This window comes from Camelus dromedarius, chromosome 15 (genome assembly GCF_036321535.1).
Source record: "Camelus dromedarius isolate mCamDro1 chromosome 15, mCamDro1.pat, whole genome shotgun sequence".
Taxonomy (NCBI): domain Eukaryota; kingdom Metazoa; phylum Chordata; class Mammalia; order Artiodactyla; family Camelidae; genus Camelus; species Camelus dromedarius.
This window is the reverse complement of record NC_087450.1, coordinates 5,629,048-5,701,136: the sequence shown is the minus strand read 5'-3', so window position 1 is coordinate 5,701,136 and position 72,089 is coordinate 5,629,048. Positions and strand designations below refer to the sequence as shown.

At 40.8% G+C, this 72,089-nt stretch overlaps 1 long non-coding RNA gene across 2 annotated transcripts; it reads right to left on the bottom strand.

Moving 5' to 3' along the window:
• Positions 1-16,429: 16,429 nt before the first annotated feature.
• Positions 16,430-57,604, bottom strand: LOC135323032 (uncharacterized). 2 transcript variants are annotated; one of them, XR_010384119.1, is made up of 7 exons: positions 57,242-57,604; positions 54,572-54,686; positions 49,533-49,632; positions 27,764-27,839; positions 23,296-23,438; positions 21,783-22,231; positions 16,430-18,046 (listed from the first exon to the last, which is right to left on the bottom strand). It is a non-coding gene; the product is annotated as an uncharacterized LOC135323032 (long non-coding RNA). The 2 variants fall into 2 exon arrangements; XR_010384120.1 differs by lacking the exons at positions 23,296-23,438; positions 27,764-27,839 and having other exon boundaries at positions 21,783-21,880.
• Between the last annotated feature and the right edge of the window lie 14,485 nt (positions 57,605-72,089).

Sequence of the window (72,089 nt, the reverse complement as noted above, 5' to 3'; positions counted from 1 at the left end):
GGGAGTGGTTTCTAGAAGAAAGAAATATTCTGGTTTCTCAGTCTGTCTCCTAGTGCCTGTTTGAAGTTCATGCGGTTTTCAATGTAAAACCGAGTTGGAGCTAGTACCTCCCCATATATATGTATGGAGAATAGATTGCAACTGTAAAGAATCTTTGTGTTTCCAACAAGCTATGGGAAGGACCGCTTTCACACACCATTATCTGAGAAATGAGCATGTGGAGAGAAGTTCTTTCATCTAGAACAAAGGGGACGGATTGCAGGACAAACAACTACTCTGGTTTCTCAGACTGTTTTGTAGTGCCGGAATGAAATTTCTGCAGATTTCACTGTAAATCTGAGTTTGAGCTATTAACTCCCCATATATATGTATGTAGTGTAGTTTCCAACTAAAAAGAACCTTTGTGTTACCGACAAGCTAGGTGAAGGACGGCTTTCCCATACACATATCTCTCAGAAATGAGCATTTGGAGAGACGTTCGTTCACCTAGCACAAAGGGAAGTGGATGCAGGAGGAACACTTACTCTGCTTTCTCAGTCTGTTTCCTAGTTCCGGTTTGATGTTCCTGCAGTTTTCACTGTAAATCCGAGTTTGAGCTATTACATCCCCATATATATGTATGTAGTGTATTCTCCAACTGAAAAGAATATTTGTCTTCCCAACAAGCTAGGTGAAGGATGGATTACACACACAAATATCTCTCAGAAATGAGCATGTCGAGAGACCTTATTTCATATAGTACAAACAGGACAGGTGCACAAGAAACACCCACTGTGGATTGTCAGTCAGTTTCCTAGTGCCGGTTTGAGGTTCCTGCAGTATTCACTGTAAAACCGAGTTGGAGCTAGTGCCTCAACATATATATGTATATAGTGTATTTTCCGAATGAAAGGAAACTTTAAGTTCCCAACAAGTTATGTGAAGGACGGCTTCCACACACAATTATCTCTCTACAACTGAGCATGTGGAGAGATGTTCTTTCACCGAGAACAAAGGGAAAGGTTTGCAGGTGAAACACTTTCTCTGGTTTCTCAGTTTCCTAGTGCCTGTTTCAAGTTCCTGAAGTTTTCACTGAAAACAGAGTTGAAGCTAGTACCTCCACAAATATATATATATGTAGTGTAATTTCTAACTGTAAAGAACTTTTGTCTTCCCAACAACTTAGGTAAAGTGCGCATTTCACACATACTTATCTCACAGAACTGAGCATTTTGAGAGACTTTCGTTCATCTAGCACGAAGGGAACGTGTTATAGGAGAAACACTTTGCTTTCTAAGTTTTTTCATTCTGTCAGTTTGAAATTCCTGCAGTTTTCACTGTAAAACCGAGTTGGAACTACTACCTCCCCATATATGTGTAAGTAGTGTAGTTTTCAAATGAAAAGAAACATTGTGTTGCCAACAAGTTATGTGAAGGGCGGCTTTCACATGCACTTATCTCTACGAAAAGACCATGTGGAGAGACGTTCGTTCATCTAGCACAAAGGGAACCATTTACAGAAGAAATAATTACTCTGGTATCTCAGTCTGTTTCATATTGCCGGTTTAAAATCCCTGCAGTTTTCACTTTAAAACTGAGTTGGGGGTAGTACTTCCTCATATATATATGTATAGTGTATTTAGCAACTGAAAAGAAACTTTGTGTTCCCAACAAGATAGATGAAGGACGGCTTTCACACACAGTTATCTTTCAGAACTGAGCATGTGGAGAGACGTTCGCTCATGTAGTAGAAATGGAACTGTTTTCAGGATAAACACTTACTCTGTTTTCTCAGTCTGTTTCCTACTGCCGGTTTGATGTTCCTGCAGTTTTCACTGTGAACCCGTGTTGGAGCTAATACAACATATTTATGTATATAATGTAGTTTCTTACTGAAATAAACTTTATGTTCCCAACAAGATAGTTGAAGGACGGCTTTCACCCACAATTATCTCTCAGAACTGAGTATGTTGAGAGACTTTCTTTCATGCAGCACAATGCGAACGGTTTGCAGGAAAAGGAAATACTCTGGTTTCTCAGGCTGTTTCCTACTGCCGGTTTGAATTTCCTGCAGTTTTCACTGTAAAACAGAGATCTAGCTAGTACCTCCCCATATATACGTATGGATTGGAATTTGCAACTGAAAAGAATCTGTGTGTTCCCACCAAGCTAGGTGAAGTTCGGCTTTCACACACACTTAACTCTTACAAGTGAGCATGTGTAGAAACGTTCGTTCATCTAGCACAGAGGGAACGGTTAGATTGAGAAACACTTACTCTGGTTACTCAGTCTGTTTCCTATTTCCGGTTTGAACTTTAAATTTTTCACTGTAATACCGTGTTGGAGGTAGAAACACCCCATATATAGCTATGGAGTGTAATTTCCAACTGAAATGGAGCTGTATGTTCCCTAAAGTCTACGTGAAGGACGGCTTTCACACAAATTTTCCTTTCGAAACTGAGCTTGTGGAGTGACGTTCGATAATTTAGCTGAAATGGAAGTGGTTGCCATAGAAACACTTACTCTGCTTTCTCAGTATGTTTCCTAGTGCTGGTTTGAAATTAATGCAGTTTTCACCTTAAAACCCTGTTGGATCTTGTACCTCCGCACATATATATATTTTGTTTTTTCCAACTGAAAAGAAACTTTTTTTTCCATCCAACTATGTGAATGTCGTCTTTCACACATACTTATCTCTTAGAACTGATCATGTGGCGAGACGTTCGTTCATCTAGCTCAAAGGAAATGGGTTGCTGTAAAATCCCTTAATGTGGTTTCTCAGTATTTTTCCTAGTGCCGTTTTGAAGTTCATGCAGTTTTCAGTGTAAAACCGAGTTGGAGCTTGCACCTCCCCACATATATCTCTGTCGTGTAGCTTCCAAATTAAAGAAAAATTATGTTCTCAACATGCTAGATGATGGACGGCGACACACACAATTATACCTGAGAACTGAGCATTTGTAGAGATGTTCTTTCATGTAGCACAAACGGAATTGGATGCTGTAGGATCACTTACTCTGTTTTCTCATTCTGTTTCCAAATTCCGTTTCTTAATTCATGCAATTTTCACTGTAAACCCGAGTTCGAGTTAGTAACGATAAATATATGTTTATGTAGTGTAGAATCCAACTGAAAAGAAATTTGTGTTCCTAAAGAGCTAAGTGAATATCGGCTTTCACACACACTTATATCTCAGACCATAGCATGTGGAGAGACATTCGTTCATCTAGCTGAAATGAAGTGAGATTCAGTAGAATCACTTACACTGGTTTCAGTATGTTTCCTAGTGCCTGTTGGAAGTTCATGCAGTTTTTACTGTAAAACAGATTTCCAGCTAGAACTTCCTCATATATATGTATGTAGTGTATTTTCCCACTGAAAAGAAGCTGTGTTCCCAACAAGCCACGTGATTGACTTTTTTCACACACACTTAAATCTCAGAATTGATCATGTGGAAAGACGTTCGTTCATCTAGCTTAAGGGAAGTGGGTTGCAGTTAAAACACTTACTCTGGATTCTCAGTATGTTTCCTCTGCCGATTTTAAGTTCCTGCAGTTTTCACTGTAATTCCCAGTTGGAACTTGTTCCTCCCCATATGTATGTATGTAGTGTTGTTTCCCACTTAAATGAAACTGTGTTTTCCCAATAAGGTAGGTGACTGACGGCTTTCACACACACTTAACTCTCAGAATTGAGCATGTGGGGAGACGTTCGTTCATCTAGCATAAATGGAAATTGAAAGTGATGATCATGACCTGTGCTTGTAAAAAAAACAATTAAGGGAGCATTAATTTAGAGCCTTTATAGTTATGGCCATGAGACATTACAGAATTTCGTTTTCAGCAGTTGATTTCTTTTTTTTTAAACCTCAGAAAACTTAAGTCTTTCCTGTAACTGGATATAGATATTGAATATCTTAAAATCTTTAGTGACCGCTTCAAAGTAGACTAGTTACTTTGCTTTTGGTCTTTAACCTAAAGGAATATCCAGAAGTCCAGTGGCAGTTCGTAAGCAAGGGCATTATCCTTGCCTTTTCATTTTTTATGTGGAATAGGTATAACTGTATACTAGGGTACAGTGTTTATCTCAAGAGCTGCTTGGATATGTATATGTAAGTTATATTTTGAAAAATTATAATATTATGAAAATCAATTAACCTTGGAGATATATTGCATATATTTTATTCTTTAATAATATAGATTTAGATAGCCCCATTTTATGTAACACTTATGAAAATAAGTTGGCTTTATATAACTCCTTTTTCGATAAATCATTTAAAAATTGTGTATTTTTTATCATTTGCTTCTTAAAATAAGATATTAATTGCACAATATGTATTTTCCTTCAAGTTTATACTTTTTCTCTATACTATCTTGAGTTGCTTAGATAATTTTTCCCATATTATTATTTATTTTAAACACTCAGTATGTGCTTCTGTCTGTTGCTTTATTAGAGAGCAAGAATTCTTTATTATTTTTAATAAAATATACTTTCAGGAAACTATACTGGGATTCTTTCATTCACAGTGTTGAGCAATGATACCTGTTCTGTTATATCAATTGTCTAAGCCTCTCAACTTCCAAAAGATTACATGGACAAAGTATAAAACGTCATAAATGATCGACTAAAAAAGTTTATTGTGTTCCTTGATTAAAAGTACAAGTATGGGTCAGTATTAAATTCGGAAGTAAACGTCTTATAAATTACATGAGTCTTCTCCAAAATTCTTTAATTTGGGCTTTAAACCCTCCAGTAAAAAACTGGTTTGAAGAAGAAGGAAGTCGAGAATAGATTCAATCCAAATTCTATGGGAATAAACAAAGCTAAATGTTTCAGTCATCTTTTGAAGCAGAATAGATATGTTTTCTGCACCATATGATTTTAATAGTACTCATCTTAACATACGGTTTTGACACCATGAGACCACAAGCCAACAAACAAGATCTCAGGCAAAGTAAGAAAAACAACTGAGGGGATTTTCTGCTGCAAAATTTCCCCTAACTAAAACTGTAATTGAGAACAAATCTGACGCCATATTGGATCTGTTCCTTCAGTTTGAAGCCCTGTGACCTGTTTTCCAGGCTTAATCTTGCTGGCTCTGAACCTTTTGTAAAACAACGTTTCCTTTAGCCTAAAACCTACAGGAAAGCCTATTCTCGGGGCTCTGACCTTTAAGGATGTTAGCACTTCTGCACTTACGCAGAGATGGCAAGTTGCAAAATAGAGAATAACCTTTGTTTTGTTGCAGGCTTACAGGGACACAATAGCCTGAGCCACATGGATGGCTGCAAGAACAAAGAATGCCGGCAGCAAGAAGTTTGCACAACCAACCACACCCCTTCCCCTTTTTAGTTCAAAAGGAGCCTTAATTCTGACTTGGGAAAGATGATTCTCCAGGATATTAGTCCCCCATCTTCTTGGTCTGCCAGTTTTCTGAATAAAGTTACTATTCCTTGCCCCAAAACCTTGTCTCCTGATTTATTTATTTATCACTGTTGTGCAGTGAGCAGAACAAGTTTGGCCTCGGTAACAGAACCAGCTTTGTTATTCCCTCTGATGTGAAATCTCTCTGGGTGTACAAGTGCTTGCCTGGTGGTGGTGGTTGTAGTGGTGGTGGTAGGCAAAAACATTTCACTTCTCCTGATTTCAATAGGCTAAAATTTCCTGCTATTTAAGTCAACTCTAGACTTTTACAGAATCACCTGCTGATGTGCTTCTGGAAGCTACAATAATTCCAAAAATGAAAATAATTCGATTGTCTCCAGAAAAGATAATTTTCCTCAAAATTGAGCAGCTCTGAAACACACTTCAGGAGTACAGATAGATGCAGTGTTCTTCATTTCCCATGCTGTTCTGACACAATTTTCCACTTATATCAAAGTAAATTAAAATTGGTCTTCAATTTCAGATGCTCTGCCATGATACAACAATGTCAATTCCACTTATTTATTGAGCCAGAGCAGCTTTAGAATAAATGACTTTATACCAAACTCCTGCTTGATAACCTGTCTTCTCCCTGGTGGCTAATTCCTTCTTCTTACTTCCTAAAAGTTCTCCTGTTATGGGAAGTTAGCCTTTACTGTGCACATTCAATTGGGAAGGCACAAATTAAATATGTGAGGGGATGACATACATATTTAATTCTTACTTATACATATATACAAACACATAGGACCTGTGTCTTGGAAGATGTCAATTCCTAATGTGGGCAAGAGGATGGTCTATAGTTAAATCAATGATCTAAAAGCAGTTTTCTAGGATATAATAAAGCAATGCTTGAGTTATAAGACAGAACAACTCCTGGATATGAATCAGTGGCACCATTCAGTGGGTGCACATGTGTGCACTCACATGCCCATGCACACGGAGCAGCCTTGGAGACACTCCATCTGTGCTGATGGAGCCAAATCATGCTGGGGAGATGAGGAAAAAGTGCCTAATACAATCAAACCAGGACATCTGAGTAATGGGTAATAGGAGTCAATTGAATATTCTGGTTAGCTGAAGGTCAAACAAAAACACTTTTAGTTTCAAACGTCATTGTTAAAAACTTTCTTAAAGCACAGGAGCCTGTTTTCCTGCCTTGCTTAGTGTCACATGGCATATTAAACATGACAGATTCGTAGTTCTCTGACTGTGGAACGGGAAAGGCCTTGTTGTCATATTTCTGAACATTAGTCTATGTTTTGCAGCACAGTGGATACTGAAAATGGGGCAATTTGAGTGAATGGGAATGGACATAACCTAGCAGCCATTGACTGTGATTTGCCAACTTTCTCCAAAAAGTAGGGGTAGCAAGCAAATCAGATAAATTGAGGGATCCTGGGGTGGGGAGTCGGGTGGGCTGACAGCTGGGTGGTCCCAGGTAGCTTGTTTTACTGTGTAAAATTGTGACTATGATCCAGACAGTAAAACATTGTCAAATTCCTGTGCCTGTAGCTTTGATACCTGGCCGAGTCTGTGAGCCAAATTTATTGATGGTGCATAATGAAGATAACTAACATTTCCTGAGGACCAGGTTATGTGACTTCCATGCATTGACTCACTGAATTCCCTAAGCACACTTTGTGGTGCATAACAGTCTTAAAATATGCAGCAGGGAATTATTCTGTTTGCAGATGATAAAATGAAACTCTGAACTGTTGAAGCCTGGTCCGAAATAATGCAGATGGGAAGACGCCGTGCTGGGAGCTCAGCTCGGGCCAGGCTACAGAACCAAGTCCCCTCACCCAGGAACCTGGCCCACAGCCACTGCCAGGCCCTGTTCTATTTCTATGAGTGCTCATGTGAAAATGCCAGGTACTCAGGGTCAATGCGACTTGATTAAGAAATTCAAACTGGGATAGCCTTTTGTTGGGGACTGTAACTTGGGAGTGAAACTGGCAGTGAAGTAAGGGAGGAAACAGCCCTGGTTGTAAGAATATTTCTAGGGAAGAAGGTTCCCTGATGGGCTGGCATGGGAATCGCTGTGGTTGTGAGCCCCCTGTTGCCCTGTGGGGTTGTGGGCAGGGAAGGAGAGAGGCTGTTCAGACTAGTTATAGTCAATAGAGTTTGTAAACAGCTGAGTTCTGTTCCCTCACAGCTCAGACACATGCAGAACATGAGGATGCTTAGCTAATGACCAACAGTGGGTAGCAAAGGCCAAGAGTGGGGTGGGGAGGAGAGATGGGGCCACCTTATGGAAGAAACTCTGCCCCAGGGGACAGGAAGGTAATGAACGATTGGGGAGGCACAAAGGGTTTCTATGGCCTCATCAGGTAGTTCCTACTTTAAACTGATAGTCTGGATTATATGGTCAAATGCGGTGGAATGACTGCTCTTATTTTAGGTTCTACAAACAATTAAACGGATAGATTTCTATCTCCATTATACAAGCACTGCTGGGTGACTTTTAGAGTCATGTGAGGATCAAAAGAGTGAGTACTTATTAATGCTATTACCATGCTTCTACTGAATTAACACTTCAGCAAGAGTATAACGGCCACGCTCCTTAACAACTGACTCTGTAAGGGTCTTGTAAGTCACAAATAATAATTATAAAGAAAATATATTAAAAATAATAACAATTACAGTTACAACAACTATGTTGTTTATAACGATGATAGTGTTAACATCTCCCTCTCATATTAAACAGTACCCAACACTGGATTCCGTAGGAAGCAACGCCAATGCATTTTTCGACTTTTCTAAGTCTTCACCCAATGAAGCCTTTTTATTCACATTGGTCCACCACAGCCAGAATTGCTGTTCCTTGCATGGTTGGCTGCCATGCTGAGATGTTCTGGGCTTTTTCTGGCACCATACGTCTATACTGGGTAGTCAAGGTTCCACGTACCCACTCTGATTTCCAATATATTGTTCTCCAGGGCCAACAGAGGGGCCACTGGAAAGAGGCCACATATACTGTGGTGAACCCAAACTGAATACCTGTTGAAGGAATGGACACACAACATGGAGTGGTGGAAGGATGGAAGGACAACATAACTTCTTTTACTCCTGTAAAGAGAGAGGGGGAAATGGTGAACTAAATCCCAAAGAGAAAAGACATTCATGGTAATAATAATGTTCAACAGTGAAAGAATCCAAACAAAAGGCAAATATAAAATCTCTGGGAAGAAGACTCATTACAACCTGTTTCTTTCACATATATACCCTTAGTAGGAATAACATACTTAAAAATCTTCAACCAACCATAGTTATTTGCTCATAATAAACTTGGGAATCTTGAAGCATATTATTCACTCTCAGTGTTGAAATAATACAATCTTGGAAGATGATTTGTATTTGAGGATTAAAAAAAGAATATTGTGGATGTATCTAACAATTTAAATAGAAATAAGAAATGTACCTTTGGGAAAGGTATGCATAGAGAACGTTGGAAGAAATACACTGAATATAGGCAAGTGAGCAAGCTCCCTTGAGTCTGGGAAGGTGAGTGCAGCACATTCAGAGGGTCTATGAAGTTATTACAAGTCACAGAAAGGTATGCAATTAAAGTGTCTTCCTAAGCAAAATATTCTTCTTCAGGAATTTTTATCTTGATATTTCTATGGTCTGTGAGGTCACAGGAAGTCAAAGTTATGGTGGTGGCTTAGAAGTTCTTTTCTCTCTGTGTGTAATTTACAGGGCAATGCTACAGATGGGGCAGCAGAGATCTGTGGTAAGCTGTTCCATACGGTGGTGGAGCAGTTAGAAATGATAAGGTCAGAGATCTAAAAGACTTTTAGACCCTCCCCTCCTAACTGGCAGACCTTTAAAGCAAACTAGCACAGGTATGTAACTAAGAGAGTGGATGAGAAGCAAATTTATAGTCCCTTTAGTGTTACTGCTCAGTCAAGGGGTAGGGACCACTCTGGCCAGGAACGGCAAGACCGTGGATGTTGTGGATGGGTAGGAGAAGCTGACATTTGCTTCTGACCTGAGAGGCAGGGTTGTGTTGCAGAAAAGCCGATAGTGCTGGAAAGATGCAGCAGGTCCACAGCCCAAAAGGAGCTGTCATATTCAGGGAGGTCAGAGAGCAAGAACCAGAGTTAGTGACGCCACAGGGTCAGTAGCGTGGCAGCTGTGATGTCAGTATCTGCGTCCCATAACCCACCTAACCCTACATGAGCTCATCTGCCTAAGGGGGCAGGTAAGTAGCAGAAATGTGTGGAGTGGGTGCAGCCACTGGCAAATTGGCAAGTGGGCATCCTAAGGAAACGCAATGCTCACCGTCACCATATTGGAAATAGGGCCTCATGGTGTCAGATCTCCTTCTTATTCAAGAGAAACCAGAAATTAAGAGTTTATTAGCAATCAACCCAGATCAAAACCCAGAAAAGATATCATTTTATAATGACAAAGAAGGCACAGACTATTCAGAAATAAATTAATGAAAATATTAAGAAGATTCTGATAAATGATTTAAAAAAAGAAAAAAAATGAACAGTAGAATGCACCACCCTCTTCAGTGGGCAGACTCAAATTTGGGGGACATAGATCATTTTTTCTCCAAAATAAATTTAGTATCTGAATGCAAATTTAGTTAATAATCCCAAATGGATTTAAGAAAAAAATCTGAAAGGTGATCCTAAATGTATTCCAGAAATATACACATATATACAAATAAAATAATGAGGAGGGATGTTTGAATTTGTAGTATTAGAGACATTCTGGAAAAGGATAAAACAGGACCAACTCTAGGAGGTATTAATCTATGTTCATGGAAACATTATAGAAATAGTGCACTGAGAGTATGAATGAAATAGATTACATTTCAAGAATAGACGTGGATATTTGTGAGATTTTAGTAATATTATAAAACTGACACTTCAAATCAGTGGATTCAAGTACTGCAGTAATTAGCTAAATCATTGGAAGACCTGGTACAGTGTCCTCATTTATGACATTAAAATAAATTCCAGATAATTTTTTAATTAAAAAATAAAACACCAGAAATAACCCAACATGATTTAATCTGTTCAGATTTTCAAGCGAGAAGAACTTTCTAAAAAGCTTTTGGAACAAAGACCAAAAAGAGCAAAGGCCCAGCAACTCAGCAAGGCCAGAAACGCCCACTGTAAAACAAAACTAACCCTCGCCCAACCCTCTCTCACGGTCCTGTGTTGCTCTCTGATACTTTCTACACTTTCTTCTTCCCTTTAAAGTCCAGTTTCTTGGAGAAGTACCTGCGCTGAAGACTTCTCCAGGGCTCAGAGCCCTGCATCCCCCACGGCCCTCATCGCAGCACTGAGACAGGAGTTGCACTGCCGGTGGCTGGGTGTTTCAAACTAGTCGGCACTTTCAGCTCCTATTTATTTGATTACCTGTTAGCTTTTGCCGTGGACAAATATTTTCCTCTCAGTGGAATATTTTCCCCCCTTAATTTTTGTTTTACTTAAATAAATTTAAAAAGCCCAGACAGAAAATTGTGTGTGCACATATGCACACACACAGATACACACAGATCTGTTTTTTAAAGTCTACCTAAGTATAGTCCTCCTCTGCCTTTTCCCCAGTCTTGGCAATTAAAGCTGGGTTTTAGCTCTTGCTTTTTTGCCCCACACACACACCCTTTCTCACTATGCTCCTTTTAGTCAGTGTTCAAATCCCTCTGAAGCCAGGTTACAGCCTTCTCTGTGTTGCCTCAACTAGTTTCTCCCAACTGCTCTGATATTATTCTTTCTCTTGCTGGATTTCTCTTCTCCCATGTGCCATGTACATGGCCCTTTTCCCCAGGGCCTCGTCCTCAATCCTTCACTTGGCAGGAATGAATCGCCCCCACGGCCTCACCCGCAGCTCCTCTGAGCTCCTGACTGTTGAATCCAGCTTAACAACGGGCATCACTCCTCAGATGTCCCATAGACACTTTGCAATCAAAATGCCACACACAGAACCATCTCCTCGAAAGCATCTCCTCCTCTTACACTCCCACTGCAGATCCACTCTCCAGATGGGTCACTGGAAAGTCACCTCAGCAGCTCTGCGGCCCGCCGCCGCGGCCCTGCAGTCCCCTCTGCAGCAGTCACCACTTCTGCCGCCCACGTCTCTCTCCCTCTGCCCAGGGCCTCTCTGCAGGCATGTGCCACTTGTCTGGATTACCTGGAGTAGCCCCCGAAATATCCTTTCCCACCAAAATATGGGCCTCCCCCCAAAAATATTATTTTCCATTCTGCTGCCAGTATAACCAGATCTTCTTTAACATAATCATTATGCAATTCTCTTGCTTACATATATTCCAATATAGCGCTGTTTCTTTAAGGATACATTCAAGTCTAAGCACACAAGACCCATCATGACAGAGGCCTTGTGCACCTGATATTCCCACCTGTGGATACTTTGTTCTAACCCTACTTGTTGTTCTTCAGTCTGGCCAAGCCGCTTCATGCCGTGTACTCTTATATGTCTCTACCTCTCTGCATGAAGTGTCCACTCCCTCTACCACACATTAGAGAGCTAACTTCCTTTCACCTTTCAAAATTCAGTTCAAATATTTCCAGCTCTATGAAGTCCAATGTGTGTTCACCTGCTTAGCAATCCATCAACTACTCGCCAAGTCTCGCCTGCCCTGCGGAGTGCAGACACCATGTCTTACCTGTCTTGGTCTCCCCAGCAGTTGATACAGTGTTTGGCATAGCAGGTGCTCAGTGTTTGTTGGATAGATAAACGAATGAATCAGTAAAGAGATGAGAGGTCTACAATCCCCCCCAGTTACTCAGCTGCCATTTTGGAAAGTTCATTCTGCGGAGTTAAGGAAATGTCAGTGCAGGTGGTGAGCAGACAGAACAGAGGTGAGGGCGTGGGGGAGAAAGGCGGTCCTGGAGAGCGCAGGAGAGGCGTGGGTGGGAGAGCACTGGAGAGAGAGGGAATGGAGGGGGCGGGTGCAAGGAGATGTTGAAGAACAACTGATATTAAATGCAGTAAATTAAATAGAGAACATAATAAATAAAGGGAAGATCAAGTTATCACAGCAAGGATGGAAAAGGCAGTACCAGAGACGAAGAGCTCTCACTTCATCACTCACTGCATTTCACTTACGGCACCCGCCCTCTGGGAAGGCAGTGCCAAGTTCTTGAGAGACTGGTGTTTGTGCTGTGGGTGCTCTAAGTACAAAACTGTATCTTATGGCTTCCAGATTTTAAGACTGATAGATTATTTCTCTTATGTCCCGTGTCTGAGTTCTCAAACAGCAGGATCTTTTGCTTCTGGGGGTGAGCTATTGTGGTTAATAACTCAGGGTTACTCTAATAATCTAAAAGGACAGTGGGAAAATCACTAAAACAAATAAAAGAGAAATTTCACTCAGAAAAAAACATATGCCCTATAGAACCTTGTGGGGGCCTTGGGGGTAATGTTACCGCCAACTCATCTAACAGTTGTATGTGAGTGTGTTGAAACTCCATGCTCAAGTCACTTAAACACGTATGACAAACAGGGTCCAGGCTGTGGTGCTCCAGACATGCACGGGAAGATGAAAAGCCTGACTACTGCCTCCGACAGGATCAGTCCAGCTGGGGAGCGCAATGGACACGGACACGATCACGCACCATCAAGGCAAGAATCAACTGCAATTCATGTTTAGAGAGGAGAGCAGAAAATCTCTAAAAAGTGGAGGGTTTCCTGCCAAGGCTTGGCAAGATTCCTTCCAGGCAGAAAAGCAGAGAAAGATACTTCTGGCGAAGGAGACTAGGGATGGTGGCTGGATGTGAGGCCTAAAGAAGCAAGGGTGGAGGGCTCCAGGGTCATCTGTCAGAAGCTGTTCCCCTTCAGCAGCTAAGAGGCATAACTAAAAAGGCAGGTGGGGTGTCATTAATGATCATGGGGAAAACTGGGAGGAGGAAACTAAGGTCAGGAGATCACCATCAAAGGCACTTTATTTGAGAGGAACAAAAATAATTCAAAAAGCACTTGGAAATTCTATCTCCCATGAATGAAAAGAACACAAAATAAGTTTCACTCCAGCGTTGAATATAGAATAACAGACTGCCTACTCTCAGAAATGGATTGAATTTTCTAATTCGTTAGGGATTATTTAGAGAATAGGAAAACGAATAAATCTGAACAATCTCTCTAGAATAGCTGTTACCCCATCCTGTTATGTAGGGTAGAGTTAGGCTGAATTATTTAATTAGTATTTTAATGAGACTATAAAGTTCTAAAAGTCCTATCCATTTCTCCCAAAAGCGTACAACTTTTCCTTTCAATGACCTTTATTTGACTTAACTAGAACAATAACTATTTTCCAAGGCTTTTTTCGTGTGTGTTAAAATACCAGATGATATGCTGCCCTCAGAATGTTGTTGTTATTATTAATGCTGATAATAGCCCCAATAAGAAATATTTACAATTACAACTCATTTCGGAATAACAGGTCATTGGCTTAAAGTCCTTTTGAAAATAAGCAGAAAAAACGAACATAATTTCTACACCAGGGACAGGAGCTGCACCCTTAATCGAACCTGGTCACTAAGCACAACAAAACAAAGATGAAACTCAAATCAGACACCAGGCCACAAAACATAGCTGACTGAAGATGCCACAAAATGACCTTTCATTCACCGAGGGAATCAGATGCGTTTCTATGTATATTATATATTTTAAAAGCAATTATTATATATATAGCATGTAATTTAGGAAAAAGAAAACTACCTCTTTCTGTAGACTTATAAACAGGAAGCCCAATGGGGTGTCTTGCAGACATGAACCCGCATGCATAAATGCAAAGCCTATTGACCAAAATACTTTCCTGTCTCCTAAGCTTAAAAAAAAAAAAGTAATTCAAGGCAGTGGTGAGCTGAAAGGGCTCAGATACAAAACGTGCACATCATCAGCCTTCTAGTAGATAAAAGTGCGCCATGCATAATAGAAAAGATGAAGTTTCCTATGGAAATCTATTTTGAGATGCAACAATTTAAAGGCAAACGAGAGCTCAAAACCAAGTTCAAACAAAGAGAAACAAAGGCCAAGCAAATGTACAGAAATGGACAAAGACATTGGAGAAGGAGGGGATCTGTGTTCTACCAATACTCCAAATCAGCAAATTCATCCTGAATTCAAGCCAGTGATGTGCCATGAGGTCACTCAAGGAACCAGGCAGAAACCATCTGCCAGAAGAAATAGAAAAAATGTCAAAGGCAGGTGTGAGGTGTGGAAGGGTTGACCCTGTGACCCTTGCTGCCATGAGGCAGGATGCTCTTGCGGGCTTTCTGCACAGGCTGGCGGGCTCACATGACTCTGTTTAGAAGGATATCAGCCAACAGCTGTACCACACGGACTGCAGCCCGAGCTGAGTCACATCTAGTAACGGTTCTGAGTTCATCCTTAGACGACATGACCAGAAGGATCTGAGAATCAATGATGGAGACTTACCTGAATGAGTATTCCATTTCATTCTTTGGCAGTAAACCTTCAGCTTTGTACAACATAAATATTGACAAAGATATACACAGGCAACCTATTTGAAAGCCTAACTGCATAATTGCATCTAATTGAGAAAAGCGGGCTCCGTTTTGGTATGCTAGGTCTTTGTTTGGCTCGGTAACCGATGCTTCTGAGACCCAAAGCATATTCTAGTATAACCGACAGCACAGAAATCTCCACTGATGACTTACTCATTTCAGGGTATTCATAAAATAACCCCAGTTTGCCCGTGGGATACAGATTGTTGTCCCATTCCCATCGTGGGGTGGTATGTTCTGCTCCCGAAACTGTGGCATCATTAGATTCATGACCCAGCTGCCAAACAGATCAAATTATAAGGCAAGATATTATCAGACCAAGGTCATAAAAGTATTACTGACATTTCAAGCTGAACACATCATCTTCCCAAGAATTTAATTTCTTGTTTTCAGGATAAATTTCTTTTTATTGCTGCCTCCCTACCCTCAAGTATTGTGAAAACTAGCCCTGAATACGTACCTTGGGTTTACCAAAATTGTAACGACTACTACTACTTTATCTCCTACCTCCTTTTCAGGTAGGCACTTTAGCTTTTAGAAGATACCTACCCTCATTTGTTTTTTCCCCCATTTCTCTGCTATTATCCACCATGGCCTTTCCAGTCTGTTAATTGTCAGACAAAATAAGTAAAAGAAAGAAATACAGGGTCTGTGAGCTGGTGATAAGTGCTGCAGAGGAAAATAAAGGAGGGCGAGGAATGTGTGGTAGGGAGGAGTGTGGATGGGGCAAGTGACCTTTGAATAAGGCAAAGACGGAGGCAAAGGGGTGGGCAGAGGGAACAGTGATCACAGGCCTGGAGGTCCCTCACGCTGGACAGACAGCATGGAGGCTGGTGTGGGCCAGAGTGAATAGGAAATAAGTGGTGGTTTTGGGGGGTGGAGCCTTAGAGGCTGCTGTGAGGATGTGGGCATTTTTCCCTCTGAAGGAATTGTGGAGCCATGGAGGATCTCTGAGCAGAAAAGTGATAGTCAAACGTTGGATCGAACAGGTCCAAGACCCTAATTTAAGCTGAACAAATCAAGGGCCAAAGAAGTGACATGCCACCTCAAATTCAGTGCAGAGCTTGAAATAAACAGCCTCGACTTGCAGCCCAGTGCTCTGCCCCCTTCTGGATGTTGTCTCACAGAGCTGTCTATAAGGTTATATTTTTTCCTCACTCAGAGGCTTGTGGGACAACTGAATTCTTCCCCCTTTTTCAAATGGCAATTTGTCCTGAAAGGAATTCTGAGTTGGCAGTGAAACAATGCATGGACCTGTAGCCTACAGAGCTGTTGTCCCTGAAAGCAACAGCTGGCGCGTGGTTTACTCGTGGAGTTCAGCAGAAGAGACAGAGCAACAACAGACAACTTAGCATCTGGCGGAGCTTCGGCTGACTGCACTGCACGTTTGGATGGATTTCAAATTTGGACAGTGAGGCGGCTTCACACGAAAGGCAGGTGTATACATCATACATGCCCACACGTCTGTATGCACACACACGTGGACACATACAGAGTATATGATGTGACTTTTAAAGAGCTGCCCCTGCTAGGTTTCCCACTGCCTCTGATCTCAGCGTTAACCTTTCCCTGGCCATGCTCCCAGGGTTGCTACGAGATTTCTTTGCAATGGAACATGCCCTTCGCTTCACAAACTTTCCCCAATTCTTTCAATGACATTAGGGGAAGAGCAGGGAGCTCTGTGAAGGGGTGGGGATATGGACTCGAGATACCCCTGAATCTGAATCCACACTTCATGGCTTATTTGTTATTTAACTTTATTTACATTCAAAATGCAATTGTTGCAGATCTCAGAAGTTGATTTACACTCACTGCTGTGGCAGAATGTTGCGGTCAGTAGACCCACCACTGGATCCTCTTATTCAACAGGTCCTTCCAATAATTCAGATATTACTGTATCACAAATGCCCATTTCTATATTTTGATACCTGCTTTTCAGTATAATTATCTTCCTTCTTTATTCTCTAAATCTTATGATTTTTAAACATTTTTCTGAGAAGTGTTCCACAGGCACTTTACATATGATAAGTTGATAAAGAGATCCTGGAGATCAAAACCACATTTAAATCCTGAGAAAAACTCAACTGTGCCGTATACATGGCTAGGTTTAGTCTGCTTCCTTTGTTACTTTGTTTAGTAATTTTTGTTTCAAACAACAAGATCCTACTGTATAGCACAGGGAACTACATTCAATAACTTTTAATAGCCTATAGTGGAAAAGTATATGACAAGGAATATATATATATATGTATAAGTGAATCACTATGCTGTACACCAAGAATTAACACAATCTTGTACACCAACTATACTTTCAACAAAAAAGTTGAAATAAAATTGGGAGATGAAACTTCCCCTGCCCAGGCTGCTGTCAGGATGAAACGATTCAAAGCAGGCCAGGTATTAGCAAACCCCCTAACACATCAAAACCCCATATGGGATCTTCTTTTTGAGCAGCACAGGCTAACCGGCTGTGGTCACCTGTAAATAAGGTTGAAGTCACTTAGACCCTTGGCTTGGGAACACCGTGGCCACAAGGGTGGGGGTCACTGCAGCACTTATGGGAATGACGGGGACAGCCTGCTCCTGACGCCGATCCCCAGGCCGCAGCCCGGAGCGCTGCAGTCAGGTCTGAGGTCCGGCCGGGAGCGCGCAGCTCCACAGCCACTCGGAGCCCTGCGGTGCGGGTGGAGCTGGGACCGCGCTCGTCCATCACCCTTCCAGGCACCCAGACTCGGGAGTCTCCTGGGGGAATTTTTCTCTGCCTCATAATTCCTGTCTCAGCCTCTTGTGGAATGCGGTCCAAGCCCCACGGAAGGAGGGCTTTAACCCTCCGGGACCCAAATCCATCACGGTTTGGATCCAGGATGTAACTTCCATGTTAACTCACCCGGTGCTCCCTTCTTGTGCTGAACTGCCCTCCCCCGTTGATGGCATTAGGTCGTATTAGAAGTCCCGACTTGCTTGTCCTTAGCTAAGGCTCTGAGTCTCTTGCTCAGTCTTCCTGAGTGGAACCACTCTTCTGTGGCAGAAAAGCTTGGGCTGTCGTCTACCCATCGTTGTCCTCGGTCTTTTGGGTTTTCTGTTGATTTATGGTTCTCGTGCAGGGATACCAACTTACACATGAGAAGCACCTGTAGACATTTTAAAAAATACAGACACTGGATCCTCCCCACTCTCCAGCCAAGGCTGGAAGCTTTCTCCCTCTAGCAGGGGTTACACAATCATTTGCTTGGGAATTGACCACACATATTGGCATAATCATGGTAAATTGCCCTTTACTCAGTGCTTGCCACGTGGCATTTTCTACTTCATGTTGTCTTTGTACGTTCATTATCACATTTAATCCCTGAATTATAGATAATCACCATTTCTGTTGAGGACACTCCTACTTGCTAATCTTGAATTCAATTATCTTTTATTCTCTTAATCTATTTCATTCCTGAGTTTCCTGTACCTGGATTTAAAGAGTGAATTATGGACACATGTATTTAAGATTCTCTTATTATATCTATCTGACTCATCCTCTAACCAAATCATATCTGAAGAAGAGAGATTTTCTCTTTTAAACATTTGTTTTTTCTTATTATATAGAAGTGCGTACACACTGTGGAAAATGTAGAAAGCATATATAAGAAAATTACAGCCATACATTATCTAAACACCAAAGGACAATGCTATGTCATGTTGGGCTTTTAACCATTTTTCTTAATATTTTATCATAAAATTTCCCTAGGGCAAGTTACTTAACCCTGGAATTGTACTAGACTTTTGTCAAGTACAGAATAACATTCCCAGAAATAACCCCAACATCAAAATAGTATGTGAGGCTGGGAAGGCCATAGGGCACTCAGCTTATTCTCTGAGTCCTACAAAGAATGCTGTTAATTCACTGATGTTACGCATTAGATGCCTGTGAGTCACTCACTCACTCAGCTGGCTCGGGCTGAGACCTACTTTATACCAGGTGCCGAACCAAGTGCTGGGGAGACCCCAGAGGGAGCCTGGATCACGGCATCACTGTCCTTCTTCATTTGCTCCCAGAATCCTACTCAACAAACCCACATGGGATTGGGGGGTGGAGGCAGGTGAGATATGGTAAAATTCATTTCATTATGTTCCTTTAGACATATTTAAATAGCATGAAAATAGTCACTAACTTTGATAAGTTTTCTTTTCCCTTCGTATGTATTTTTGAGGATGGGTATAGTTTTGGTGCAGCAAGAGTAATTGATAGATCTTTGGTATGTTAGGATTTTCTATGAAAAATTAAGAAGGAAACTGACACCTTATACAAAGAGAAGAGGCAGTGAGGAAAACACAAGCCACCCTCGAACTTGGCTACCATTCAGAATTTCTGGTATTCAAAAAAGGGAAACATAATTCAAAATATTTTCCCTAAATATTTTAGCCCAGAGTAGAAATACATGTAGGCAAAGTTCAGCTCACTGGAACCTACAACAATGTGCTTACTTAAGCGAAGGTATAAACAGACCACAGATACTATAATGCATCCTTTACTTTAAACTAGTTCATGTGAGCAAGTTTCATTTCACATGAATTGCTCAGTACCAATTTAGGAAATATATCCTTCTTGATTGGTAAAAATAGCTCACTGATAACCAGATTCAACAAAATTTAGTGTTAAATAATTAACCTATTTCCTTCAGGAAATGCTTTTGAGTAATCTGAGTAAAGTATTTCCTCTATCTGATCTATTTCTTTCCACAGAGAAAAGTAGTATTACTTGCACATGAGCTACTTTTACTCCTCTGGAGAAATCTGACTGTGAGCTCAGGGTAAGAGTTGTCTACTGCACAGTAGGGAAAAAAAAGATTCATTTCACAGCAAAGATCAGAATCTTTTTTTTGAGGGGCATGGTGAGCTGGGGGACAAGGGAAATGCCTTTGTTTAGAGACAGACCACAGTAATCCATCCTGAAGCTGAAAGATGAAGACCTTGTGAAGAAATGTGGAAGGACACACTGACACACAAATGTGTTCACTCTGCAAAAACAGAAAGAAGGAAAGAAAAAATAATTTAACTGCCCTATAAAGACAATGGACAGGAAATTGGTAATAAGGGAGAGTGAAGGAAAGTTAGGGAAGGGAGGAGAAACAGTGAAAGGGAACTTGGATGCGGTGGGCAGAATAGCAGGTTTCTGGAGCTTACAATGAAGGATGGTAAGAAAAAAAGTAAAGTTTAAAAAAAGTTACAAAGTTTAAAATAGTTTAAAAATTAAAAGATGAAGTTAAAAAAATAATTATTTTTATAGTGGCATGGAAGATTTTAAAATGATGGAGGTTTTTTATTTCAAAATTCAAGTTGTTTGAGTTTCTCCTCCATGCTCCAAACAACAGTAAGACCTGCTTGTGTAACTGGTGTTGGGGGACACCACAGAGAGGGGTGAGCAATGCAGTTAGGTTGGCCAGGAGCAGAATGCTTTTGTGGAAGGCAAGACAGAAGAGAGATCAACAGTTTCATGAGGACAGAAACTCAAAGCCAGAAATTATCTTAAAAAGCTTAGTGTGGTGGGCAGAAAAATGTTCCCCCCCCAATATGTCTATGTCCTTATCACCAGAAAATAGGAAGAGGTCAGTTTCTCTGGCAAAGGGGGTCTATGGTTTCAGATGCGGTTAACGTTGCTAACCAGCCTACTCTAAGAGAGACGAGCTGGATTATAGAGTTGAGCCCATTGTAATCACCAGGGTCATTAAAGTAGGAAGAGGGAGACAGAAGAGGGGAGAGAGGAGAGGAGATTTGACCACAGGATCAGAGTCAGAGGCACACAACCATGCTGACCTTGAGAGAAGGAAAAGAGGTCACAGGCCAAGAGACGTAGGTGGCCTCTGGAAGCCAGAAAAGTCAAAGATACAGTTTCCCCTGAGGCCTTCAGAAACAGCCGTGCCAATATTTTGACTTCAGCAGGCTCCTGCGTTCAAGAACCCTACAAGGTTAAATTTGTGTTGTTTAGTGGAGACTATTCCTTTTTTCTTCCTACTACCATGTCATTTGGGGATACATGTTACAACAGAAAGCGAATACACTAAGCTCCTTGAAATGTTCAGAAATTGCAGATAACACTGGACTGTCCACTTTGATATGGGATTGGGCTTATGTGAAAATCCAAAGGAGAGTGTGACCTTTGCTAACATCTGTTTTTCTCATTTTTAGGAAGAGAACAGTAAGTCAAAACCTCTGTAGTTATTATTTTAGACAAGTGTCTCTTAAAACATTATGTAGCCCTGTGCCTTAGGACACCAAGAGAGTCTCTGTTCTTAGAAGAACATGAATTCCGTGAGATAGGGTCTTACATCTGAGTCCCACAGTGGTCTCTTATTGGCAATGAGAACTTGGGCAAATCATTTACCCTCTTTAAGCCACAGGATCTTCATTTGAAAAGGAAGATAAGAATAAGGATTGTTTGGGTGATTAAATTGTACACACACACACACACATATATGTACAACATTTAATACAGTGACTAACACATACTAGGCACTCAACAAATTCCTGTTATGGATTTTTAAATGCATGTATAAAAGGAGGAGAAAGTTGCAGGAAGTTGTGGGAAAACTTAGTTCACGGCCCCAAAAAGGGCCATCTCTCAACGGGCTCTGATCAGTCAGTCCCCAGTGATGGGCTAATAAGCAGAAACTATAGCACTTGAGGATTTAATTTAAACATAAAAAGGAAGATATTTAAACATAATTATTAAACAGGAGGTATGTTTACACTGTTGGCTGGATCATCTTATCTGGAGAGCTTTAATAAGCAGAGAGTCTCCCCTGTTTTAGAGATGGGCATGCAGGAAAATTACTTGGATGGGTGGGCCGTTCTCACCCCAAGATCACATGACTTAGTACTCACGGAAGTAACACCTCTTGTATGTTATTCCAGATGGACGGTCCTCCCATGATTATTGTCAGCTGCATCATCAGTTCAAGGAGACAGCCACCTGGGTCACACTGGAATATTAGAAAGAAAATCTCATTTAAATTTTAGATAGCTCTAACATGAAATAAAGTCATTATTTTATGCCTAAAAAAATCTAAGGAACAGAGAGTAAAGACACTCTTCATTGGGCAACTAAGAGAAAACATGAAACAGGTTAGACTGTCCGAACACAAAGCTGTATTCACACGTCTTCATTTCTGTATTTTCACAGCCAATACACCAGATCTCCAGGATAAGTCACAAATCTGCCCTTAAAGAATGTGATGTAGAAACACGAGGAGTAGTAGTTGACAAACTGGAAGAAGAACACCTTCATGGCTAGGTTGTTCCCACAGTCAGTCTGGTCCTTGGGATCTCTGCAGCTAGAATAAAGAAAAGTTAAGTCTGTAAAACTGTGAACAGCTTTGAGACCATAATCAAAGCCATGGACACATGAGTTAACACGCTAAAAATGTATATATATATATATATATACACAATTCACACTTTTTTCATATAAGCAGTTTTGAATTCCTTAACATAGCTACTATGTTAATTCCAACTGTACACACTGTTGTAAGAGTTTCTCCCACTATGAATGCAATATCACACAAGGCAAAAAAAAAAAAAACAAAGTCACCCATTCTTTAAAATTTATAAGCACAACAGTATCCAATGGGCAAGAACTGTCCTCTGTCACGTGTAAGTTGAAAGAAAGCTACTTCTAAACATCCTGCTAAATGAAATTCTCTTGTTTCCCTGAACGGCAGGAAGGTAGGACTATTGAAGAAAACAAACAAAACACGGGGCAACTTGCTAGAAGCATTTGGGGAACATAAAACATCCTCCTAGTTCAAAATTTGAATTGGTCTTAGTGTTTTCAGAAGATGACCACTGAGCAGACAACTGGGAGAACGACCCAGCCACATGCAGCGTGTGGGAAGCAGTTAACTAGGGCCGCTAAGCCGCTGGCTGGGATACAAGCAAGAGAGAAGAAACATTTGTTATAGAAGCCACAGCTGATGAGAATGGAGCTACACTAACAGGAACAGCATGGGGGGAGGACACATAACAGTGTGATTACTTGTCCTCTCCGTAACGCACAAGCAAATCTGCCACTGGAACCACGACCCTCTTCCACTTATTTGCAATAGAGAGACTATTTACTTTCAACAATAGGGTACATGATCTAATGTAATTGAAATTATTATTAAGCACTGACCTGTTTACACAGAGTTTGGACATTCTAATGCTTCGTTTGTCCCTTTTACTAATGCAAAACTGGAGCTAATTCAATTCTCACATAGGCTAGAGAAAATATGTTTACACTTGAACTTTTCTAAAGACTCTAATGTACTGGAATTGAAGTGCCTAAAAGATACAGTCTCTGTTTTGACTTGGTTCTAAAACTGGTGTAGAAATGACCTCAGCCACAGGAGGAGCTTACCAGAGTCAGTCATCATGATTGCCACTTTCTCATATATGGTGTTCAGGGTCACGATGATGATAAAACTGATGAGGGAAGCAGTGATGGGCATGGCCCACCTGCACAGTCAAGTACTTCCGGAACTGGTCGCCTCCATTCAGGTTCTAGGGAAGTTTTGCAGAAAATACAATGAACACTGAAAGTCCGTAGACAATGATCCCAATAACACAAGCAATGGTCAACAGGGCCTGACAACCCAAAAACCCAGCAGCATGAGACTCACTAATGACCATAATTTTACACAGAAAACTGCCCACAACCCACGCTTAAACAGACAACATGCATGTGCTCTAAACCTCACATAAATGTGAGAAGTGATGTAAATCTCACATAAATGCCACAAGAGACGTGAATATCCGGCATGTTAAACTTTAGGGGAGGAGGAATGAAGGATGTCAAAAAGAATGAGTGCATCCACTAATGTAACATGCTGACAGCAGGAGCAGCTGTGTGCAGGGCATAGGGAATAGATGGGGACTCCAATTTCTGTGAATTTTTCTGTAAACCTAAAACTGCACTAAAGAAGGAAGCCTGTTAAGTATATCTTTAAATGGCTGAAAATGGAGTCACTGGTAGCATGTTCTTTGGGAGACAAGTCTGTGATAGCAGAACCAATGAAAATATCCCTTCTACATCTATAGAATTACTTAGGTTATGAACTAGTTGTAACCTATGAAGGGGATATGCTTCCTTTCAAGGGAGAACCTATCACTGATTCAGGGGTCAGCAGGTGCTAGCTGTCATCTTCATTCTGAATAGGACCAGTGAAGCTGTGGGCATGCCCTGAGGGAAATAGTGGAAGTGACAGCAGGTCTCTGCTGATGAAAGCTTCACATGCTTTTCATACTCCTTGAGATCTTAAAATGGCAGGTATTCATACTCCCTGCATTTGCACAAGATTCATGTCCCTGATCCATTGTAGTTTGACTGTGTGGACCCAAGGGCAACGGGGGTGTCTGAAGCATAATTTGCACGTGGCTGATAATGTTTCAGCTCCTCACTAGGCAGGTATTTTTCTGCCCACTGAAGAATGCACATTAAAGTTCCCATTTTTAAACTGTTTTCCTTCCATCTACGTTCTTGGTCATAGTCCAGAAGCATGAACTCAGTGTCCGTGGCCGCTCCTGATGGCTGCCCCAGAGAGAAAGCTACAAAGAATGTGAATTTCAAGACTAAGTGAACCACATCATGTTATTTACAGTAACAGCGGGAGGCTGGCTTGCACCTGCAAGGGAGAGCAGATGGAGTGTTTACAAGCCCCTCCTGGAGCCACACTCCTGCATCTGGATCCCAGCTCCGATGCTAGCTGTGGGGCCTTGTGTAAATTTCTTAACTTCTAGAGGCTTCAATCTCCTCACCCATATAATGGGGGGATAATAATAGCAATTTATAGGACTATTGTGATGAGTCAATGATTTACTAATTGTGAAAACAATTAGAACATTAACCACAGGCATGTGAAAAACTCTACCTAAGTATTAGCTATGAATATGGTGACCAAAGTCTTAAAAAGGTGTTTTTCTTAGTTTTTAAGCCATCAGTTTGTAGAGAAAGCATTTTATTTTCTCCTCTACTCTCTTTCATCATCCTTTTCTTCACAGTAAGTCTTCATGATTGTGAAAGGTATAACTTTTTGGTGTGTGTGTGATTAAATGTGAAAATTAGTTAAGGCTGAGAAAAATGTATTATAGAAGGTATATAAAGCCTTTCCCACTTGTACAGCACATATAGGCCATTTAAATGCTATGCATTTTTAAAAAGTCTGCATAATAATTTTTTAATTATTTATTAAGTAATCTTAATAGTTAAGACTCTTTAAATGCTTACTATTGCTTCAGCACAAGTCTGTTTTTCTAAATCCTCACAATCACCCTGTTGGGAAGGTAATATTATATCTCTTTTACAGATGAGGAAATAGAGCCATGTGGAGATGATGCAATTTCCCCAAATGAAGCAACTATTAAGTGAAAGAACTGAAATACTCAAAGAGCCCAAAGACACACTAACTGTATAGCACTGTCTCCTACATGGTTTGTGAAATTAATTGTAATTCATTTCAGAACTTTTACAAACTTGACACATTTCCATTTTTCTTCCAAGCACTTAATGGGTTCAATATTTCTTATGAAACAGGAAAGCTTTCCATTCTCCTTCCTCAAGTTTCTTCGTATTTATCATCTTTTCTGATCATAACTTTAACATTTGCTCATTAAAGAAAATTTGAAAGTACTCAGTAGTGGACAGAACTGTTGTCCTGGATCTGTCCCCAGTCTTAGAATACGACCCAGATTTTGCTTTAGGATAAATAACCTCCCTTTTGTTTTTAGTCCTGTGATTTAAGCTCGATTAACCCACTCTTTCTGAAGCACCAGAGGTAGATCTCAGTTGGTTTAAGACAAATAATACCCCTCATTGTATTGGCCTCGCACATGATTGGAGAATTGGCAAATAACCCAGTAAGAGCCACTATTATGTGAGGAGATACGTACTTGTGCCCATGTGAATGATAAGCTTCCTCTATCAAGAGAGGAAGCTGCCAAAAGAGACCTCTCGGTTTGGATGGATGATCTGGGATGCTGAGTGCCTAGAAGCAGCATGCTGAGACATCATTGGACACAGAATGAAGACAGGACAAGACCAGCCCTTGACATCATTTGGGCTACAGTATCTCTCCTTGACTGAAGCCAGACCTCAGATCTGAGGTTTTCATTTACAGGAACCAATAAATCCCATGCATCCCCATTTTTTGGGTGTTGTTTAAACACATTGGAAATTGATTTTGTCACCTACAATGAAAAGACTCCAACTCTGAAAATGAATAAAAAATAAAATAAGAAAAATGCTTCTACCTATAGACATAATTCCTTCAGAAGGGTTCATTGTTTGTATATTACAAATCATTTTATATATTAATTTTATTCTCAAGCCTATCGTAAGCATAACACTTTGACATGCCATAAAATATTTTCATGGACACACTTTTTCATGGCTGCATATTGTTCTACTTTGTGAAGGGTTGGAAGAATATTTTGGCTGAGATTTTATATATATATATATATATATATATATATATACATATAAAAGTATGTCTGTGACTTGCATCCATACTGACTTTTCCCTGCCATTTTGAAATACTTCCTGATTAAAAGTTTTTCAAAGCTGAATTAGTGGATTAAAGCATATGAATATTTTTGACTCTTGATATCAACTGCCAGACTGCTTTCTAAGAAAGTTTGAGGAGTACACCAGAAATTAACACAGCATTGTAAATCAACCATACTTCACAAAAAATATCCAGTAACCTAGGCATGGGATTGGTGATCACTGGCATTTCATCCTCATAAACAGAGCTGTGTCACTTGAGAGGTGGAAAACTACTTCATTTTGATGTGCACTGAGTGAATTACCATTGGAGTGTGACATCTATTTTTTCTTTGTGAATGTGTGTTCCTTTTCTCTGCCTTCTATGCTCCTGAGATTTTTTGATGTTACCTTTGAAGTGATCTGAACTCTCTATGTATTGAAGGAATTAGCCCCTTGTTGGATTTGTAAACAAATAACATCCTCTGGTGTTTTGTTTAAAATTAGGATGCTTCTGATGCATGGAAATCTTTGTATACTTTCCTCAGAAACTTACTGCTCATCTAGAGTTTGTGTAAACATCCATATTTATTTCTAGTTTTTTTCTAATTGTGTTAATTTTTAAATGTTTCTGGAATTTATCACAATATATGGTTCACTGTATGATTTCAATCTTTTCTTTTCCCCCCAAGTAGCTAACGAGTGTTCCATTCACTGAATAACCTTTATTTATCTCCCTGATTTGTAATGCCTTCCATCTCTTATATTAAATTATTATTGATATCAGAGCCCATATCTGGACTTCCTGTCCTATTTTCTAATCTGGCTATTCTTGAACTACTAAAAGTCTAATTATCTTATTAATTATTATATTACTAATATGATTTTATTCACAATAAACCCCAAATCAATTTTATAACTTCTGATATTTTGGAGATATGATATTTTAATCTAGAATCATGTGATTAAAGCTTCTTTTATATCTTTCAGTAGTTTTTACTTTTATTTTATAATAGTTCCTACTATCCTTTTCTTAGGTTATTCTTAGACATTTTACCTTGGTTGTTACTCTTGGAAAATTTTAGAAATCTTAATGCCTCCATCTGGTCTCTTAATCAGACCCTGGAGAATCCTAAACCACTGATCTGATTTGAACAAATGAGGTGAAAAGAATTGGGGGAAGCACTGTGAGCAGAAGAGCCTGTGGAACCTCCAGAGTGGCGCCCTGCATTGGCTCAGATGTTCTCTGGAAAAAGTTTTCTCTATGAGACTTCATAGTTCCCAGCTTGATTTTCAGTTTTCTCAGGATTTCACATTAGATTTTAAAAAGTCTGTGGCAGGTTCTTACCCAGAAAAAGAGCACTTGCACAAAGGGTTATATGTATACACTTTCCCCAGGTGGTAAATGGAACACGCTCTTCTTCCTAATTAAAAAAACAAGTTAAGTCAATCAAGGGATTACACCAATGAAATGACTTTTCTCCTAACTGGTCAATAAATCCTAAACATAATTTAAAAAAAATAATTTTCAGACCTAGCCTCATTATTTGTAATTGCATGGGTTTTTTCCTGTTTTTTTTTCTTTTCTTTTCTGTTAACGATGTCAAACAAACAACAAAATACGTACAGTGTTCATTTTAATACTCTTTTTTGAAAATGCATATGTGAACAGTAAACTGTTTCCCTGCCATTGTCTGAGCTTGGGGATCTTGGTACCTGAAGAGGCCAAGCTGTAAAGCTCTACTCCTGAGCTGGCCTTAGATTTCAGAAGTGACGCTAGTGACAGCAGAGTCCGTGCAGGACAGAATGTTTCACAGGTGTCGGCAGCTAACTGGTCTCCACTGTGTGTTCCTTTGTTGAGCTTTATGTGTTTATTGGCAACAACTATGAAGTTTTAGAGTTTCCATTTTAGAGTTTATATTTATATTTCATTTTTAGAGATGAAATCAGTAAGACTCAAGTTTTACCTGGATAATGAAAGCAGATATAGTATAATAATAGCTGTCACTAAGTACATGGCCTTTCCTCTGTGCCAGGAAGTCTTCCAAGTATATTCTGCACATAAATTCAACCCGTCCTTACCATAGTCATGAGGAAGCAACTCTCTTATTCTGATTTTATAGGAAACTATGGTACAGAGAAATTAAGTTGTCCAAGATCACTCAGGAAGCAAGCTGCTGTGTTCAAATATGAATTTAGGCAACTTCATTTCCAAGCTTTCACTACCACAACGCTGGCCTCTCTAAACAATGGAGCATACTTTCGCAAGTAAAGTAAAATTCTTCAATTAAAAAACTAAACAAAAAAAATTAGGCAATTTTTTAAATAAGGAAGAACAATAAAGTGAAATGAGTTTTCATCTTCAATTTTTCAACAAGCATGTTCTAATGAAAATTTAAACTTATTACCTGGCAATTTTAAATTTAAAATTGGCAGTTTAAATGACCAAAAAACTTTTCTTCAGTATTTTTTTGTATGCTGCCAATATGATACGTTTTTGTTTTTCAGGACTCAAAAGCATTATGAACATCTAATTTTGTCTAAGTTTCAGCTTTCAACTCTGAATGTACAGTCTTTTACCAACATACGCTTTGACTCCCATCTTCAGTTGTAAACAATGGGAAATATTCATAATGGGGATTATTAGAAGCTTATTACATTGTAAAAGACAAATGTCACTTTCTATTGGTAGCTGAACCTCATTTCTTTCCATTTATAAAAAGAAGAGTTTGACCTGCTCCTTCCAGAACTTTTCAGTGCCAACATTCTGTAGATCTGTGATTCAATTTATTAAATCTATAGTTGGAGACATTTTCAGATGCTCCTAGTAAAAGCATTTTCTTTCCAAGAGTTATTCATGCTCACAACATACTGTCCTGCTGCTGCTGACTGCAAGTACCATTAGCTCTAATTTATCTCAGCTGATGGAAAGAAGCAATAATACAGATGACTCAAAAAATCATCTTTTCATAGCTCTGGAATGTTGATACAAAGATATATAGTTTTATTTTTTTAATTTTGCAGCAGGAGTGGCAGCAATAAATTTACATTTCCAATTATGTAAAATGCCTAGCTCAAACAATGCTCAAACACTGATGGCACCTCAACAAATGTTTCCCTGCTTGTTCTACCCTTTCTCTGACTTTAGGATGAGAGCCATGCTGCTTTGTGCACATCCCAACCGGAAGGGGGAGCAGTGACCTCGACTTAGTTAAAGACAAAGGGGCACCTAGTCTACGATGAAAAGGAGGCGGCAATCATGAAGGCACATGTGAAAAAATGGGAGTCAACTATAAAAACCAATGTGTCTTTCCTCCTACATCTATGTCATAGCAGCTAATTTATATTTTGTATCTATTTATTGGTGTTATGAAAGGATACAAGCCAATGCATCTTTTCTCATACACTTATACCAGACCTTTTCTTTTCCCCCTTTTTACTGTTAATATGAATGAAGGACCTCAGTTCTCTTCTGTGTCCACCATTCCAGGCAGTGCTCCTTCACCTTGGCTGCACATTATAATAACAAGAGGAACTTTAAAAACTTCCCTATGCCAGAATGTACCCCAGGCCACTAAGTACCATCAGAGTTAGCAGTGATCGAATCCAGGCACCAACATTTTTTAAGATCCCTTGGTGATTCCAACATGCAGCCAAGGCTGACAAGCCCAGAAGTAAACAGACTAAAGTGCATCTAAACAGCGCCCGCTTTTCCTGGGTAATCTCATCTGTCTCCACGTGGGGACACCGCGCCTCCTATTCTGGCTGGACTTGTTCTTCCTGCTCAACCGTGTCCCATTTGTACTCAAGTTCTGCCTGGCGCCACTTCCAGAACTCCAGAAGTAAGGTGACTAACAGAGAGAGAGAACAGCAGAATGTGGATCTTCAGTGATGACTGATGCTTCAGAAACCTGTACTTAATATTTATTACCCTTAACACTTTGGTAAACGGTTAATAAAATCACATTTATTTATAGGCGATACTAAAGAGAAACATGAGTTAATGCCTTTTTTTTAAGAAAAAAGAAAATGTAGATTATTTATTGAACTTTTGGAAACAGACTAGCTCTCTAGCTCATGAAAAAGGTATTAACGTGATGGTCAGACGCAGGTGACTGTGTCTGATGCTAAAGTACCTGCTACCAGCACATTATGCCCACTAAAAACACAAATATCAGGGGGATGGGTATAGCTCAGTGGTAGAGCACGTGCTAAGCATGTACAAGGTCCTGGGTTCAACCCCAGTACCTCCGTTAAAAAAGAAAATTAAAAAAAGTAAAAGTAACTGTCACAATTTAAAAGCAGTGCACGGTCCACCCTCCAAGCCTTCTCCTCACATCCCTGTCTCTTCTGTCCAAAGGACCTGAGGGTGGGGAAGGGGATAACAATGCTTTAGTAACCCTTGCATTTCTATTTTCCACCACCCCAGTCACACAAAATTAAAATAATATTCTTAAATATGGAAAACTGCCATTTTTCTCAATCTTCGGTAAAGTAATTTTTAGAAATCGTCAATCTGTTTTAAGACTCGTAACTTCAAATTGTAGACAAAAACAACATGAAATGTTTATTGAAAAATGTGGCTTCATGGTAAATCCCCTAAGCCCTTCTTCCAACCAGACTGTTACCTCTAGGCCCTAACTCTAGAGAAATTCCAGAATAACCACTGTTCCCTCCACCATTATACCTGAGTCTCTACCATGCTCTGAGAATAAAGAGAAAAAAGACACAGTCCCTGCTTCTGGGAGCTCCTAGGTGCACAGGACTCATCATGAAATGATGGCTGAGGAGGCGTGTTAAGAGGGCTTGGATAACGTTCAGCAGTGGGTGCTCGGGGCAGAGAGCCGGAACTGTAGCCAAGGCTCTCCCAGAGGAGGGAACCACTGTGGTGAGTTCTGAGATGCCCTAGAAGTGATCAGGTGAATGTATAATCTTAAGGCCATTTCTCCCTGGGGAGCTGCACATGCAAAGGAGGGAGGCCAAAGAGAGCCAGGTCACTTCCGGGAACTGCAAATAGTCTAGAAGTGAGCACAGGGTGTGGGAGGCAGGTGAGGCAACCAGGTGGAGAGATCACAGGTGCACATCACACAGGACTCTGTGTGCCTCCAAGGTAGAGGAGACATGCAAAGTGATCTAGAAAGAAAAAAGATAGAGGCAGGGAGACCTATTGGCAGGTTCATGTGAAGGCCGGCTGAGGCCCCGCCAGGAGGAGAGAGAAGAAAACATTTCAGCAGGTGGACGGATTGGCCACAGATGTGATGGATGGGCAGGAAGAGGTCAAAGATGCCGGCCAGCTTTCTGGCTTTGGCAGTGTCCTAAATTATAGTGCCATTTCCTAAAACAAGAAGGGCAGGAAGAGGAGCAAGTCGTGAGAGGAGACAACTGATTCAGTTCTGGCTGGGTGCCTGTGGGCTCCAGGAGAGATGTCCAGTAGGCAAATAAAAGTCTAGAAATCGGGAGAAAGTTCTAGGCTGAGCCAAGTAGTTTTCCTGCTTCAAGAGGCTAATGGGTGTGAGTGGACAAGCTCACGAGAAGAGATGTAGAGGGGTAGCTCTCACCGTCCTGCACATGGGAAGCATCTGGGAGCCTTTAAAACATAGTGCGCCCCAGCCTGGTGTGGGGCCTTTGTACTGTTTATTGTTTTTTAAATACTTTCCTTTTTTGGGGGGGTAGTTAGCTTTATTTATTTTAATGGAGGTACTTGGAATTGAACCCAGGACCTCTTGCATGCTAAGCAAGTGCTCAGCCACTGAGCCATACCCTCCCCACCTTTTTTGTGTTTTTAGACATTAGCTCTACTGAGCAGTCAGGGTTGAGGATCAACCTGTAGAGAGCAGAGAGCCTTGGGGTAGAGATCAAGGAGAAGCTTCCCAGAGCCCTGCAGACCCCAGCAGGGGCAGCCGGAGATGCAGGGAGCCTCGGATGGGCTGTGAGGAACGTGAACTCAACACTCCCCAATGACAAACATATTTCAAGCACCCACTTCCCAGCAGTGTTTCTTCTGAGTTTACTACTTTTCCAGTAATACTGGGTGAGAATAGAAATAATCTGGACACAGGGATCAAATTCAAATGCTGGTTCTGACCATTCTTAGCTGTGTGATTACTGATTAAAAGGTTACCGGTCTGCCACGTGTAAACTGGGGGACCTAGAACCGTGCTAGTGGGCTGCTGTGAGCGTAATGAAATGACAACTATAAAGGCACTCCTGACTCTCAGAGGTAATTGCTACTATTGTCCCCATTTGGGACACCAAGAAACAGAGTCACAGAAAGCTTCAAACATTTGCCCAAGATGAAGGTTAGGGTCAGGAATCAAGCCAATGACTTCGTGGATCCAGAGCCCAGGATCTTCTTACGAATAACACGGCACTGCCCAGGTTCCCTGCTCCAAAACCCGCCTCCCTTTGGCTCAGTTCCATGGGGCCTGCACTGCACAGATGTCGTCACTGCCTGCCTGCCCGCCCGGTGTCTGACCCCGGCACTGCTCCCTCCATCTCACACACCGCTTCCTTGGGCACACCAACCCTCACGAGGCCATTGCTGTGGGTACTCGGATGTTTACACGGAAACGCAGGTGGCAGCCCAGCTTTTTGCTATAGATGCTGCTGTCAGTGGAGGCAAAGAGCTCACAGTTGGTTGCGGAGGCCACTTCTGGTATCCTCCTTGGCTGGAGAGCTGGATGGAATCCAGTTTCCCTCTGCAACTTAGACATCCAGCATGAGAGTTACGTAAGGCCATCTGGCCTCTCAACATAGAAATGATGCCCCCGCAGTCGTACTTAACATTGTAATCTCCTGGCTCCACCAGGGAGCAGAGGCCATGGCCTGTTGTCCACCAAGTTTTGTTTCCTTGCACAACAGCTACAAAGGGGTGAGTTAACACCAGACCAGAAAATCTACAAAGCCCTCGTGTACTATTTCCTGACACTTGCAGGTCACCCAAATACCCCAGATCCTCCAAGTAAACAACTAGAAAGAGGAACTGAGCTGGCTCGTCTGTCAGATCCCTGATGGCAGGACGGATTTGTCCTCTCCTGCTCTCGGGATCATCCGTTCTCCTTCTGTGTGCCCTTCCCCGATTGAAGGAGACTGTTCTTTGTTTATGGGCTATGGAGTATTTGTGGCTGTCTGACGAGAACCTTCAAAACTAGAGCTCTTGGTGAGAATGGAAGCATGGCACCCACGTCTCATGAGCTCAGCTACCGAACAGCCTCATCTAGCCAAGACTGTGGCCAAAACCAGGGGTCCACGCTGTTGAGTGTCGGGTCTGGAGAGCAATGCCTCCACCACTGAGAAGCTGCCCCACCACTTCTGCCCTTGTCCCCATCCAGGGGGAGGTGATGCATCCATGGGGTGAAAGCCTCGAGGGCACTAGGTGACTGTGGACCAAGCTGTGACTGGCTGGTCCTGCCCCCCAAGTGACCCATGTTATCCTCACATGCAGAAAATCCCCAAAGAGACCCCTGCTTGAGGGAATGGGTCACCTATAAGCCAACTGTCCTCGGGCCGCCTAAGAAGCAACACAGTATACACAGTGAGCCACCCACTCACTACAGTATCCAAGGCTCACAGTTCCCTCATGTGACACCATGTACCCCCAGCAAAAAGAAGACCCTTACTTTGTAATTGACTTGAGAATTCTACTGCCAACACTGCCTTCCACCTTCCACTTATGAAGTTCTTTCCACTGTGTCCCCTGCTCTGCAATTGTGCAATCAGTCCAGAGCTCCCTCATGAGACAGGAAGGAAGGGGCCGGGCAAATCCAATAAAGGAATGGCACAGCCTTTAGCACCAAGATGGTGGAAAAGTCAACTCCCAGTAGATCTTGAGCTTCAATACACACTCACCGAAATACAGCAGGATGCTAAATGGCACTCCCACAGGTCCCAGGACAGGTTCAAGGCTGACCATAAAATGTCAAAGGGTGAGTGGTGGCCCAATTTCTGGGAATCCCAACACCTTTCCCAAAGCAGTTGGAATATTCCTCCCACTTATTAGCATATGAAGATACTGAGTGCATAAAATCTAACAATCCCACACCTCGTGGTTGCTCTCTCTGCTGAGAGAGACAGCCCACACACTGTGGAGTGTGTATCTACTTTTACTTTAAACTGGAGCACCCAACCCCCATGCCTCATGGCCTTTCTGTTGCCTTCTGAAACAGCCCACTCTGTCTATGGTGTATATATCTCTCTGAATAAATCTACTTCTACTGAACTGTGGCTCTCGAATTCGTTGCTGGGCAAACCAAGGACCCACACTTGGTGAGGTGCATCCCAGGGACCCAAATACGACCTGGGATATGGCCATCCTCTCCCCCACATTTTCCTGTATCATACATTCCTTCCCAAAGTATCTCACCTTGTGCACTCCAAAATAGACAGCACTTATGTGTCCTGACCAGGATCTGCTCCTGCGTGTATCATTTCTTATTTCCACTAGAACATCAACTTCAGGAGGACAGGGATTTGGTTCTGTTCACAAAGGAAGCACCAGCACATCACAGGTGCTGGAGAAGTATTAGCTGAATGAATGAGCTGTGGGAAGTCCTGGGATTTCCACCTGGAACTCCTAGCCTCTTGGGTCCCAGCTGACTACAGGTGCTCCCTGCTACTCATGGCTGACCTCTTGCCACCACTCTCTGCTCTGCCATCACCTGAGCTGGGATGAGCTGAGATGGGCACACACCCCGGAGAGCATGGCGCATGGTTCATGCCGTTGCAACACTCGCCCCTTGACTGTTAGAGGTTACTTAGGATGGACAAACTGAAGGCAGCACCATGTGCACCGCCCTACCCCACAACTCACTTGAAGCACCAGGACTGCACACAGGGGAAACGCTGGCCCTTTGCAACCTAAGGAGAGGGACTATGGGTGAGAAGAGGGTCTCTGTCAACTAACATTCTCTTTACAAGCCCAGTCTTAGGAAAGCTCTTTAAAGATACTTTTTGTATCTTCCTTTTGTTTCTGTAATCCCTCTAGATTTTGTCATTTTAATCTACACATCAGAAATACAGATATTCTTGAAATCTCTATTGATTTTCAATGAAGAAAATCCTCAATTTCCTACACTGCTAAGAAAATTACTGCATTTTATTTAAAAAAAGCAGCTTCCTTTCATGACTTCCTATCTTCAAACACCTAATTTCACAAGAATCAGTGAAGCAGGACATGAAAATCATGCTGTGCTTTATCACCTACAGGTGGGCAGGGATGAAATGAATGAGTACTGATCTCATGAGACGGGAAGGCTGGGGCTGTATTATTCCAGCTACAGATGGAAGGGTCCGTATCTGTGAGGGTGAGGAAGGACCAAGGATGAGAAACCAACATTTTCTAACCCATTTCTCTTTTTCAGAGTCCCAGACAAAGCAGTGTGATTGTATCAACTAAAACAAGAACATCTGCACCCTTCTAAATGCACGCTACAACTTTACTACTACACACGGCACTCTGTCACTGACCTAAAGGCTGATGACAGCCAAGAAATTTGCAGGGATCTTATTCTGTGCTCATTCCTTTTTGTCTTTGGAACCTCAGGATATTTGCCTCCTCTCCCTGAGTGTCATTTTCCTCATCCTTCAAATGGGAGTGTAACAGTCATTCATTTGCTCAGGGTCTATTCGACAACTGGAGACGGCTTATGAAAACAACAACAACAAAAAAAGCAAAACAGCAATTCTGATCTGTGCTGTCTTCCTCCTCCTCCCTGAACATGAATGGCATCTTTCACTGAATCCCGAACTTAAGGAGTAGTTCTGATGAGGAAGTCACAGGACTGCTGTGTAACAGAGAAATGACCTGGTGAAAAAGAATGAGTTGCCAGCAAATCCTCAAAACCCATAAGGGTGCAAACCCTGGGAGCTACAGTCATGGGTGGGAGTTCCTTGGTTCCCCATTTCACAAATGGGGAGAACTTTGCAGGGTCCATGAAAGACACAGATAGCCCAGTAAAACCACACCATGTTTTGGAGTACACCAGGGCCACGTCGCTGCTGACCTGTACTTCTTTGTGTCCCAGAGCAAGAGCCCTGGGCAGGGGTGACTGTGTTTGAGGCTGGAAAAGAACTTTCTGTTCTGTCTCTATTGCTTTATCTCTTCCTGCAATAAAACAACTGGTAGGACTCTGGTGGGGAGCAATATACCCACATTCTCTGGCAAACCACACACCAGGCAGCTCTAGCTGATCTGAGAGAGGACTCTTCAATGAACATATATACACCAAAGTCAGGCAGAAGGCTGCCTGTGACCTTGGGAATCCAAACCAGCTTGTCCTCTTAATCAGGATATTCGACATCTAAAGAAAGTGTGCACCAGATGAAGACGATGCATTAGACAGCGTTGGTGGTTATGGCCAGCAGTATCTAAGGACAAGTCATGCTCTGGCAGATGGGAGCATTTTGGTTGCTTTCAGAGTTTGCTACTGAAGGGCTGGGACATTTCATTGGGCCTTGAATCTCCAGACCTCTTTACTCACAAAGGCAGACAAGTTAGGTGAGCCAGCTCAGCCTTTATTCCAACTTCCTAACCAAAATGTTATGAGGTTGAAAATATATTTCTCAGACTCTTCTGCAGCAAGGGTTCCAGATGTGGCTTTAAAAATGCCCATCAGAGATTGAGATTTGCAAATATTAACTACTATATATAAAAATAGCTAAAAAAACTAAATTTCTTCTGTATAGCACAGGGAACTATATTTAATATCTTGTAATAACTTTTAATGAAAAATAATATGGAAAGGAATTCATACATATATATGTGTATATGAATGACTGGAACATTGTGCTGTACATCAGAAATTGACACATTGTAACTGACTGTACTTCAAATAAAAAATATATATAAATATATATATATAATGCCCATCAGCAGCTTCTGAGTGTCACTTAAAGCAGAAAACCAGATGAATGGAGGCAAAGGTGGGTGGAGGAGCTACGTTATTTTGCTGGGATGGATGCAGCGGGCATGGCAGAGATCTAGAAGGAATGCTTACAACAGCCACTTACTGATCTGCAAGTGAGTTAGGGTAATAGCTTCCTGAAATCCTCCCCACCACTCCTGATGAGCCAGGTGTCTCGCGTTTCTCTGGAAATCACTAGGCACAGCCTGGGACTCAAAGGTAAAAATTAAAAACTGCAGTAAGGTAGCGAAGAGGCTGGCAGGACTTGTTGGACAAAAGTAGGTCAGAATCAATAAAGAATGGGGAGGGGATACAACATGGGCTGAGGACCCTGACTACAGTGGTGGATTGTCTGTGTTAAGGACTCTGAGTCAGTATGAGTAGATGGATTGGTGTGGACTAAAATGGTGGCCATTGTTCAGATAAATATGTGATTTGGACTTTATTTATTAGAGGAGGGATTTTTTTCCCCCTTCAACATTGATCATTTCTAGGGAGCAGAAAAATACTCTGCCACACAACATCTAAGTGCAAAAGAGATGCTACGGGATGGTGGTGGTGTGAAAAATTTCAGTCCCGCAGTTCCAAGGTTTCCTTAATGAGGTTCACAGCAGTTGGTACTTAAAATAAAATAAGGTACTTGTAATAAAGACATCATCATATGTACATATCCTTAAAGATACATATATGGTGCTATAAGTGGGCCTGAAATGTGTTCTACATTCTAAAATCCGATGAAATAAAATCAGTAGCTCAATATGCCTCTCGGCTCTATAAACATGATGTAGCTAATGATCACAGAAAACAAAATCAGCTACTAAATTTGAAATTTGTCTTTTCCAGTGTCAAAGATAATATTTTTTGCTTTACTTAAAAAGCATTTTTTTAATTAGGACTGTCAGTGTCCATTGGTATATGGGGTTCAGTAGATATGTTCAGATGTTCTAGACAGTGAATCAGAGCAAAGACTGAGGTTTAGACAGTAGTTAAATGCCTCACCCGTGTAATCAGCATCCACATGTTGCTATACTGAAAATCCTTAAAACTGAGAACTTCATTAAAACAACTAAAAGAAAGGGAAAAAAATAGCCACAGACTAATGGAAGATTTGTAACGTGTAAAAATGACAAAGGGCTATTCATGAGCATATTCTTAAAACCCCTACACTTTAATAAGTAAAACAACAAACGGACAACAGGTTGCACACTGCTCCCTGTAGGAGAAGCCATGCAGATGGACTCTTATGTGAATGGGGCTGGAGCTGTAGAATTAGTTACTCTTGCAAGTAACTCAGTTAAAAACAAATGCAAATGGGATACACTTCTACAATATCTGAGTAAAAATCTTGGAAAACTTACTCCTCTGTTAAGCAGTGACAATGGCAAAATTTGTCAAAATTAACCTCTGCAGAACTCTGGAAATTTAACCAAGGCTTCCAGCAATACGGGGAATGTTTATTTGAGAAAAAATAACAGCTAAATCTCCATAAAGATAGTCAGTTTTGTCATATCGTAAATTGATCTACCCCCATCCCCATATCCTCACCTAAATGGTGGCCTTTAAAAGCAACAGTCTCACAATCAAGGAAGGGGCAGAAGTGATTTGAAGTTACCCAAAAAATCCGCCCCCAGAGAGCTGTCACTAATTCACCTATCTCAAACTCATGCTGTGCAAACAGCCTGTCCCCAGAGTGTTTGTGGAAAACAATCAGCAGTGAGTAACTTTACAACTGCCTGAGGCAGTGGTACCAGTACAGGCTAATTAGATGCTGACTAGGAAACTTAGAAGGCAAAATTGAGTATTGAGACTTTCTGGGGGTGGAGGTAGGGTTAAATAGCTCCAAAAGATTCTGAGAATTGTAGAAGGCCGTACACATGTGTGGCACATGGCAAGGAAAGATCTGAGAAAATCTTAAGCCTTCAACTCTGGCTGAACTTGAGGTTCTGCATAAGCAAGAACTAAAGGCTACAGAATACCTGCAGACTGCCTGCCGGTGCTGAGGGCATCCCTCAGCATGCAGGCACACAGCCACCTGGCAACAGCTCAAACGATTGGCTCCAGGCATTGAAAGAATTCACTGTCCAATCATTATTACAGTGATGACAACTAGGCTTTCTGCACACATACAGATCTCATGGCCATGCATGATAAAGAATACAGACTTTACAGAATTTGTTCAGGAAAGTAACTAAATAAATAGCTGCAGCAGCAATGACAATGGAAACAACGATAAACCCGGGAGATGAGGAAAATCTGGCTTTCAGATCTGCCATTTTGTAATATTTTAAATGTCCAGTTTTCAACAGAAAATTACAAGATGTACAAAGAAACAGAAAAGTTTGGCCATAACACAGGGGAGAAAGTAGTCAATAGAAACTCCCTGAGGAAACCCAGACACTGGACTTACTAGACAAAGACATAAATAAGGAATTACACATGTGATCAAAGAGCTAACCGAAACCATGCCTAAAGAATTTATGTATGTGAACATCTCATTGTACAGAGAATATCAATAGATAAAATTTACATTAAAAACCAACTGGACATTCTAGAGATACAAATATAATGACTAAAATGAAAAATTCAATAAGAGATTTCTCTGTAGATATGAAATTGTTGAAGAAAAGGTCAGTTAATTTAAAACTACTGAGATTATCCAGTCTGTGGAACAGAAAGAAAAAGGAAAGAAAAAAAATGAACACTGTGTCAGAGATAGGTTGGACACCATCAACAATACCAATACACATCTATTGTGAGCGCCAGAAGGAAGGAGAGAAAAAAAGGGGTAGAAAAAGTATATAAAGAAATAATGGCTGAAAACTTCCCAAATTTGATGAAAACATTAATTTGTACATCCCAGCAGCTCAACAAACTCCACGTGGTATAAACGTAGAGACATCGAAAATAGGCACATCAGACTAAGTGTGTCAAAAGAGAAGAACAAAGAATCTTGACAGCAGAAAGAGAAAAGAGGCTCAACATATTCAAAGGCTCCTCAGTAAGACAGTTGATTTCTCATCAAAAACCATGGAGACCAGAAGGCAGTGGGATGGTATCGTCAAAGTGATAAAAGGAAAATACTGTCACCAAGTATTTTATAGCCAGCAAAATGATTCTTCAAAAAAAAAAAAAGAAGAAATTAACACACTCCTACAAAATCTGAAAGGATCCATTGCTAGCAGGCGTGCCCTACAAGAAATACTAAGGATAGTCCAGCAGGTGTAAATGAAAAGACACTCACCTGAAAAATAAAGAGCACTACTACATGAGTAAGAAAATAAAACAGTATAAATACAGTATTACATGTACGTGTTTTCTTCTATTTGATGTAAAAGACAACTACATAAAACAATACTTATGAAACAGTGTAGATGCACTTATAAATGCATAAAATTGTAACTTGTATGACAGTGACAGCATGAGGAGGGGGAGGGAAAAGATTGATATCAAAGCAAAGTTTTTGTGTACTATTGAAATTAAGTTGGCATTCATGTGAACTAGATTGCTTTAAAACAAGATGTTAATAATAATCTCCAGGGCAATGGAGGAGAAGGAGGAGGAGGAAGAGGAGGAGGAGGAGGAGAAGAAAAAGATAAAATAAACAACAAATTAAAATGGCACACTTGAAAATGCCTACTTTGTACAAAAAAGTGTAGTAATAGAGCATTGGGGAAATAAAAAGACATATAGAAAGCAGATAGCAGATGTAACTTCAACCTGATAAGAAATTACATTAATGTAAATGAATGAAATATTCTAATCAAAATAGTAAAGGCAGAAATAAATGGAATAGAGAATAGATGAATAACAGAGTATAATCAACAAAAAGAAAAGTTGGTTCTTTGAAAAGATCAAGAAAATTGACAAATTTTTAGCTAGTAATGAAGAAAAAAAGAGAGAAGTTTCAAATTACTAAGATGAGAAATGAAAGGAAGGATGTCACTACTGCCCTTACAAAAATAACAAGGAATATAAGGGAATACCATGAATACTTGTATAGCCAATAAATGAGATAATCTAGATGAAATGGATAAATTCCTAGAAGGATATGTGACTAAATCTAATTCAAGGAGAGATAGAAAACTCAAATAATCCTACAATAAGAAGTGACTGAAATAGTAATCCAAAACATTCCCACAAGGAAATGCTAGGCCAGTATGGCTTTGCTGGTGAATTCCATCAACTACTTAAAGAAAAAACAAAAACAAAAAAACAAACAAACAAAAAAATGCTTCACAAACTCGTCTAAAAATAAAGAGGTAGGCACACTTCCCAATTCATTCAATGACACGAGTATCACACTGATACCAAAACCAGACAAAGGCATCACAAGAAAACTAAAGACTATCTCTTATGGATATAAATGCAAAAGTCCTCAACAGAATACAAGCAAATCCAATCCACTAACATATAAAATAGACCACAATTCAGTGGGATGTATCCAGGTATGCAAAGGCACTTCAACATACAAAAGTCAATTCATGTAATATGCCATATTAATAGAATAATAGATAAAAACTAGGAATAGAAGAGAAGTTCCTCAACTTGACAGAGAACATCTATGAAAAACCTGGAGCAAAGATCATACATAATGGTGAAAGACTGAATTATTTCCTCCCAAAATCAACATTGTACTAGAGGTTCTAGTCAAAGCAAACAGACAAAGAAAATAAAGCCTCTAGATTAGAAAGAAAGAAATAAAACAATTTCAATTCCAGATGACATGATATTATACATTGAAATCACAAGGAATCCACAAAGAAAAGAGAGAGAGAGAAAAAAAAACTATTAGAATTAACAACATAGTTTGACCAAAATTGTAAGACACAAATCAATATATAAAAAAGTAGTTATATTTCTATACAACAGCAGTGAATAATCTAAAAATAAAATGTAGGAAACATTTTCATTTACAATAGCATCAAAAAGAATAAAATACTTAGGAATATTAAGAAAAATATGTGGAATACTGAGGAAAATGTCTGAAACTTGTATATTGAAAACTAAAATACTACTGATAGAAGTTAAAAATGACCTAAAATAAATGGAAAGCTCTTCTGTGTTCATGGATCAGAAGCCTTATTATTGTTAGGATGGCATTTGTCCTCAAAATGACCTATAGATTCAATGCAAATCTGGCTTTTTGGGAGAAATGAGCAAACTGTTCCTAAAACTATGGAAATGCAAGATACCCAGAATAGTCAAAACAATCTTGAAAAAGAACAAAGTTTTGAAGTTTCCAAATTCAAAACTCAGTAACAAAATGGTAATCCATACAGTGTGGTACTTGCATAAAAGACACACAAATAGATTGAGAGAAAAGAACTGAGAGTCCATAAACAAACTCTTACATGTAGCCAGTTAATTTTTCATAAAGGTTCCATGACAATCCAAAGGGGAAAAAGTAATTTTTACAAAAATGATGCTGGGACACCTGAACATACACCTGGAAAGAAAGAAAACTGAACTTTTATCTTAACACCATTTATGAAAATTAACTCAAAATAAATCACAGACCTGAAATTATAAAACTTTTAGAAAATGAACAATGAGAAAATCTTCAGGATTTTGAAGTACAAATACTTCTAAGATATGACAGCAAAAGCACAAACAACAAAAGAAAATATATCAAGTGAACTGGACTTCAGTAAAATTAAACACTTCTGTGCTTCAAAGGACTTCATCAACAAAGTAAGAAGACAATCCACAGAATGGGTGAAAATATTTCCAATATTTTCCCTGATAAGGGACTTTTTATCCAGAATAGACAAAGGAGACTTAAAACATGAAAATACAAAGACAAATACAATTAAAATGGGCAAAGAATTTGAATAGATGTTTCTCCAAAGAAGACATACGAATGGGAAATAAGCACATAAAAAGATGTTCAACATCAGTAGGCATTAGGGAAACAGAAATCAAAAGCACAATGACATGCCACTTCACACCAAATAGGATGACAAATATATATGATATATGATATATAAATATGTATCTATAAACCCGGTAATAAAAAGTGTTGATGAGGATGTGGAGAAACTGGACTCCTCATACATTACTACTGGAAATATAAAATGGTGCAGTCACTTTAAAAACTACTTTAGCAATTCCTCAAAATGTTAAAAGTAGAATACATCCCAGCAATTCCATTTTTTGATATATCCTGAGAAGAACTGAAAATATGTGTTCACACAAAAACTTGTCCATGAGCATTTACAGCAGAATTATTCATCATCAACTGATGGATGGATAAGCAAAGTGGTGTATTTATAACAATGGCATATTATTTGAACACAAAAAGGACTTTGGGTACTGATATATGCTACACCATGGATGAGCCTTGACAACGTCACACTAAATGAAAGACGACAATCAAAAAAGGCAGCATACTGTATGGTTCTACTTATATGAAATGCCCAGAACAGGCAAATCCGTAGAGACAGAAAGTAGAGTGGTGGCTGCTGGGGTCTAAGGGAATGGAAGTTTAGGGAGTGACTTACTAAAGGGTACTGGTTCCTTTTGGGAGTGATGACTACAAAACCCTGAAATGTACTTAAAACCCTAATGCTCAATTTCAAAGGCTGCATTTTATGGTTTGTGAATTATATCTCCATAAAGCTGTTACTTTTGAAGCTGAGCCCACATATGGAGCAACTGGCCCAGCACTGACTGCAGCATCTGGAGGGGGAGTGACCCACCCACCCACCACAAAGGAGAGGATCACCTGACCCAGTGTTGGAGGGGTGCAATCTTCTTGCCGACAGACACTGTGAGCAGCACAGACAAGGGGGCATACAGAGCAAGGTGAGTTTGTGAAACAGGGCGAAGACACAAAGGCCTCTCAATAAAACCATTAAGAGCACAGTCTCTAGGAGAACACATCTTTGTTTTTAAAATCTTTTTATATCTGTTTTATTCCTATTACATTTTTAATCTTTATTTTTAAACAGTTCTATATGTTTACAATTCTCATTTCATTTTTAATTCTCTTGGTTTTGATCTGTTATTTATTAGTCACAGGTTTCAAATATTGTATTTTGAATTTTCTCTTCTTTTTATTAAGATTCTTAAAAGATATCTCAACTCGATTCCTATTCTGCTTCAACTTGCTCTTCTATTATTGATTATACAGTGTTTTCAAACCTTCTTTTCCTCCATTCTTTTAAAATTCTCTCTCTCTCTCTTTTAAGTATTATTCCCACATAGGCTTTAGATAGATAAATAAATAGATAAATAAACTCCTTTAAGGACCACAATAGATAACTGATACTCCTTAAGCCACAGGGCCAGAGAGATATGAGCAGAATGAAGAAGCAGAGGAAGTCCTGCCAATTAAAATAGCAAGAGAAATCCCCTCAAAGAATGATCAATAAAATAGACATTGATGGCCTACTAGATCAAGATTTCAAAAAAGAAGTGATCAAATTACTGAAGGAACTAAAAGAGATAGTCTTTAGAGACATAAAATATATCAAAAACAAAATAGAAGCTATAAAGAAGAGCCAAGTAGAATTGGTAAATTCATTGGCTGAAATGAGATCTGACCTAAAGGCTGTACAAAGCAGGCTAGATAATGCAGCAGAACGAATAAGTGACCTAGAAGACAGGACAACAGAAAGCACCCAATCAGAACAGCTGAGAGAAAAACAAATATAAAACAATGAAAACAATATAAGGAACCTATGGGATAATATAAAGCATGCCAATCTATGCATAATAGGGGTTCCAGAAGGGGAAGAAAGAACAAAGAGGATGGAAAAGGTAATTAAAGAAATCATGACTGAAAACTTCCCAAACCTAAAGAAGGAATCAGACACCCAAGCACAGAAGGCTCAGAGGGTCCCAAACAGGAAGAGCCCAAAGAGAAACACGCCAAGATATATCATAAATCAAGATGGCCAGACTGAAGGATAAAGAAATGATCCTAAAGGCAGCAAGAGAAAAACAAAGAGTGAGTTACAAGAGAAGGCTCTCAGCTGATTTCTCTACAGAAACACTACAGGCCAGAAGGGAGTGGCAAGATATATTCAAAGTCCTGAATGAAAAAAAAAAGATGCAGCCTAGGATACTTGCTCCAGCAAGGCTATCCTTTAGAATAGAAGGAGAGAGAAAGAATTTCACAGAGAAGCAAATACTAAAAGAATTTAGCAACACTAAACCCATGCTAAAAGAAATATTGAAAGGTCTACTCTAAATAGAAAAGAAGCAGGATGCTACAGAAATGAGAATTCATGACTGTGAGAGTATTTTTCCTTTCTTTTTTTTTTTTTTAAATCTTGTTCTCAGTAGGATGGGTTTGAGATTACATTAATATCTGTTTAGTACACACAGTTACAGTAATTGGTTAACAGACTTACAAAAAAGTGTAATCACAAGCCAAAATCTTACAAGTGAGTCACAAAAACTAAATACAATACAAAGGAAAATTACCATACCACAAAAGGAAGAAGAAAGGAACCAAGAAGAAATACCAAATCAACTGCAAAAATAAGTTCAAAATAGCAATAAACTCTCATCTATCATTAATTACTGTAAATGTTAATGGTCTAAATGCTCCAGTCAAAGACAGAGTAGCAGACTGGATAATAAAACAAGAACCTTCAATACACTGCATACAAGAGACACACTTTAGGGAGAAGGACACATATAGATTGAGAGTGAATGGACGGAAAAGGATATTCCATGCAAATGGAAATGCCATAAAAGCACGTGTAGCAGTATTGATTTCAGACAAAATAGACTTTAAAACAAGGGCCATAAAGAAAGATAAATAAAGACATTTTATAATGATTAAAGGATCAATACAAGATGAAGATATTACAATCATTAATATATATGCACCCAACATGAGCACATAAGTACATTAAACAACTACTAACAGAGATAAAGGGGGAAATTGATGGGAATACAATCATTGTCAGAAATTTTAACACCACATTAACATCACTAGACAGATCTTCCAGACAGAAAATAAATAAGGCAACAGAGAAATTAAGTGATACAAGAGAATAATTGGATTTAGTGGATATTTTCAGAGCATTACAATCCCCCATAACAGAATAAACAATCTCTTAAAATATGTGTGGAACATTTTCTAGGATTGATCATGTACTTAGTCACAAAAGAAGCCTCAACAATTTTAAGAAGATAGAAATTATCTCAAGCATCTTTACTGACCACAATGCCATGGAAACTAGAAATCAACTTCAGAGAAACAAAGGAGAAAGAAAGGAAAGCATTGAGATTAAACAACATGCTATTAGAAAACCATTGGGTCAATGATGTAATCAAAGTTGAAATTAAAAAATACCTTGAGACAAATGAAAATGAAAACACAACCACACAAAACATATGGGACACAGCAAAAGCAGTGCTAAGAGGAAAGTTTAGGGTAATGCAGGCCTTCCTCAAAAAAGAAGAACAATACCAAATAAACAATCTAACCCACCAGCTGAAAGAACTAGAAACAGAAGAGCAAAAACACACAAAAGTCAGCAGAAGGAAGGAAATAATAAAGATCATGGAGGAAATAAATAAAATAAAGATTAAAAAAATAGAGAAAATAATCAATCAAACCAAAAGCTAGTTTTTTGAAAGAATAAATAAAATCGACAATCCTCTGGCCAAACTCACAAAGAAGAATAAAGAGAGAGCACAAATTTGCAAAATAAGAAAGGAAAATGGAGAAATTACAACAAATAACAGAAATACAGAATATCATATGAGAATATCATGACGAACTACATGGAAAAAAATGGATAACCTAGTGGAGATGGACAAGTTTCTGGAAACATACAGTCCACTAAGACTGAATCAAGAAGAAACTATCCACTTGAACAAATGGATCACTAGGAATGAAATTGAATTAACAATAAAAAACCTCCCTACAAATAAAAGTCCAGGACTGGACAGCTTCACCGGGGAGTTCTACCACACATACAAAGAAGAACTCATACCAGTCCTTCTCAAACTCTTCCAGAAGATTGAAAAGAAGGAATATTCCCAAACTCATTCTATGAAGCCACTATTACCCTGATACCAAAACCAGGCAAAGACACCACCAAAAAAGAGAATTACAGACCAATATCACTGATGAACACAGATGAAAAAAGTCCTTACCAAAATACTAGTAAATAAAATCCAACAGCACATAAAAAAGATAATATATCATGCTCAAGTGGGGTTCATCTCAGGGACACAAGGGTGGTTCAACATATGAAAATCAATCAATGTAATACTTCACATCAACAAGAGAAAGGACAAAAACCACATGATCATCTCAATAGATGCAGAAAACTTTTGATAAAATTCAACACCCATTTATGATAAAAATTCTCACCAAAGTGGGTATTGAGGGAACAAATCTCAAGATCATAAAAGCTATATATGACAAACCTACAGCCAGCATAGCACTCAACGGTGAAAACCTCAAAAGTTTCCCACTAAATTCTGGGACAAGTCAAGGATGACCACTATCACCACTCCTATTCAACATAGTCTTGGAAGTCCTGGCCACAGCAATCAGGCAAGTAACAGAAGTAAAAGGGGTCTAAATTGGAAAAGAAGAGGTAAAAGTGTCACTATATGCAGATGACACGACAATATATATAGAAAACCCTAAAAGGTCCACACAAAAACTACTAGAGCTGATCGAAGAATTTAGCAAAGTAGCAGGTTACAAGATTAATGTTCAAAAATCAGTTGCATTTCTTTACACAAATGATGAGTCAACAGAAAAAGAAAGTAAAGAAACAATCCCCTTTAAAATAGCACCCAAAGTAATAAAATATCTAGGAATAAATCTAACCACAGACGTGAGAGAATTATACACAGAAAACTATAAACCATTGGTGAAGGAAATTAAAGAAGACTTTAAAAAATGGAAAGGTATCCCATGCCCTTGGATTGCAAGAATCAATATTGTTAAAATGGTCACACTGCCCAAGGCAATCTACAGATTTAATGCAATCCCTACCAAATTATCCTGGACATATTCCATAGAACTAGAACAAATCACAATAAAATTTATATGGAACCATCAAAGACATAGAATTTCCAGGGCATTACTGAAGAAAAAAAGAAAGAGGCTGGAAAAATAACTGTCCCAGACTTGAGACAATACTATAGAGTTACAGTCGTCAAGACAGCATGGTATTAGTACAAAAACAGACATACAGCCAAATGGAACAGAATAGAGAGCCCAGAAATGAGCCCAAATACTTTTGGTCAACTAATATTCAACAAAGGAGGCAAGAATATACAATGGAATAAAGATAGTCTCTTCAGCAAGATAAACATAAGACAAGATACAATAAACCTCCTAGGAGAAAATACAGGCAAAATATCTGACATACATCTCAGAAATCTTCCCCTAGGGCAGTCTACCCAAGCAATAGAAATAAAAGCAAGAATAAACAAATGGGACCTAATGAAACTTACAAGCTTCTGCACAGCAAAGGACACCTTAAGTAAAACAAAAAGACAACCTACAGAATGGGAGAACATTTTTGCAAATGAAACTAACAAAGGCTTGATCTCCAGAATATATAAGCAGCTCATATGACTTACTAAGAAACAACCAAATAACCCAATCCAAACATGGGCAGAAGACCAAAACAAGCAATTCTCCAAGGAAGATATACAAATGATCAATGGGCACATGAAAAAATGCTCAATATCACTAATTATCAGAGAAATGCAAATCAAAATTACAATGAGGTATCACCTCAAACCAGTCAGAATGGCCATCATTCAAAAATCCACAAATGACATATGCTAGAGAGGCTGTGGACAAAGGGAAACCTCCGACACTTCTGGTGGGAATGCAGTTTGGTGCAGCCACTGTGGAAACAGTATTGAGTTTCCTCAAAAGACTAGGAATAGAATTGCCATATGACACAGGAATCCCACTCCTGTGCATATATCCTGAAGGAACCCTACTTCAGAATGACAGCTGCACCCCAATATACATAGCAGCACTATTTACAATAGCCAAGACATGGAGATAGCCTAAATGTCCATCAACGGATGACTGGCTAAAGAAGTGGTATATTTATACAATGGAAAACTACTCGGCTATAAAAACTGACAATATAGGGCCATTTGCAGCAACGTGGATGCTCCTGGAGAATGTCATTCTAAGTTAAGTAAGCACCGTAACAAGGAATAAAGAGAAGTTACCTCTAAGTACAGTTATTTTGATTAAAATATAAATACAGAAAGCAAGTCACCCCCACGACTGCTGCCAGGAGGAGCATCTGAATGTAATAGCCCAGCCCAAGCAAAGTAGATTCCGACCTTCTCTCCGTAGAATTTCCTGCAGAAAGACAGAAGGTAGTTTCAGAAGACACACATATTCACTCTGTAGCTTCATCCTCATGTTAATTTCTTTTTTCTTTGTTTTTTGGTGGGGCATAATTAGGTTTATTTATTTGTTTTTTAAATGGAGGCATTGGGGATTGAACCCAGTACCTCATGCATGCTAGGCATTCACTCTACCACTGAGTTATACCCTCCTTCCATCATACTAATTTCTGATTCTAAATCAAGGGGGCTTTAAGTTTAAACCTCTGACTAAATTCACACTTAAAACATATGCGTTTTCACAGCAGCCCCCAAATTCTACCGTGAAATAAGAAGTATTTTACGTATCATAGAAATACAGATCACTGGTTCACCTGCTGAAGAGAGATAAATGAGAATAGAGCAAAGGAGGGGACGAGGCCGACTCCGGAGCAGATGCAGGGGATCATCACCACTCACTGGACAGTCTGGCACATTCAACAAATCCCACCAAAGATCATTCTTAACAGGCTTGACACAAGTGGACTTCAACTACTGGCTCAGTCATCTGCGTCTGCCTTATCTCGGGAACTTCCCTGGAGCAAATGCATCGTAAACCACAGATAATAAGGAAATGGCTGATAATGATAACAACTGGGAGTGCAATGTCTCTCTGACAAAATATTTATAAAACTCATGTGGGAATGGGAGAGGGCAGGAGGGATGTGGCTGAGTAAGGAACTGCCCTGTATTCTTTGTATCTAGCACATCGGCTGTTCCTAGGTTTCAAAAACCCTTCAATGTTACTCAGTTAATCTGGAGTAGACGGAACAGTCCAGGGAGGCAAGATTAGAAGAAAGGAGGCAGGGCACGAAGCGGTGCCAGGCTGGTCCTGAAAGGGAGACAGACACAGACAGGCAGACACAGAGGGCTTAGGGATGAGGCGGAACAATGAGGCGGCGGCTCAGGTGTGTTTGCTGCTGCTGCTACTTCCCTCAGCTGGAGCACTGCTGACACGGCAGTGCTGGGTAAAACCTGTGACTTTCCTCAGCTCTGAGTTCTCTCGGAAGCTTCCGGCTCAGTCTGGAGCTGAGATGAGCTCCGAGGGCTTAGCCTAGGGGGGACTCAGCTCTGAGAACAGCCTGGAGTCCTGAGAAACTTCACGCAGGAACCCCTAGGGCTGGACCAGCGCTCACAGGGCTGCTGTGAGACCAGCTCCATCGTCAGAGACCTGGGCGTGGACCATTCCATGGGGGAAATGGCTGAGCCCGATGCCAAATCAGATAGGAGGGACAAAGTGTGTTCATTCTCATGTGACTGGTCTTTGTGGCCTGGCTCACAGATGGCAGGCTCAGGATGGTGTCTGGCAGAGAAAACCCTGGCAATGGGTTTGAGATGTCTTGGACTCTTTCTTGTTAAGCTTTTTGTAATATATTCTTATCAACTATCCATCCTGAAAATGCCACATTCAAAACTGAAAGAATGTTAGAAGTTGCTTGCTCCAACTGGCCAATGGTAAACACACCCTGCTACAGTTAGAGAGCTGGTCAGGCAGCCTCTGCCTGCATATTTACAATGACGGAGAGTTCATTACTTCCAAAAGTTACATGTCGGCAAGAATGTCAGAAAGAACTTTTGAACCTTAAACAGATGTCTGCCCCCTAGTCCTTGCTGAAAGGCTAGAAATAATGAGGATCCCTTCAAATGTAGTTTTGTCTGATTGTTATCTCTGTCAAAAACACCCCAATTCTTAACATCAATTTTTCAAAATTCAGCTTTGATTTCTTTTTATCAAACTTATACCATACATTCATTAAAGAGTCAAACAGTTCTCGAACACCGATTGTAAAAAGGAGCAGTTCCCAACAACCGCCCCATTTCCTGGTCAGAAGCAACAATGTTCAGCTCCTACTGCTGACTCTTGGAATAAAAACTCCCTATCTCTGACTAATATCCTTGTAACACAGCCTACTGACTTTTTCAGCTTTATGTATCACCTATTTAACTTTCTATTTTGGAAAATGAATATTAAGCTCTCTTTCAAACCACATCTCTTCTACACACCCAAACCTTCATTCTTCCAACCTTTTGATACAAATACATTATAATTTTGATCAGCTCAGTATCCTTGCTTTACATTATTAGGACTCTGTACAGACTGTTCACAGCTGTAGCAAGTTGTCTGCTAGGCTTACTTTTTTATTCCCTACTTTGTTTTTCCTGGAGTTAATAATTGTCTTGGTGGTTTATAGCTTAGATTTCTCTGCGCTTAACAATTCAACCCCATACCTTCTCCTAATGAATAACTTTCTCAATACTTTCCAATTCATTGTCTACAAATTTCATCTCCTTGAATAAATCTCTTCAGATCTCCTTCAACCTGGATTAACGACATGCTAGTCTTGTCACAGAGCTCAAGGGGCCACTAGTGGGAAGCAACAAGGGAATACATGGACCAGGAGAAGGGAACAGATCAACATAATTTCCTTTACAAAACATACTTAAAACAGTGGGAAAATTGTTTTCTTTACAAACACAAACACACACACCAACCCCAAAAGCCCATAAAGAATTAAATAGCCATCAAACCCATTGCCCTGCCATCAAATTCTGTATAACATAAAACAAAAATAACAGAAGGAATATATCATATAAATATGAATCTCAAGGGGGATGGGGTACACTCAGTGGCAGAGTGTGTGCTCAGCAAGCATAAGGTCCTAGATTCAATCTTCAGTACCTCCATTAGAAAAAAACATTAGAAACAATAGAAAAATGTATCAACTTTAAATATTTACAAATATATAAACTTCCTCTTTTAAAACTGTTCTACAGGATAATCTGGGTTAATGAGAAAGTGCCTCTTCATGACTGTGATCCTGCTGATAATTGTGGGAGGAAATTAGAGTATGACCACATGAAATAAAACCCCTTATGAAATAATGATCCCGGGTGACAATCATTATTGGCTGCTGTCATCACAAAAAAGAGAGTCAACTGGACATTATGTACCTTATGACAGGAGTACAAAACTTCATATAACAAATATTCTTGCACAGAGTTGAACCTCAATCAGATCAAGCTTTTAGGGGAGGATCAAATCACTTAGCTAAAGCCAATACATAGGATGGAGAAATAAGTCTAACCACAGGGGAGAATGAAATCAACCAAACAGGAAATAGAGAAATCCCTCAGCAATTTCAAGGAAAATGAGAAACAGGAAAATTATAGATTAGAACCCACTTGAGAGATATGCTAGCTGCAATGTGTGAACTTAGTCTGGATCCTGATTTCAACCCCAAAACTGCTTAAAAGTGTATTTTTGTGACAATCAGGGAATTATTTTGTAACCCTAAAAAAAAATGAATATTCCAATTGTATTTGAAAGAGACCTTGTTATTTCACTAATGAAAGGTTAAGCTATGTAGGATTGCCTTCAAAATGATCCCGAAGTGGGGGAGGGGAAGAGGTGGAGATGAAAGATGCAACAACAGTGACTCTGAGTTGATAATTCTGGAGATGGGTGACTGATACAGACAGGCTGGCTGTGCTGTTCTCTCTACTTCTGTACGTGTTTGAATCTTTCCATAAAATGTGAAACAAACAAAAAGACTTCAGTGATTTAAAACCCTCACTTGGAAGGTTAAGCGGTTTGCCCAAGTAGGTGGGCATCTGAATGGGGCACTGAGATTAGGAAGATCAGGCACCTGGCTCCAGGCCGACCTGGGGCTACCTTGACCCTTCTCTTCTCCTCACCATCCACAGCCAGCCCATAACTGCATCCTGTCAGCTCCACTCCCCAAACGCATTCTCCCTGGCTCCCACCATCTCTCATCTGGCCCACTCCAAGAGCCTCCGACCAGGCCTCCCTGCTTCCTGGGTCCCTGCAATTCATTCTCCACATTATCTTTGCAAAATGTGAGAGAAAATTACCTTAGTGCTTAAACTATCATGACTGCTTCTCACTGCACTTAGAGTCTACACTACTTTCCGTGCTCCTGATGCCCTTCTAAACCTCGCGTCTCATCACTCTCACCAGCGCTGGCTCCAGGATCTCCTCAAACCTGCTGAGCACATTTGTGCCTCGGGGCAATGGACAAGCTGCCTCTATTCCTGGGGTGACTTATCCCAGATCCTCAAAGTCCAGCCTCCTTATCACCATCTCAGCTCACATGTAACCTACTCAAAGATAGCTTTCTTGACTCACTTCCCCCCAAGTCTCCCATCTCAACACTGTATTATTTCCTTCATTTCAATCTGAAATTGTTTCCTTATTAGCCCGATTATTTTTGTTTGCTCAGTTGTCCTTGGCCTCCCTCCTCCCAGCAGCCTTGCACAAATAGCATAAGCTCCCGGGGAGCAGCCGGCGCTGATGCTCTGAGAATACACATGCTGAGCGCGACATTACAGTCACTTGGTGTAGTGAAACGGTGTTGAACAGCAGATACAGCTAAGCAGTGAGAATACTTCTCTTATTTTATAATTTAAGTGAAACCTAACATTTACTCCTGTTTAATGAAGAATTTGGTAGGTCTTTGTTCCCAGTTCCTGGACGGCAACCCCTAAAGCCTTGAAATTTCCCAAGATAGGGGTGTCTTTACTATTCATGGTGGACCCTTGGATGGCTTGTGTTCATGAGATGACTCAGGATGGGTACTGGCCAGCCAGAGACACCAACCATGTGATTAGAGGAGTGGGGCTTTGAGCTTTGTGACAAGTGACTGACCATCAGGAGAGGTAGGGGCTCAAATGTTAGGGCTTTGACTTACAGTTAGTGTTTGGGGTAGCCATGTCAGTAGTGACCCAATAAATCATGTCTTTGTAATAAAGCCTCCAGTAACAACTTGGGGCAACAAAGCTCAGAACTCCTGTGAGCTTCCTGGTTGGTAACACTCTTGGAGGACTGTCACACTCAGAAGCCATGAGGGCAACCCTGAGCCCTTCCCACTGGAGTGCTCTCCACAACAGCTCACCTGATGAGATCTAAGGGCTGCTTCTTGTCTATGCTTCGAGGAGGAGCACATTCCCTGTACAGAAGGCCCTGTTCGCTGGGGCAGCTGAGGTCCTCTGATGGAGGCTGAAGTTGCACTGGGAAGCAGAAGCAAACAGGTGAGTGTCACTGTCACCACATGTTCACATGTTCTGCTAATAAAATGTGGTGCTAACACTTTGTGGTCATTTGTAAATAAGGGGCCCTCCTTTGCCAGAAGGGATGGAGGTACCATATAATTTTTCATAATTCTCACCGAGGATTAATACTAACCCCTTGAGGGTCATTTGCAAACTTGGCTGGAAAGGAACACTTGGATGTTACAGTCCTGGGACCACCGTGGGTACCGGGTGAGGGCCTTGCAGATGCTTAATGTCCTACAACCGGGCCAGTCTTCCACAGCAAAAAAAACTAGGCCACCCAAGTGCCCAAACTGCTTCAGTGGAGGCAGCAGCCCCCTCCTTGGACACCCAGAGGAACCTGGACTCTGGCTGTTTAGGGGCAGGGTCAATTCTAAAACCCAGGCTTTTTTGTCCCCACAATTCAGTAGTTATTCGGTGACAGCACATGGAATATAAACAATAAAGAAACTTGACATGATGTTATATATTTAGCTTACTCAAGAAACAAAATTTAAATCCAGTCATTCTCCTTCCCACCTGACCTACTTTCCTTTCTCCTGTACTAGAACCAGATTATTACCCACACAGCCTTAGCATGGGTCCTGACTCCACTTACCTCCCTCCCAAACACCACATGAGATGATTCCTCAGCCTGGATGTGGAACCAGCATTTACAACAGGCTTTAGTGGAAAAGAAATGGTTGTGTGCAGATGCCAACTAAACACTGTAGAATCCTGGTGTCCCACATTAGTAATCATGACAGCTGTTTGCAAGTGTCCCCAAAGTTCATTTCAGACTCTCACTGCTAATTTTGCTGGGATATAAATATAAAACATGTGGACTGCTGGGCTGGACTGCTATGCTGAGTCTCTGATCCAGGAAGCTCAGTGTCTGCTCCCTGCAACCAGCTCCCTGTTCTGTTCATGCATGTGCATCAAGCAGCTGTTTAGTGTCCATTTTAATATCTTAGACAGTGCATTTCAGTATGGTCTTCATCCACAAATACGTGTACCACACAGTAGTAATGATCAATCTCAGTCTTTGCTTTCTTTTGTCTTAGAGAGTCAGATAAACGGATAGCAAGGTAACAAAGTCATAGAGCGCTATAATATAGTATTTCCTTTATCTCAATGACAGGATTTATTTAAAGAGCTTAGATATAACATCTTTGCATTTATGGTATCATTTAGCGTCTGAAGCTCTTACATTTTACAAACTTCATTTCATGTGAGATGTTGTCAGTTAAAGAAGTGCTTCTGAATTTGAGGGGTTGCTGTCATCTCAGATGGAGTCCCTAAAAAATGTCAAAACTCTGCAGTATTGTCATCATGACAAGAACTCAGACAGATGAAATTTGGAAAGCCCTGTGATTTACTAGTGCACAGACAGAAAATGGTATTTCAGAGGGAAAAAGCCTGAATTACAGAAAATGATAAATGAAATTGTCTAACATGCATTTCCCTTACAAAGAACTAATACTTCTTTGGTTGATAATAACATCTGTCAGTAATTATGAAAAGAGCTGGCAGATGCATAGTACTTACTATTAGCCAGGGCTGTTCTAAAATTCAAGCAGATTCATTAATCCCCATAGCATCTCTACGAGGTGGGTACTATTATTATCCCCATTTTATTGATGAGGAACTTGATAAACACAGAGGCTAAATGACTTTTACAAGGTAGACAGCGAGAAACCAGCACAAGTGTTCCAGCCTGAGTCTACGCTCTTGGCCACTTCTACCTTTTTATTTTTTTTTTTGGTGGCAGGGAGATAATAAGTTAATTCTGGTGGGGGGTGGGGAGGTAATTAGGGTTATTTGTCTATTTTAGAGGAGGTGTTGGGGGCTGAACCCAGGACTTTATGCTTGCTAAGCATGCGCCCCATCACTTGAGCTGTACCCTCACCTCTCGAGTCTATGCTCTTAGCTGCTAATCCACACTGCCCCACATGGTAACTCTGGGGGAACTACAGTTCATTCATTCACTCACTTGTTAAACTCAGCCTTCCTGGTGCCTGGGATTCAGCAGTGAACAAGACAACATGTTTCCTGCCCTAAATGGGCTTGTCGACTCCTGACATATTATCTTCATTTTACCCAGGAAGAAACAAGGTCAAGAAGACTCACCTTTTCCTGTTAACACCGGAGGATACATGAAGTGCTTTATTTCATTTCTGCCATTTGACTTACACCATGGGAAGGGAAAGCTGCCTTGCAGATCCCGGAGCTCACAAGCCTGTTAATCCTGAATTTTTTTTTAAAACTGTCCCTTACTTGATACTTGATCTGAGAAAGGATGAAGTAAACCTAAATAGATTCTAAGAGAGCGTGTGGTTTATACAGGGTAAATAACCAGCCACTGTTTACTATCCTAACAGGAATCTGTAGGCATATTTCTTTTCTTTCTCTTTTTTCCTTTTTATGGGCAGCTTTTAAAAACCAAACCAAACCAACAAAACCAAATCACTTATAATTCAACAGCAGGTTCTAAATCACCCCCAAGACAGCAGCTAAACTCGGTTTAGACTTACAGTGCGGCTCCTGGTGGTTGGATTGATGAATGTATCTCTATCCTGAATATAAAAGTCGTTCACGCAGCTCTTCTCAAATAGGGCAATGAAAAACTCTTGTTCCGGTTGTTGATACTTTCATCCACTTGGAGGACTTTCTTAAAACAGCTGAAGGTATCAAAGGCTGAGAACAGGGTTTTCAGATGATTGGGATTCAGAGGCAATTTTATGTACAGTATCTCAGCGTATGTACAGAGCACATCCCACAGGGTGTGTATTTTTGCAAATACAAGCTTGTCATCCAAAACCTATATTGGGAGAATGAAAACACAAACCAGGAAACTATTTTCACATTTTTAGTACACAGATTTTTCTTACATTGCTGGTAGTTAAAGCACTTGTGCAAACACATACAGATACGACACTGGTAAAAGTGAAGATATAATAAAAATAGATTTGCAAACCATCATACATTTTTGCCTTAAAGTTAATTTCTTTGTTGAAATTACTGAAAAGTTATTTAAAATCCTTACAATTCATTCATAAAATAACCAATGTTTTAGATGAAGAAAAGTAAACTTGTTAACTTTCAGTCCAAATTAGTAACTAAAAATAGAAACACGAAAATATTCTTTGCAGGGGCATTGTAATGACAATTTTTTAAATTTCTTAAACCTAGGTCTATTTACATATCTGTTCAATATAATGTTAAACAGCCATTAAAAGGGATTTAAAAGAATTATATTTATTGATATGGAATATATAATAAAAGGAAAAAGAAAAAAATGTGAAATAATAATTTTCATTTTTGGAAGAGAAAAAATCTACATTTCAACAAAAAAAAATGTTTAGAAGGATTTTAAGATTCTTTATGTATAACTAAGGTACAGATGATTTTTAATTCCACTGTTTTTAATTCCATTGGATTTTAATTCCAATGTTCTTTCATTTTCAATTTTGGGGGGAAATTTTTATAATAAAAAAACCTTAAAATTGTTCTTGCATAAATACTTTAATAGATATATTTATGACTATATTCTCTGGCTATTAAAAAAAGATCTCCTAGCTTTGGATCTGAAACATACATTCCATAATACAGATTCTGACTGACTCGCCTCCCAGTCCAGAGTGAAGGCACGGCTAGGGTGACATGTTTCAAATATCATTCCAGGGAACATGCAGGCTCCCAGCCAACGGCTGCAAAGGGACTGACACTGATCTGCTTGCTCCCAGCTGCAGGCCATCACAGATGAGTTTAGATTCATAGGCTCAAGTTTTCTCTGTCAAAAGAAATCAGAAAATGTTAGGCTTTTACTTTCACCAAGGGAACAAGAAGTTGTTTGATTTTCTTTTATAAAAAAAAAAACAACAAACCAATTTGAACCTGAAGAAAAGACATTTGCTCAAAATACCACAGTAGCAATGAAGGTGCTCTGGCTGGCAGGGACTTGTTGGATTCCTGTGAGTGCTGGACTCCTCACATGGAATTCCCTTGGCACTCCAGAAGGCCTGTGGTTGTCCCCATGGGTTTGTGGCCATATGTGGTGCACAAAAGTCTCTGGCTTTGCCACAATTTCAAAGCCTTTTTTGGGTTATGAAAGGCTTTGCACTCAAATGGAGTTTTCTTGAGTCCACTCACTGATGTCATTCACCAGAGTTATAGTCCAGATCTGACATTCTAGACTCTTAAAATCTTGCAGACATTCAAATGGTTCAGGTTTGGATGTGTATTCACCTCTGTAGGCCTGGACCAAATTCGATAAAGCCACCCGGACAAGTTCAGCAAAATGCAAAGACATTTTTCTTTCTGCAAGACTGAAATGTCTGTGAAGCTATAAAAACTTCTGCATCTACAAAAATAGGGAACCAACTCATCAATAACATATCTATCCATAATGCATGGACATTTGAAAAAATACTGTATTTACTCCTATTAAATTCTATCTGGCTTTTGCCAAATTGTGTCCTAAACTGTAAGGAAAGTATATAAATGTAGAGAATTTTTGACCTTTTAAGAGAAAAAGGAACCCTCCTACTCGGTTGGTGGGAATGTAAATGTTGCAGCCACCATGGAGGACAGTATAGAGTTTCCTTAAAAAACTGAAAATATACTTCCGTGTGATCCAGCAATCCCATTCATGGGTATATGTCTGGAGAAAAATATAATTCAAAAAGACACATGCACCCCAGTGTTCACAGCAGCACTATTTACAATAGCCAACACACTGAAAGAACCCAAATGTTCACTGGCAGATGACTGGATAAAGAAGTTGTGGTATATTATATATATATGTATATTTACATATATACACACATATACACACACATATATACACATGAACACACACACACAATGGAATACTGCTCAGCCATTAAAAAATTAAATAATGTCTTTTGCAATAACATGGATGGACCTACAGGGTATTATGCTAAGTGAAATAAGTCAGAGAAAGAAAAACAAATATTCTATGTATTAACTTATATGTATATCTAAAAAATAAAACAAATTAATTACTATAATAAAACAGAAATAGACTCACAGGTACACAGAACAGACTGGTGTTTACCAATGGGGAGAAGGAGGAGAGGGAGGCAGGAAGGGGGTAAGGGATTGAGAAGTAAAAAGTACAATGTATAAAATGGATAGGTTATAGGGCTGTATCATACAGCACAGGGAAATATAGCCATTATTTTATGGTGACATTAAATGGAATATAATATATAAAGATGTTGAGCCTCTGTGTTGTACACCTGAAAATAATATGATGGAAATCAACTACTCAATTATAAAATATTTAATCAAAGTTTTTTCATATTATTTGCAATAAGTTAGAAGCCAGCACTGTCAATAGAAACATAGTGCAAGTCACAATTTTCCAGTAATCCCATTTAGACAATAAAAAGGAACAAGTGTACTTAATTCCAGGAATAATTATATTTATCCCAAAATATCCAATATACTATCATTTCAAAACTGTGATTAACACTTTTAAAACTTATTAATAAATATTTTACATTATTTTTGTTGTACAAAGTCTTGAAAATCTATTATGTATTTTCCACTTATACAACATCTCATTTCACAATAGCCACATGTGGCTGGTGGCTACCATACTAGACAGAGCAGATTACACCATTCACACTTCTCATAAATTACCTGCTCTTACTTATTTAAAAAACTTGCAGAAAAGGCTTTAGATATTCCCTATATCTAACAAAGCAACCTTGACGGGTGAGGAATATCTTCATTATAAAGTGAAAAATAAAGGTAAGAGAGCCATGGTTACATGTAAGTTAATGTAACAATTCCTTCTTAATTCATTCAGGACTTTACAATCTTTCTTCATATTCCAAGGATTCACTGTCACTGTGCAATGTTTTTCACTATAATCATCTTTGGAATTGAGAGGCTTCTGATGACCCTGCTTTGTGCATCTGTACATAAAAGAAAATAACAAAACAGAGAAAAAGACCTTATTAAAGATAATTTAGGGGGTATAGCTCAAGTGAAAGATCATATTCTTAGCATGCACAAGGGCCTGGGTTCAATCCCCAGAACTTCTTATAAAAATAAAATAAATAAAAACTTATTACCACACCCTGCAAAAAATTAATTAATTATTTTAATTAAAATTTAACAAAAGATAATTTAGTGAAGCCTTATCAGGCTACAAGAGCTACAATGAATGCCCCTCCCCCATTAATTTAGAAGAAGTTTCACAATATTTCCCAACATAAAGGCTAAAATATAATTTGGAACACTTCCTGATGGTCAGCATTATTTTAACAAAAATGTAGATAATTACTTCCCTGGTGTCAAAGCTCTGTCAGAGATGGGCACAGAAAATTTAGTAAAAATTATTTTGCAACTACCTTTGAAAGAAATGCTGAGAAATGATCTTTTCTGTTGGAAATTAGCCTGCTTTTATATTCTGCAGTAGGCATACGTGTTTACAAACCAGGCAGGAACTGGATCATATTTTACACATACTTTAGAAACTGATTTGAATTTTGCTCTCTACCTGCAAGGCTATTTCTTAGGTAATAACATAAGCTGGCCACTATACTAAATTTTGTTTCCCTGTTTGCTTAATTCTCACAACAACTCTGTAAGCTGCTATTATTACCCCCATATAACAGATAAAGAGCTTGAGGCAGAAAATAATTTGGGTAACTTGGTAAATGGTGGAGCTGGGTAATATCGCAGCCAGTCTGACACTCAAGTCCATTCTTCTCACCGATGTCTGATACTGCTGCCTACATTCAGCAATGACCGCTGATTTCATATTTAAGTGTGTAATTTCTAAAAGTGCAAAGCTATATTAGTACTGCTGTGTAAATTATTCTTTTCAGATGTGATTGCCAAAAAAACAAAAACAAATAAAATCAGGGTGCCACTGAGGGGAGGGCGAACTGCATATGGATGGACACAAGGGGACTTTTTGAGGACACAGTTGCACAACTCTAGAAATAGCTAAAATGGCTGACTTGTACAATTATAATATGTGAATTGTATGGCCTGTAAATTACACCTTAATACAGCTATTAAATTAAGAAACTGAGATACCAAATTAAGACTAAAACACATATATATATCACACATAGTACAACAGGCAAATATCATTATTTACTGCACCATTTTCCTTCATGCAGCTTCCTTTCCTCACCTGTTCCTGAAAGGATGATTCATTTTTAAAATAGCCTTTTAATTTATTCAGCAAATAATTTTTGACGGCCTACTATGTACCCAGGACTATTCTAGGCACTTGGAATAGATCAATAAACAAAACAAAAGTCCTGTCCTCACGGAGCTTGGTTGGAGTCTAGCTGGGGTGGGGGGTGGAGATGACAATTCACACAACAGAGCAGCAGAGGAGGTGGCATGCTAGGAAAGAGGAACCATGGAAAAAAGTAAAAAGGGCAAAGTAAAGAGAGTTGAGGGTATAGGATGAGGGTGATGTTGTATTAAATACCAGAGCAGGGCACACTGTGAACTGAGGTTAGAATTAAGACTAGGAGGTGAGAAGTCCCAGGTGGACGGAATAACCATCACCAAGGCCAGCGTGACCTCGCATGTTCCAGAATGGGGGCACAGCTGGAGCTGCGGAGAAGGGTCAGTGCAGATCCTGTATGGCCTTGGAGGACATTGTAAGGACTGTGGCTTTTACCCGGAGTGAAATGGGGAGGCACTGCAGAAGGACGACACAATCTAACTTAGGTTTTCAAGGCTCACTTGACTGCCGGGTGAGAATAGTGCAAACGGGTCAGAGATGAAAGGTGGGAAGCTACTGAGAAGGGCTATGGAGGAGGAGAGGACAGTGGCTCAGGGAAGGGAAGCAGCAGTGGAGGCAGGAGCCATGGTGAGAAGTGGCTGGGTTCTGAATATGTTTTAAAGGCAGTGTTAAACCAGATCTATTGACAGAATTCATGTGGTATGTCAGTGAAAGTCAAAATAACTCCAAGTTTTTTGACCCAAGCAGCTGGAAGGATTAAGTTTCCACTAACTGAATGGGGGAGGCTTCATAAAGAACCAGTTTGGGGGGTAGGAGGACCAAGAGCTCAGTTTTTACACACGTTGGTTTTAAGATATCAGAGTTCCAAGTGAAGATGTCAAATCAGCAGAATATTATAAGAGTCCAGAGTTGGAGAGAAAAAGTCTAACGGGAGACAGAACTGTGGGAATCATGGGTCACACAGGTGGTACAGGAAGCCATGAAACCCAGGTACTCAAACATTAAGATAACCTTGCATTAACCATAGAAGTTATCCTTGAGGGCCTGCCTACTAGGTGTGGATATCAGTCCTATTTCCCGACCACTCGAGTTTTAAAAAGGAACTTAGAAATGAATTCGTGCAAGACACTGCCTCCAGTGGGTGGGATCAGAGCTGGAGTCGGAGAATGGGATGGTGCACGCTACTCCCTACGGCAGATTGTGTGTGTGTGTGTGTGTGTGTGTACGCATGTTTGTGTGAGCAGGGGGATGAGTTACACCTGTCATAAGAAAAAGAGCTAGAAATTCTAGAAGCCGAAAGATGAAAGAACATCCAGATCTGGTAGAGGGAACAGGGGAAACACTGTGTACTGTAATACATATCCCCATAATGCCATTTCCCACCATCCTTTCATCAGGAACACAGTTGGAAACTGGGGAATTATGTAGATACGTGTGATGTACACAAACTTTCTGACTATGTAACACTAAATATCTACATATGTAGCAAGTTAATGATATTTATATCTGCTTCAAGTTTAATAACAAGTTCACAACAGAGGGAAAATAAAATATTGAGGACTGGTAGAATTATCCTAGAAGGCCTTTCAATGCTCAGAATGGAAGCAAAAGCGGCTTCACCCCACAAAGAATGTCATTATGAGTCAAGAATGTTTATATTTGCTTAAGAAATTGAGAGTTACAACTTCCTGCTTTAAAGAGTTAACTTTAAGACAGATACCATACTATAAGCAACATCTATACTGGTGCTTTCTTAAAGCTATTTTTAGTTCCTGCTTGTTCTGATGTACTCCAGAAACTCTGCAAAGAAAACCTTCTATTCAAAGGCTTAAAGGAATAAAAAAAGAAATAACACTGCATTCTTTTAAGTGTTCTCTGTACTGAAAGTCATTTGCAAATGCAGCACCCTGCCACATATCTACATTTTTAACGATAAAGACTTTTGTGCAATTTTTCAATTGCTATGTGACTTTGCGTCAGTCTCTCACTCAGAAGCAGAATGGAGTACCAGAAAATGACACATCATGTCTAAAACTACAGATGTGGAATATGAACTTACACCAGGAAACAGCTAAGTGGGAGGGTAAGGTTTACCTTTTAAGTTACCGTAAGTGCAGTTACACCTTCTCCCTGCTTCCCCTGTGAAGTGAAGAACTAGTCTTTTCCAGAAAAGCTCTCATTCTGAGTATTGTTTTCTTTAAAATATTTGGAGATTCTTTTTTAAGGTTCTTTCACTTTTAAGTCTTTCCCCAACTCTACATCCCATAACAAGTGTTAAAATTATCCAATAGCCTATTGTTACAGAACATACTCTAAAAAAGCTGAGGTTTCCCAGGGCTTGGATCCCACAACTCTGCTACCAGATAATCCTAAAGCCTTCCTTCCATAACTGACTCTTCTGCCAATTCCCAGCTGAGGGCAAATTTGGCTTCTCAGCACAGTTAACTTTCTAACTCTGCCTACGAACACTCTACTGCCAGTAAGGGAAATCTAAGGGAGCCAACAAAGCCCCTAGTGAGGGTTGCCTCCTTGAAACAATCAAGAGGCCATCACCAAGCAAATATTTATACCTACTGCAAAACTTCTGAAGACATCTTACAAACAATATAGTTTATATAGATTCATACTATTTGCTCTGGAATAGTGATTTCCAATGGAGGGAACAAAGGACCACATGACCCAAGCAATTATTTAAAACTGCACATAACTATCCCTCCTCACGTGAGGATTCAGTCAAGCCTGTCTTATAGGTCTAGGTGTAACAGAATGGCAGCACCTCTAGCAGTAGGGTGAAAAGCAGCGAGGTAGACTTTTAGTGAAAGGGAGTGATGTAATAGGACCCACCGCCCACTTACCTCCCACCACAGGACAATCATCTCAGATCGAGAACAAACACTTTGGGAAACAGAGGTTGTTTACGTTTTTATGGTTTTCTGGTGGAAATAATGCCCTGAGTCACGTGAAGTTGTGGCTGCAAAATTGAACAGAAGACCAGACATTTTCACATTCAGGACACAAATAATCAGCCCCCGAGTGGTCACCATATCTGCTCTCCCCTTTGCCTGTTCACCCCAAAAGCTGCAGGACTCTCCTGCTTGCAGTGACACCCACCATTTCTCACAAATTCCTGCCAAGTTCACGTCAGCAGCTGGTGGTGTCAAAGTCACCATTTGTACTGCTCTGAAGTCTCTCCATTACTTTATATCCTTCTATTTTCTCTGTTGTCTTCCTAGCTACACTTGCATTCAGAAGCTGGTTAACGCACTAACATTGACTCTGTAATCAGTCCAGGATATAGGAAGCAGAGATTCAACTGTAACCAGTCCCAGAATAATTGTCATGCCACTCTAGTGTCCCAACAAAATACTCTGGCATCCCTCATCTCACCCAAAGAACCACCGCATTACTTAGAGGTTGTAAAAGTAGAGGGTTTCTCTACTGGGAAACATTGGCTTGTGGTAGAGTCTTGAATTCAGTTTTTGCAACTAGTTACAGGCAAAAAGACATGGCCCGCAAATTTTCTTCAAGCGTTTGGAATTTAAACTTTTATTAGATACAGAGCCGGCGGACTAACCGTAATCTATGAACATATGGTCATATTATAAAATAATGTCCATGTCTGCCTTACAGCCATGTAAGAACTTGAAATACACCTGCATCCTGTAGGCCTTTAGAATTGGATGTGAAGCATCCTGCGTTAAAAACCTCCTATCCAGTCACAGAACACCTTAAAGACAACATCACATTAATGCCACTGAATACATTAGTATAGAACTTGTATGGTTAAGTTACATCTCCAATTTCCCAGAGCTGGAAAGCAGATGCCTAGAAAGGCTGGAAAAGCCCAACTACCAAAACAGCTCAAAAGTTGAAGCAGACTCCTGCACCTCCCAGGGCGGAAGGCGGAGGGTGGAGGGGGCATTGCCAAACACACTGTCCTCCCCCAGGACGTGGCATGTGGGGAAGCAGGCAGGAGTGGGTGGCTGGGACTCAGAGGTGGAGAGGTGATGAAAGCAGGAGTGGAACTGCTCTGGTCCTAGAACAACAGAGCTGTAAAAACTCGGCTTCAGTTCAACCCGCTTCCTCTCCCACTTCCCCTCCCACCTACGTGACAAACAGAGCACAGTCAGGCACTTTCTGCCCATGACGGTGACTACTAGCAGGAAAGGGACCAGGATAAAAGCATGTCCTACAAAAGATCAGTCTGATTTTAAAGACTGTGTTATAATCAATGAACAGCAGCGTCAGAGTGGGACACTTTTGAGGCGCTCAAATAGGGAGGAAGAGGTTGAGGATCCATTTCCAGCACTTCCATGTCTTTTATCACTCCTATTTCTGACCTTTCCTTTGCCACGTTTTGTAGCACTGCCATCACTGGCAGGTAAAGGGGCAGCAATGAGACTTGGCCGTTTGGCTGATGGGGCTACATTTCCCAGCACTGGAATGAAAAGGCACTGGAAGAGGAGCAGCTGGATGATGTGAACCGCGGTCCTGGCCTGTGCCAAACACTAACCAGGTGACCCTGGGTTAGGCTGTTAGTCTCTCTGGGCTTCCGGCTGTTTACTTATAAAAGAAGGTTCTGTCATTGCACGAATATATCCAATATGAAATGTAACGTGAAAGTCAAACATAATGACATCTCACCTGCTTGCCTCAGGGAACTGTACAAGCACTGAACACTATGTGAATGTAAACACAGAGTTAAGAAAACTGTTGAGGTAAAGCGCTAAACTGAACATGGAGATAAAGTTTTATGGATTTTCTTGGCTTTCTTTTTTAATTGCAACACTGAATTAATAGTTATTAGCTATACTCCACACCACCACCCCTGCGAATAAATAAAGTAGGTTAGCACTGCCTGGATGCCTGCTATTGCCCGATGCTAAGCAGGGTGAGGGTATAAAGGAGGCTGAACAAGGGAGTCTTCTCCAGTTACCAGCTAAGTGAGGAGACACATTGGAAACCAACCGGCAATGGTACCAAGTCAGTACTCAAAGCCTAGATTACAGGCTACCGATCATGAACAGTGCAGAAATACAAAGAGGAGCTAGAAGTATTTGGAGTAAATAGGGAAGACTCAATGAAGGGGATGGGGCTCCAACTAGTTCTCAGGGCAATTCTAAGCTGTTTTAACTGAGGACTGGATAGGAAAATGCTGGTGACTCCTGATTTTTAATAAGGCACAGGTTACCCTAGGAGGCTAAGTCACATAATGATTGGAACACATAAGGTAAAGCCAAAGTGATTAAGTGTCAAGACTACCTGGCTGAGATCTGGTTATGGTAAGTCTTTGACTTGACTCTAGATGTTGGAGGGTCAAAGCTGAAGGTTGACTGAAAGGGGGGGAGAGAATATCCAAGAATTCAACAGAAGGAAAAATTCATGTATCAGGGATGAACGCTCTTCATCAGAGTATCAGCAATCAGAATAGACATTTGAAACCAAAAACATACAGTTCCAGAAGCCAAGAATATGTGGAGGGTGGTGAGAGAAATATAAATCAAAGACCATTCCAAGCCTTTGGGTATTCAAGACCAGAAGAATGATTATGCCACTGAATAAATGGATACGCTGCAAGAAAAATGATTATGAAATCAGCTTTAGACATGTTGAATCTGACATATGAGCTAAAAGTAGGTGTTCTCTAAGAAGCTCAAAATTCAAAACTGAAGCACAGATCTAGAGTACAGGCTTAAGCTGCAGATGGACAAGACTTGATAAATCTCCTAAAAGAAAACATAGGCAAAACATTATCTGACATAAATCTTAGCAACGTTCTCCTAGGGCAATCTACCCAGGCAATGGAAATAAGAGAAAAAAACAAACAAATGGGACGTAATTAAACTTATAATTTCCTTCTCAGCAAAGGCAACCATAAGTAAAAGAAAACATAAACCTACGAATGGGAGAAAATATTTGCAAATGATACGACTAACAAAGGCTTAATTTTCAGAATATATAAACAGCTCATACAACTTAACAACAACAACAAAAAAACTCAATCCAAAAATAGGCAGAAGACCTAAACAAGCATTTCTGCAATGAAGACACAAATGTCCAATAGATACATGAAAAAATGCTCAGTATCACTAATAAACTGAGAAATGCAAATCAAAACTACAATGAGGTATCAGCCCACACCAGTCAGAATGGCCATCACTCAGAATTTCATGAATGATAAATGCTAGAGAGGCAGAAGAGTGTAGGGTACCCTCTTACACTGCTGGTGGGAATCCAGTTTGGTGTACTCATTATGGAAAGCATGGAAATCCCTCAAAAAACAAAAAGTAGACTTACCCTATGACCCAGCAATCCCACTTCTGGGTATATAACTGGAAGGAACTCCAATGTGAAAAGATACCTGCACCCCAGTATTCATAGCACCACTGTATACAATAGCTGAGACATGGAGGCAAGCTAAATGTAGCAACAGATGACTGGATAAAGAAGTTGTGGTATATTTATATACTGGAATACTACTCTACCATGAAAAGGACAAAATAAAACCATTTGCAGCAACATGGATGGATCTAGAGATCGTCATTCTAAGTGAAAGCAGCCAGAAACAGAAAAATACCAAATGATACCACTCAGATGTGCAATCTAAAAAAAGAGAGAAAAAGACATTGTGAACACATTTCCAAAACAGAAACAGACTTGCAGACTTAGTAAACAATCTTAAGGTTACCAGGGAAAGGGGATGGGAAGGGATAAATCTGGGAGATTTACAAATTTTAGCCACTATATATAAAAATAGATTTTAAATAAAGTTTCTTCTGTATAGCACAGAAACCTATGTTCATTATCCAGCAATAACCTATAATGAAAAAGCCGATACAGCCACCAACTGAGGAAGCAAGAAAGGAGTTAGTTATGCTGGGCTAGAGCCCTCTTCTAAAATCCTTCTCAGCCACTGAGGCTGCCCCAAGTAACCTGAACCCTCCTCCCAGGGACAGGCTGACATGATATATGTCCTGCAAACCTGAGGCAGCAGAGGCCGTATCCAGGTCTGGCCCTGGGGGAGATGGGAGCAAGTCCACCTGCTCCCCCTGGGGCAGCACCCCTCCCAGCAGACCCCGCCTCCTGACTGCACCGCTCCTGCCTCTCAGGAACCCACTGACTTGAAAACAAGTGGTCCACGAACCTGGGGCAGCGGCAGGGAGATGGGCAGCGACCTGGCAAACTGGTCGATTTGCCCCCATCTCCCCCACGGCCTGTCCAGGGTTCGGCCTCTGCTGCTCCAGGCACGGTCCCCAGGTCAGCCTGCTCCCGGGAGGAGGGCGCGGTGTGGTCGAAGGCAGTGGCTAGTTATGGGGTCCGCCCATGTGTGCCTGTGGATTTGCTTCAAACTCCCCAGCACATGGCCTGAGCTTGGCCTCTGCTGCCCCAGATTCGTGGAACTCAGGTTACAGGTCAGCCTGCTCCTGGAAGTCGGGTGCTGTGCTGTCAGGGAATGGCGGCGGCTGCGATGGCGGGATTGGGGCTGCCTTGTGAGAGCGCAGGGGTTGCAACCACTTCCCGCTGCTGCTGCAGCCATCCCAGCACACTGATCGCACTGCGCCCACCTCCCAGGAGCAGCCTGACCTGTAACCTGAGTCACAAGATCCTGGGGATTTAGAGGCCGCCCCCAAGGTCAGGCCGCGGGGAAGATGGGAGCAAATCCAGGGGCTCTCATGGGGCAGCCCCCATTCCATCCGAGGCCCCGCGACCGCACCGCACCCGCCTTCCAGGAGCAGGCCATTGTCTGAGGGCCAGTCGGAGATGCTCCAGAGCCGTCCGGTGCCCTCCCACCTCCCGGGGCTGTGCCTGCTCTCCTAAACACGGATATAAGCGGCGGCAAAAAACACGGGGTTCAGGAACTACTAATAGCGGGATTACTACGAACTACAGCGGCGGCTGGGACCCGCCTCAGGGTCCTAACGGGACGCGCGGCCTGGACTTCACCTCCGCACCCCTCCCTGTACGCCTCCCCAGCCGCACAGCCCAGGAGTCACCCGCCGGCTCCCCGAGCAGCGCGCCCCCACCAGCGCCCCCTTAACTGCCCAGCAGCGGCAGCCGAACCGAGGGCAAGCGGTGGCCCAGACCCCAGGCCGTGTTCCTCTTCCAGGAGCTGGTCCAGGAACAACCGGCTCCCGCCAGCTTCCACGCGTTCTGGGCGGCTTCCGGCGTCCGCGCATCTGTGCATCTGCGCGTGCGCGCGCCTCCTCCTCCCGCCTGCAGCGCAAACTGCTCGTGTGGGTCTCCTGCTTTACCGGACCAGGCCACTGGGGCCGGGAGGAGCCAGGTGGGGCCCCTCCTGCTCGTCCCGCCGGGTCTCCATCCCCAGAGCCTTCACCCCGCCACCGACTGGGTCCTGGCACTGAAATAGAACCACGACTGCCCTGAGCCAGGCCACACCCCGCCAGCCCCACTTCCCCTGCTGACCTTCCCCTCCCTGTTACTACCCTCCCACTCCTGGCCAGGCCCAGTCTCCCACCAGACCTTGAAGACAGGGCTCCTTCTCCTCACACCGAGGTCCCTGCCCTGACACTCCAACCTGCTAGGTCCTAACCTATGGCCCCTACACCCACAAGCTTACCCCTCATGCCTCACCACAGGACGCACAACATCCTGAAATTGTCACCCTCACCTCTCAGCCAGGTCAGTTCCATTCTAAGCGGGCCCCACACCCCACAACCTGTACCCCCTCACCATGGGATCCCCTTCACTCTGAGCACACCCCTAACCTGAGCTCACTCCCTCACCCCTCACCCTGTGGTTGGGGTGGGGAAATCCGGGCTCCAGGAATGATGACTACTGCCACAATTGGGGGATCCAGCCTAGTGTGCACCTTCATATTTAATGTCTGAGGCTACAGGGCGAGGCAGGCTGGGCTGAAGGCGGTTCCAATTCCTGCCCTGGCACCCTGATCCCCGCACCCTGTGTCTCATCTGACCCGATGGGTCAAGGTGATCCCAGGCTGCCAGCCACTGGCCTGTGGGCCTTGGGTGGTTGATGGTCCTGATGGTGGTCTGGACCCCTAGGGCGGAGGCACTGGGCATGCGGACCTTTGGGGTGGGGGAGTTCAGAGGGTGCACTTGAGCCCAGGGGTAGACAGCAGATGGTGGGCTGTGTGCATGGAGCTGTGTGTGTGGCCTGGCCTCAGCCCAGGTGGGTGCAGGGATATTGTTCATTCACACCAGGCCAGAGGGAAGAGGGACTGGAGATTTTAAAGCGTCAATGTTAGGAAGCTAAGGCTGGAGAGAAAAGTAGGAAGGTGCACTGGCCTGGCCACCATGGAGCCCGCCGCGACGCTGGTCCCTTGCATCAGGGGAGACTGGCAGTTGACTGGCCAATGGGACATCCCCTGCTGTGGTATAGTTTACAGGCAATTGAAGGGATTTTGACAGGTAATTTTAATCCAATAATTGTCACTTTCTCTGCGGGAGATCAGGTCCAAAGTCATGGTGAATCTGGCAGGGTTCCTGCCTGAACTCCATCCTGGGACAGTAGAGGAACCACCCAGGAATCATACTCTTAGCTCTCACCCAAAGGCACTGTAATAAAGAAGAACAAATCTGACTCCATATTGGATCTGTGCCTTTTCCTTTAAACCTCTGCCGTGTTTTCTAGGCTTACTCTTGCTAGCTCTGCACCTTTTGTAAAACAATGTTGCCTTTAGCCTGAAATAAACAGGAGAGCCTATTCTCAAAACTCTGACCTTTAAGGATATTAACACTTTTGCACTCCTATAAAGATAACAAGTTGCAGAATAGAAAGTTTGTTTTGTTGCAGGTTTTACAGGAACACCATGATCTGACCCACGTGGACAGCTGCAAAGGATTCCAAAGAACAAAGTAATCCTACACCAACAAGTTTGCAACAACCAACCACAGCCTCTCCCCTATTTACTAGAAAAGGAGCCTAAAGTCTGACTTGGGGAAGATGGTTCTCCAAGATATTAGTCTGCCATTATCTTGGTCTGAAGCTGTCTACGTAGACCAGGTCATAGTGCCTCTGTAAAACCTCTAACAAAACAAAAGTTATTTTCTATTCTGCAACTTGTCATCTTTATATAAGTGCAAAAGTATTAATATCCTTAAAGATCAGAGCCTTGAAAACAGGCTCTCCTGTATATTTCAGGCTAAAGGCAACAT